The sequence below is a fragment of the Pinus tabuliformis genome, chromosome 1_1, assembly GCF_031772625.1.
Source record: "Pinus tabuliformis cultivar Carrire ecotype Pingquan chromosome 1_1, CPIR1, whole genome shotgun sequence".
NCBI lineage: Eukaryota > Viridiplantae > Streptophyta > Pinopsida > Pinales > Pinaceae > Pinus > Pinus tabuliformis.
This window is the reverse complement of record NC_142297.1, coordinates 214,367,793-214,439,881: the sequence shown is the minus strand read 5'-3', so window position 1 is coordinate 214,439,881 and position 72,089 is coordinate 214,367,793. Positions and strand designations below refer to the sequence as shown.

At 38.0% G+C, this 72,089-nt stretch overlaps 2 protein-coding genes and 1 pseudogene across 2 annotated transcripts; 1 reads left to right on the top strand and 2 right to left on the bottom strand.

Annotated features, from left to right (window-relative positions):
• The first annotated feature begins 36,294 nt into the window (after positions 1-36,294).
• Positions 36,295-40,928, top strand: LOC149212302 (uncharacterized). Its single transcript, XM_089391814.1, has 2 exons — positions 36,295-39,248; positions 40,294-40,928. The coding sequence occupies exons 1-2, from the start codon at positions 36,743-36,745 to the stop codon at positions 40,608-40,610; spliced, it is 2,823 nt and encodes a 940-aa protein (XP_089247940.1). The 5' UTR covers positions 36,295-36,742; the 3' UTR covers positions 40,611-40,928.
• Positions 40,929-60,938: 20,010 nt separating this feature from the next.
• On the bottom strand, positions 60,939-61,424 carry LOC149212301 (eukaryotic initiation factor 4A-6 pseudogene; annotated as a pseudogene).
• Positions 61,425-62,014: 590 nt separating this feature from the next.
• On the bottom strand, positions 62,015-62,419 carry LOC149212300 (scarecrow-like protein 1). Its single transcript, XM_089388623.1, has one exon. The coding sequence runs from the start codon at positions 62,417-62,419 to the stop codon at positions 62,015-62,017; it is 405 nt and encodes a 134-aa protein (XP_089244749.1).
• Between the last annotated feature and the right edge of the window lie 9,670 nt (positions 62,420-72,089).

Here is a 72,089-nt window from a genome sequence, read left to right as displayed (position 1 = left end):
TGCCCAGGGCCGTGCCACCACGGGCGACGGAGGGGCACTGTGTATTTTTTTTTTTTGAAAAAAAATAAATAAATACGTTAAAAAAATCAAATTATTTTAATAATGTTTTTAATTTTTTAATATTTAAAATTTAAAATTTTAAATGTTTTAATTTTTAATAAAAAAATAAAATTGTTTAAATTTTTTTTGTTTTAAATTTTCTACTATTTTTTTTGTTTTAAATTAAAAAAAATGTGTTTACATTTTTTTTTTTTTTTAATTTTTAATAAATTTTCTTTCTATAAATAAAAAAATTTGTTTAAATTTCTTTTTTAATTTTTAATAATTTTTTTTAATTAAAAAATAATAATTTTTTTTAATATCTATATATATATATATATATATATATATATATATATTAAATACTTATTTCTTTAAAACTTCAAATGCTTTTTGTTTTTTTTGGTTTTGTTTTGTTTTTTTTTGAAGAAAATATATTTTTTAAATTTTGTTTGTTTTCTTGTTTGGTTAATTTTTATTTTATTTATTTATTTATTTATTTTTTAATCTAGTTTGTTTTTGTTTTTTTTGTTTTTTTTCTCCTTCTCTCTAGTTTTTTTTTTTGTTTTTTTTTTACTTACTTACTTAATTTTATATATATTTCTTTTAATTTTTTTTTTTTTTTGCAAATTCTTTTATGGTTTATGAGATAATTTATTTTTTTAAACATGTTTTATTTTGTTTTTTTGTCCTTATATATATATATATATATATTATATCCTTTTTTTTTTTTAATTATGATTACTTAACGAATTTTCAAGTTGTTCTATTTTTTTTTTTTTTTTTTTTTTTTTATGTATATATATATATATATAACATAAAAAAAATAAAAAATAGAACAACTTGAAAATTCGTTAAGTAATCATAATTAAAAAAAAAAAAGGATATAATAAATTTTAAAGTGTGAAAAGTAAGTCCTCTAAAAAAAAGGCAAGCTGCATCAGCACGTTTCAAAATCAGCATGAAAATCATTAACATTTAAAAACAAATATTTATATTTGATACATAAGAAAATTTAAAGTGTCAAAAATATGCTAAAAAAAAAAAGAATTGTATTCTGCATTACCACTTTTCAAAATCGGGTCATATTTTTACTACCCCTACGAAATGGGTAATTGTATCGGTTATTTAAATTGTCAAAAACTATGCTCTAAAAAAATGTGTGTTCTACATCGCCCCTTTTCAAAATCAGGTCAATTTTTTGCTATCTCTATAAAACGGGTAATAGTATCAGTTCCTGTTTCAAAGTTTACGTTGTTATCTCCATAACTATATGCTGGCCATCAATTTAAACAGAGTCGATGAAGAAGACTGTGTAGTCTGATTATTTCAATATACTCTTACAGGATCAACAGGATCCTGGTACTTTTTGTTACCCTCTCGCTCCATAAATAGCTGGGATATGTTTGAAGAGCAATTCATAACTAAGTTTGGATATGATAGAGCCATTGCATCATTCATCAATGAATTGTCTAATCTAAAGGCTAAAAGGGAAGAAAGGGTCAAAGATTTCAACTCTAGATTCAACAAACTACTCAATATAATTCCAACTATGTTAGCACCTCGTATTGATGTTCAAATTGAGTGGTACATATCTTCCCTTCCTTCCAATATAGCCATATTTGTATATAGAGTGAATTTGGTCACATTAGCCATGTCTGTAGAGAAATTCATAATTGCTTTTGAAAAGAAGACCTCTTAGGAAGACAAAAAATCTAAAAAAGTCTCTTTAAAAGATGACTCTAAAAAGAAAGTCCCAAAAGATCCTTTTGATCTTGAAGGCCTTCAGAAAGTACTGAAAACCATGTCTAACGGAATCGTTGAAATGAAGAAACAAGTTGTCGAATCCTCTTCTGCTAAAAAAACCTTTCAGATCTTTTAGGAGGAATCAATCTTCTAGTTCTCAGCCACCAAATACCATATCTAACACCGTGTCTGACTTAGAAGAAGATGGAGAGTAAAACACAATGACCGATGAAGAAATTGAAGAAGAAGAAGTAGTCGAACTAAATGGGATGTGGGACTTTATCCTTCCAATTGAAGAAGAACAAGAAGCTTTTCCCATTAGCACCAGAAGCAAAGGGCCTGCTGATACGACTCAGTCAAATCAAAAGCAAAAAACTCCAAATCCTGCTGCTAAGGAAAAAGCAATCAGCAAAAAGTCTTCTCCTAAGGCTTCACAGCCAAATCCATCCTCATCAAATCTTCCATCTACATCAAAAACCCTGGTAGTTACTGATACCATGGAGTATAACATTTTCAAATACATGAAGAAGACTAGGGCCAATATTTCACTACATGAACTTAGAAAATTGAAGCAACAATAGAAAATACAACTTAGATAACTAAATGAATTCCTTCTTTGTCCCTACTTGTTGCTGTTGTATCTCAAGCTACTAAAGGCATGGGTAAATCCCCCACTTATGCAAAAAAATTTGACCCTACAGATGCCATCCGAATCGATGACAGATCTCTCTCACACACGCCTCCTTTCCTCTTAACCTATGAAATTTTCAATAGGAACCTTCATAATTGTTTGATTGACTCAGGAGCCTCTTCTAATATAATGCTGACAATAGTTTGTGCTAAGTTGAATGTCACTCCTCAAAAGTTTGTTGTTCACATAGTACAACTTGACAGAACCAAGGTAAAGGTCTTAAGGGAAATAAATTCAGTTAGCATTCGACTTTCCTCAAATCCCAAAGTCTATCAAATAATTGATATATTGGTCATTGACATTCTTGAATTCTATGGTCTAATTCTAAGTAGAGACTGGTCTGAAAAACTCCATGGATACTTTGCTATAGGCTGGCCTCACATGTGGCTGCCATATAATGGAAAACTAAATAATATTCGAGCTGACTGAGAGAAACACATCAAACATACAATGACTAAATTTGAAGGTGATAATGAGCCGGTGGCATTCAATAATAACATTATTGGGAATTACTCAACTAAGTCATTTTTAGGGAACTTTAAAGCACATGAATCTCCCTTTCTAGATAATGTTGTCACCTCACAGATTGAAAATTTCTCACAGACAGATGCTTCCAAGTGTAAAAATTTTGTAAATAAACTTGTAGTTAATACTTTATTTTGGACTTTATACTTTGATGGTTCCAAATCTAATGATGGTGTAGGAGCTAGTTGCATTTTAATCAGCCCAGAAGGAGAAAAAACCATGTTAGCTTGTAGATTAAAATTCGAATGTACAAATAATACCACAGAATATGAGGCATTAGTTCAAGGATTATACAAAGCAATTTGCCTCGACATCAAATATTTGTAGGTTTTTGGAGACTTAGAAATTTTCCTTAAATAGGTAAGAAATATTATTCAATGCCTTTTTGGACATCTTAAGCATTGTCAATCACTAGTCCAGGATCTTACATCACATTTTTTGGCATTTAATATTTCTCCTGTACCTAGACTGCAAAATTCCAGTGCCGATTTGTTAGCTAATGTTGCATCAAAACTCATACCATCTGAGGATTATAGTCTGGATAGGTTTTCCATTGAGTTAATTTTTAGACCATCCGTTCCTGACAATGTCACTAATTCGTGAGTCTTCAACGATGATGATGATATTGTAAATTTTCTAACATCAGATGGGTCATACAATGACCAAATCATAGATGAAAATGAGCATGACCTTTAGTTAAAGCAGAACGCTAATGAAAATCCAATACCTAAATTTGTAGTCAAATTAGAAGATCTTTATGATCTCAAAGACAGATTTAAGAAGGTAACTAATGCCAAAATCCAAAGCTCAACCCTGAGATTTGAATTAGTAAACCTTGGATTTGATGACAAGCCTCAGAACATTAACCTAGGTTTAGGTTTATCCTCTGATGAAAGATCATCATTCATTCGATTGTTAAAGAAACAAAAAGGTATCTTTGCCTGGGATTATTTTGATCTCAAAACTTATGATACTTATGTCATACAACACACCATTCCTATGATGTCTAATGATAAACCAGTGCAGCGATAAGGAAAATTCACGCGAACCTCGAAAGTCTAATCAAATCGAAGCTGAATAAACTCCCTAAGGCAAAAATCATATTTCCTGTTAGGCATTCGAAATGGGTATCCAATTTAGTGCCTGTTAGGAAAAAGAATGGTGACATTCGTATATGTATAAATTTCAGAAATTTAAATAAAGCATGTCAGAAAGACAACTTCCCACTGCCAACCATGGAATAAGTGCTGCAGTCAGTAGCTAGTTCTGAGCTCGTGTCTTTTCTTGATGGGTTATCAGGATATAACCAAATCCTGGTCCATCTAGATGATAGATTGAAAACCATGTTCATAACTAAATGGGGAACGTATGCTTATCAAAAAATGTCTTTTGGTTTGATTAATGCAGGTGCCATATTTCAAAGAGCTATGGATATAACCTTTAAAGGAATCATTAACAAATCAGTTCTTATTTACCTGGATGATATCATTGTCTATTCCAGGAAGAGAAACAACCATTTGAATGACCTCAAGCAGATCTTTGAACGATGTAAAAAATATGGGATCTCGTTCAATCCAAAGAAGCCTTATTTTGCCTTAAGCGAAGGTAAGGTTTTAGGGTTTTTCATATCAAAAAAGGGTATTTATATCGATCCAGAAATGATTAAGGTAATTGAAAAAATCCCCTTACCCCATAATAAGAAATCAATGCAGTCTTTCTTTGGTCAAATAAATCTTGTAAAAAGATTTGTCCCTGACCTTTCACAAATAGACCTTTATAGTCTATGATTAAGAAAAATTCAGTTTTCAAGTGTGGTCACAATGAAAGAGAAGAATTTTATCTATCAAACAAGATATTATCAATGCTCCCTCCTTGATAACTCCCAAATTTTCTAATCAATTTGTTTTATACACATTTGCGTCAGAAACAACATATGTTGCAGTTTTGACACGACTCAACGATCAACAAATTGATGCACCAATTTCGTTTTTTTAGTTCAAATATACAAGGTACCGAATTAAATTACTATGCTGTGGAAAAATAGGCCTTTGTTGTTTTTAAGTCAATAAAGCATTTCAGACCATTTCTCCTTAAAACTCACACCAAAATCATAGTTCCATTCCCAGCAGTAAGGCAATTACTGGTGCAGAGGGAAGTAGGAGAAAAAAGGTCCAATTGGGTAACTGCACTACAAGAATACGATGTTGAAATTAGACCAACAAAAATTGTTAGAGGTCAAGGTTTTTGCAGAATGTTAGCTGGAGCATCCAACTTACTAGCAGAAAGAAGATTCAGGTGATGATATACAAATATCAGAGGTAAGCCTCAACGATACTGAATCTCAATATGCTGATCTCATATTTTATTTAAAACACGGATAAGCCCCTATGCAGTTCAATTACAAAAGAAAAAGGACTTTAAGATTAAAAGCGAAACAATACGAAATCGTCAATGATGTTTTGTTTAGAAAAAATATGATTATGTTTTGCTAAGATGCCTTGAAAAATCTGAGGCAGAAAAGGTTTTGCAGGAACTCCATGATGGACTAGCTAGTGGACATTTTGGAGGAGACACAACAACACATAAAATCCTGCATGTTGGCTATTACTAGTCAACCTTGTTCAAAGATGCACATGAATACGTAAGGAAGTGTAAAAACCGTCAAACTGCTAATGGAAGACAAAGGAAACCTGCTTTTCCATTATAGCTAGTCAACATTGAACAACCATTTGAGCAATGGGGACTGGACATAATAGGTGAGATCGTTCCTCACTCTTCAAAGCAGCATAGATACATCCTTACAACAATTGATTACTTTACTAAATGGGTGGAAACAATTCCACTAAAAGTAGCCAATTCTAAGAACATCATCGAATTTATTGATCAATTTATCATTACTAGATTTGGCCTACCAACTGCCCTGATGTTTGACATTGCGTCTTACTTCACAAGTAACACTATGACAATATTCACTCTCAAAAGAGGTTTCAAACTTAAGTATTCTGCTAACTATTATCCTCAAGGAAATGGTTTAGTAGAATCAACCAATAAAAATATCATCAGGATCATTAAATGAACTATTGATCAGAGTCAAAGAATCTGGCATAAATATTTAACATTTGCTCTATGGGCAGGTCGGATAACACAGAAGGTCTCAATAGGCACTTCTCCATTTAATTTGGTCCATGGGAAAGAAGTTGTTCTTCCTACACATATAGCTATTCCCTCTCTAGCCCTATTTCAATTTATTGAAGAAAATCCTTCTTCTTATTTGCAATTAAGGAAATAAAAAATCCTCAAACTTGAAGAAGAAAGAGAGAAAGCTAAAAAAGTACATGTCCATCATCAACAATTAGTTAAATCTTCCTTTGATGCAGATTCTGTAAGCACAAAATCATTTCAACTTGGAGACCTCGTATTGAAGTGGTATAAAGCACACGAGGAAAAGGTAAACATACCAAATTCCAAAGAATGTGGCTTGGACCATTTCAGATTACAAAACAAGTCAGCCCATCAACGTTTCTATTGCAAGATTTATCAGGCAAGAAAGATTCTTTGCCTGTGAATGGGCAGATTTTGAAAAAATATTTTTCATAGGAGATAACCTCTTCTAATCCCTGTACATTATCACCTTTACTTTTCCTAGGAAAGTAAAAGTTAAATAGTATTTAATTTTGGCCTTACAATAAAATCTCTTGAAATATTTTGATCTTTCACTTTTATAAGTAGAGATTGTTAAGGAAATAATTATAACATTTGAAAATTAACTATGTTCTATCTCTCTCAAATTTGCTTGTTTCCACCAAAATTATTTAGTCTTTGAGAAACCTCCAACTTTATAAAGAAAATTTTGTTCTACTATCAGTTAAGAAAAATATCTCTAACAAAGTAAAGACTCTTCACAGATAAGCATCTTCAACTCTATAATTGTCATCCAAAACTCTTAAGGAGCCAATGATTCTCCCTATCCAGTAAAATTTTCTCTTTTTAGAGTGTAATTCTAAAATATATTGTAACTTAAAATATAAGAGGTCTCATCAAGAGCCTGCTTATCATGTTCATAGGGAAATAATAGACTGACATTACCAATACTGCATACCAAAACAGGGTAATGACTTGAGATTATTTTAATCAAAAGACAAGGGGTCTCATCACGAGCCAACTTGTTCAATTGAATTACAACCAGTGAATGACATTGTCACTATTTTGCCATTAAACCAAGACAATGAATTTTAAGTAATAAAAAGAAAAAAAAAACCGCAAAAAAATAAATTGTTTAAAAAGGAAAAAATGCAGAATAAGTATATGATTTTGAATTTATCTCTAAAAACTTCACTCTTATCTAGATGGGGCACTGAATCATTGCTGGTTAAAAGGTAACCCTATCGAGGCTCTGGACGCCTGCTAGCAGCAGAGGCTCTGCATGTGACAAATGAGTACATCTAAAAGCTTATCTGCAAAAGCCCCCTACTTTATCTTTAAACTAAGTAAGGAATGATATAGACAAGGGAATTTTCTTTTTTAAGAGGATATCAAATGACTTGTGATTAGGTGAGTTTCTTTTTTTTATTCAGAGAAATGTTACTTATCTTAAATTTCATGCAATTCCTATTTCTTGAAATATTTAGAAATTTCAAAAATTATCAGAGATAACTAGTTCTTCTAGTGAATCATCAATTGTTGTACTGTTCAACAACCCTCCCATTTATTATATTAATAGTTAGTATTGTATTAATAAATTGGGACCCTTTTAAAACAAAATTAAAAAAGCTTAGTAAATAAAATCTTGCTTTTGAAAACATTCGGAATAAAACATTGGATAAACTTAAAATATCAAACCAAGTTACTTTGTGACTAGGAATTCTTGCTTTATCGCAAATCGTAGGATCCGAAGTAACAAAGGTTAGTCGTGAGTTGGAATCCACGAAATGCGATAAAAGAAACCCCTGTATAAGACCCAAGGTAGCATTGAAATTTTGATAAAACTTAAGGCTTAAGAAATTCCTTAAAATATTTATCACAATCGCATCGTGGATTTTACAAGGGCGCAAACATGCAAACCATAAGAAACTGCGAATTGCGATGTGGTCCGGACCCGACATACTAATAAAACTATTATAAACTTCAATCGGGTCCAACATATCGTAAATATCTGTTTTAATGGAATAATCCTCTGCATAAAGAATCACGCTAAAAAAAGTAAAAGGTATGCCGTTCATCACAAATCGCAAAACACCAAAGAAACTTTGAATTTCTCTATTCATGATCATCGATATTGTGACTTTGCAATTTGCGATATTGCGATATTGTGATATTCCGATTCATCGCAATCGTATGATCGACATCGCACATATTGCATACCAATTTGAAATATCATTTAGAAACTTGTGATGCGATGTTTTGATGAGTCATAAAGGAAGGCACACGTAGGCCTTAACGAGTAATTAATAAATTTCAATTGCATGTATTTTTTGACGGCTTGATACCATCTAGCAAAACACCTAGCCAAGAAACTAAAACCGTTAGTGGGAAACACAGACTCTTTTGTAAAAGACTCAACCCAATTTATTGAAGAAATCAAGAACATCAAACTTGATCAAAATGACATTTTGGTTAGTTTCGATGTCACCGCACTATATACTAACATCCCCATTAATGATGCCATGGAAGTCATCTACAAACTCATAGATCCAGACACATCAAAGCTCATAGAAATTTGCCTAAGATCAACCATTTTCAACTTCATGGAAGACATTTATGAATAGACATGTGGAGTTGCCATGGGGTCGTCTCTGTCCCATATTATTGCCAATTTATTCATGGAAGACTTTGAAAACAAAGCACTCATGACCGCACTCCTAAAACCTAAATTGTGGAAAATATATGTGGATGACACATTCATCATATGGCCTCATGGAAGGGAAACCCTAGAAACCTTCAAACAACACCTAAATAGTTTATCCCCTTCAACAAAATTCACTATGGAGGTTGAGGTCAACAAAAGCCTCCCCTTCCTTGATATCCTCATCACTAGAAATGATGATGGCTCTATATCCCACCAAGTATATAGGAAAAAGACTCACACCGAACAATATTTACATGCCTCCTCACATCATCACCCTACCCACAAACTAGGAGTCCTCAACACATTAGCAACTAGAGCTCTTAGAATCTCTAACAAGGAACACCTAGAAAAAGAAATAGAACACCTTATTAAAGTTTTCCTAAAAAATGGATACAACAAACATCAAGCCATCAAAGCCATAAATAAGGCAAACACTCGACCTAGCAAAAACAAAAGCTTTGATAACATAATAGGTAAAGTCAACCTCCCTTACATACTAGGGACTACAGACAAAATTTCTCGCATCCTGAAAAATTATGGAATTCTAACCACTTTCAAACCCATAAACATTATCCGGAACTGCCTTAATCCAGTCAAAGACAAAATTGATCCTAAATGCCATAAAGGGGTCTACTTAGTTCCCTGCTCATGTGGTAAACCCTATGTAGGTGAAACTGGGAGATCCTTCAACATAAGAATCCAGGAACACGTAGCAGACATTAAACACAATCGTTCCAAATCCTCAGCTCTAGCTGAACATTATGATAAAACCAAGCACCAAATCTGTATAGAAGATACCCGCATCTTAGCTAGAAGTGAACACTACTTCATAATGAAATTCAAAGAAGCCATAGAAATTAGCAAACACCCTAATAACCTCAATAGAGACGATGGATGGACCATAAGTGAAAACTAGATTCCAATCCTATCATCCAAATCGATCCCACCTAACCATAATCCTCCTCTAATTAACCTAGAACAAACATAAATAATCTAATCCATTATAACTAAAATAATTAGAATAAATACTATTATTAGATAATCAATAAATAAATTAAAATAATTACAATTATCACAATTAAAATTAATAATTAATTGAAATAAATAAATAAATATAATTAAAACAATTAAAATTAAAATAAAATAGTCGATTAAAATAAATATAATTAAAAATAATGAAAATAATTATAGAATTTATCAAAATAAATATAATTAAAGATTAATACAAATTCAATTAATATAACCATAATTACAATAAAACATAAAAATTTATTCTAATTAATATTCAACATAATTAAAATTAATACAAATACAAAATAACAATTACAATAATACATATTAATAAAAACAAATAGAATAGGAAAAATGGATTTACTATAATAAATAATTAGAATAAATATAATTAATAAATAAACTAAAACAAATAGGATTAGAATAATTAAAATTAAGAATTAATTAAAAGAAATATAATTAAAAGAAATAATCAAAAATAATCAAAATAAATAATTAATTAAAATAATTACAAAATTAATCAAAATAAATATAATTAAAATACAAAATGATTAATACAAATATAAATACAATTTAATATAACCATAACCCTAATAAAAATAATAATATTTTTTAAAAAGAATAATTAAATTAATTCGGTCATAATTTTAAAACCCTAAATCTCACAAATACAATCAAAATTAACAAAATATAATAAAAAAATTAAAATTATAATTAAAAAATCCCAATATCTGTCGACTAAACATCTCACACATCTCTATATATTTAAAAAATGAGATCAGTGTTCAACAATTTTCACATCCTGAAGATGAACCACTGTCATTGGTTCAAAACATCGATTATAAACAAACCTAATGTGATGTATCCAGAAGATATGCTACATAAAGATTTATATATTTTTACCCGTATTCGAAATAAAAGCTTTATCCTTACGTTCTTTTAGAATTTACTATTTTATTGTATTTCCGCTTTCATTGCCACTCTGCACTTTATCTGTTTTCTCCATTGCTTGAATTTCAGGAAATTTCCAAAGGAAACAACGCTCGGAAAAATGTTTAATAAAGGAATGAAGATTGCAGAGGCTACTGTGTCTGAGGATTCAGACATGCTTCCACTCTTCTCTGATACCACATGTAATAAAGATGGCGAGACTACATCATGGGAGGCAATGTATAACTTTCTAGAGGAAGAAAACCCAAAGACCTAGGAAACTAAAGCAACAACAAACACCGAGAACTCATCTGAGGCTTCTTATTTTGAAGCAACATGTTATTTCATGCACAATATAGCTACACGGCTGAAAATCTTACCATACAAGTATATGGTAAGATGGATTATTGATAATGTGGACATTATGGATAGAACATTCAGAAATTTCAGGCATGAAGTCATGGGGTCATTTAAACCAGACAATTTACGCTTAATGTACCATCTTCCAGAGCCACAGAAGCTCTATGATAAATCCTTTATTGAGCAGTTTGCAAAAGAAAATGAAGACCTGATGGACGCCATGCAAAATTGGAGGTCTGGCTCCAACAAGTTCAGGTGGGAGAATACCGGTATGTACCCAATTGCACCTCTGTCAGCTCCGCATAATTTTGCAGCTGTAATGTTGTGTAGGCTATTTGGAAAGGCTCATACTATCAAGTTTTCTATTGAATGGGTTCCATTAATTGATGCAATTGTTAATTCTATAATTATGAGTTGGAGCAATATTTTGTCGGACAATTTGGCTATGGCCTTTAGAGAATACAGGCGCAATAAAATTATCTCCACTCAGGCTATCCCTCCCTTTTACATGAGTGTTTATGTCATGGATGCTATATTTTTTTGTTCACATTTTCTAAACATGGGCTGGAAATGGACTCTACAACATCCTACACCCATCCATGTTTATCATAAAGTTTTGTGGGAATCGCATTTTAGCTCCCATTTTTATAAAATTTGTCATGGCATTATGTTTCCAATTTACCAGACCATTTTTTATAACAAAGCCCCCAGGCTATCAGAGGAAGTAAAGACAGACGTCTTTCCGGTGGCAAGATGATTTGGTGAGGAATTATTTAATTATATCAGAGTTTTTGGGAGTATTACAACTCCTCATGTTCTTCCATATTATGTTCCTGATAAATTATTGGCAAGAGAGATTGCCTATCAAACAGTGGGGGATGGTATTACCAAAACCCTCAAAGAATAGAAGAAATCCATCTGGCCGACCTTCCCATTGCAATGTGGTGCTTTCGCGTTATATGATATTGGGCATGCAACAAAATAGATACAAAACATCACATCTCTAAATCTAGATACCATGCCAGATAGACAGTATGACCCGAACAAGGTCACCAATAATTTCACTGCTATGGTCAAAATCAGACAATTTATTCATGAGGATTGAGTTTGATGATCTCTTTGAGGAAGCTCAGACATTTTCACAGGTTTTACTTTTAGCACCAATAAAAGTAGACCCAGCAAACCTCAATTGCTTCCACATATACATAAATAAAAGGATAGCAAAGATCCCTTTGGACCTATTACAGATTGAATAACTAAGAGAACCTACTCCTAGCATAAGCCTGGAGGAAAGTTCCAAGCACAATTCCAATAACGAACCTCAAGAGAAGTCAGGTCAAGGTTCAAAAATTTTTGAACACCAATCTTAGAATGACAAATAAAACCCCGAGAAAGACCCTGAGAAGGACACAAAGAAAAATGCTAAAGAAACAGCTAGAAAGGCATCTACTGAGGAACACATAGAGACTGGATCTTCACAGGTTCAAACGGAAAAGATCAAAGTCATTGATCTGGATCAAGAATGGGATCAATTTAATAAAAAACTCGAAATTCCACAAACAAAGACAAGTCTTGAAGGAACTTATGGATTTCGGAATCCGCAACACACTCAACAGGTTATAAACCCAGAAACAACAATACAAGGAGTTATAACTACTCAAGATATTGAAATAATCTCGGCACACCCAACTTCAGAAATGGTTTTAAAGGTTAAGGAAATACCCCCAATGGACATATTCTATAGCCCAACACTTAAGGCTGTAGTAAAGAGGCAAAGGAAGAAAATAAAATTAGATGCATCACATCAACAACTCTTCGAAGTGAATCAATGGAGGTAGTATGGAAAGACACCCCCATTGATCCATCATAAAATCTTACAAATCTATCACAATTTGCAGGCGCCTATGCAACTGCAACAATTGATAAGGAAGTAGAAGTTCAACTTTTTCTTAAAGAAAAAGAAGAAAGAGTTCAATTGTTAGAACAACAACTTAAACAAGAGAGACAGTGCACTAACATGCAAGAAGAAATGCAAACGCTACAACTTCAAAAATAATTTGAACAAATGAGATTACAACATCAGACAAACATTGCAGAGAAGGACTCACAAATTCATCAAATGTAGATTGTAATGAATAAACTCATAGACCACCCTCATACAAAAAAAATCATTAAAGAGACACTCGAATTAAACTATGTGTTGTCACAACAACATGAAATATTCTGCCAAAAATTCTCATTAATCAATCCCTATTGTGAAACAGGTAATAAATTAACCAATCAAGTGGTTGTTCAAAGATTAGAATATGAAGAGATCGATAAGAGGATTTTAGAGTTTATTTCTTGGTAGGAATCTGAAGAAGTTAGAAAAGTTGATCTGCCAAAGATCGAGGAGTCCCACAAGGATATTTTATTCACAGATTGGGACATACAGTTGAAGCAAGCAAAGAGGGCAGCATCAAGAGAAGTTAGTACAACGAACAATATAATTGAGGTTGTGAATGAAAACCTTCATACTGCCAATCTCGTCAAGGAACGCTGATCGGAAGCTCTCCCAGACATCAAATAGTTGGAGAAACTGTGGAAAGAGACCTCCGTAACTCAAGTTGAGGCAATCAAACAACTATCTAAGATTGACTGGGAAACCTATTGGCAGCTTCTAGTGAAACCAAACAGTCAACGGATGACTCTACGTTGTCTAACCAATTCTACTCAAAAGATGGTGCCACCACTCACTGATGTTGTATTCACGAGACAATTAAGATCTATAACTAGCCAGCCACCCTAGGTGAAGCCAATGGTATATATCTACGAACTCAAGGACCGAATCGCCGACTAGAACCATTCAATTTGAAGAAGCTTGTCATCATTTTATTTTCTATTTTAGTTGTTATTTTACTTATTTAGAGGAAGGTTGTTTGAAACCTCCTTAGCTTTTTATGTAATAATCTATTTTTGATACATAATTTGTATTATTTAAACCTCTCATGCATTTAGAGAGGGGTACAAAATTTTAACAAAAACACTTTGCAAAGGCTTTCACTTCTGTACTTTTGTGACTGCCTTGATGAGATAATTGGAACAAGATCTTGATTTTCTTAGAGATTGAAGCATACTATACTGAATTTTCACTTTTGTACTCTTAGAGTATATTTAGTTGAAAAGAAGCAGATCAATATTGTTGGCCTCATGATTAGGACGTTTCATATTTGGTACTTCTATATATATGATTCTTATGATTGGTATTTTGTTTATGAATTAGCAATAATCTTTCTTATATTGTGTTATGTATGAAATCTGAGCTATGGTTTGACATTAAGCACTTTTGCATAAATGTTTCAGCTGTAATTCCCTATTGAATACATGAGAAATTGATATATGTGATATATTTTCCACAATTATTTTGCCTAACTATTTAATCAAAATAGTTATCTTTAACAATTTCTTCTCTTATAGCAATTGAATGAACTTTGTTACCTTTTTCTTTAAAACATCCTTATAGATCGCATGATCTAAGTTATTCCCAGGTATATATTAAGATAAATGTTAGAATAGATAGCTTCATGTGTTTGATTGTTTAAATTAGATCATTTTTAGTTAAGTCAATTCCCATTATACCTTATATCAATCCAACACCATCATCATATCAATTCTTGCTGGGAAACTTGTATCATTATCCCTAGTCGGAGCCACCATACCAAACGGAAAAGGAGTTGCTTCCAAGGTCCAAACCGGGTGGTTATCCCCCATGTTGTTGCAATGGAATTCTGGGGCTTCAACACAACCATAATTGATGAAGCGGAAGAAAGAAAACCCAAGGTAGACTATTTTGTGGATTTCCACAAAGCCTTTGAGATAGTTCTAAGATGCCTAGTTTCAAGGCCCCAAACTTCTTTACTTATGTCCAGTATTTCAAATGATTATTAGGAGTTTGGATTAAGATGGGAAATATAAATAACATGGTTACAAACTTGAAGTAAAATTTTAGGAGTTCTTGTTTTATAAGAGATTGCATTTAGTGGTAATTTTATCCATGTTTCAAACAATGGTATCACTAGTAGCACATTTTTTTTGGTGGGCGGGGGGTGGTTCTAAAATTATTATAGTTTGCAAACATAGCTTTAACAACATTGTAATGTTATTGATAATCAACTTCCCGAATTGAAAGTGTTGTTAAAAAAAACACCATTATTTTTCCAAAGGTTGAAACTACAAAAAAAATAAATATTAGAATATTTAGACTTTACAACCAACAATTTTACAGATAAAAGCTTAAAAGTCAATCCCTTTTGATCCAGGCGGCTCCAGAGACACACACAGGACAAAGAGGACTCATGAAAGATCAAAAATCAAAGTTTTTGGATTATGCTCGAACTAGGACCAAAGTGTAGATCTCGTCGTCCTCGCGACGGTGCAAACGGTTCGTCAGACCGAGTCCGTATGCGAAAGTTAGAAGCATAAAAAGTTGGGTTGAATTTTTGATGACTAGGCAGGTTAATGGAGACACAATTTAGAATTTTCCGGCGACGGAATCCAGCCAACTCCGGCTGGATTTCGAGCGAAATTATGGCCTCGTTAGAATGACTCCTACAGTCAAAAATACAAATTTTCAAAAAGTGTAGTTTGATATATATATATATATATATATATATATATATATATATATATATATATATATATATATATATATATATATATAGATAAGGGAGGTGGTGGGCCACCACCCACACCTCATATATAACATTCAACGCATTAAAAGGGGCCGGTGGGAGGGCCGGCCCCACCCACGCGGTGGCCCCACATTGAACACTAGCGAACCTTAATACAACCCATGAATTATGCACCATAAAAAGAACACCACCAAAACGATACGTACCTTAATAAATGTGTCAGTGCGGGAGGTATGGGGCGGGCTGCCCAATGCAGACCTGACACCCTTTTTAAAAATTCGTTTCAGTTTAAAAACTATAACATGAAAAAAAATAGGAGGGGCGGGGTTTGACCACCGACCCCTCCTCAACTAATGCTTAATCTTACCATTGCGCCCAACTACTCACATTGGAAAATCCACTGGAGAAAACATATAAAACCTAGTTTTGTCAATGTGTGGGCAGATGGAGGAACCAGGGGCGGGCATGGATTTCAAGACAAGAGGAGGTAGTGCATGCAGTTCGAGGCAGAATTTTGCATGAGGGTCGAATTTTCACTTTGTCAGAATTTGACAAATTTTATATGGTTTCAGCACTTCTCGACGCCACAAACTCAATGGCGCTGCCTATTTCTCCATCAGAGTTATGTATTTCTCAGCCATTTTTTAGTATGCAGGTGGAACCATGACTGCTGCAAAAACAGGGAGCGAAACCATGATCCTTGACATTTTCCCAAGGAGGTATTTTTTCTCCATGTCGTAATATAGTCAAGTTTATAGTCATTTTTCACGATTTTCTGTAGGGATCGCAATGGCGAGGTCAAATCCGCCTTTTGAGTTGTAGATTTCCAGTCCACCCATGGAGCAGAATCTTTGAGGAATCTAGGGGCAATCTAAAAGATTCCTTGAGCCCCAGATTCTCAATTTCTTAGAATTCAGAAATCGGACAGTCGATTTTTCACTATTTGATGCCACAAATCTGATGGTGCATTTAGATTTCCTATTTTCTCATTTTATTTTCCAGCCACTTTTCTAAGTGGAGCGCAGGTGTCAGTGTTCATGTGCGAGCAACCATTTCCATGCGATTGATGCCGTGAAATCGAGGGCACGAACAACTTCAACAATTTGACATCCACTTCTTCAGATGGCCCCTGGATGTGAGGTATATGTAGTGTGTTCATGCACTTATTTTGCTATGCATTGTGCTGCACATATCCATTTTTGATGTTGATGAGGGACCTTGTTTATTACTTGTTTTCATGATTCCTTCTTGATGTGATGCATAATCATCTATGTGATGTACTTGTTGACATGATTTGTCATGTTATGTTTTGAGATCCCTTTGTTGTATGTTGATGGGATACTCAGGTTGTCGTCATGTATGTTTACATTGAGATCCCTTTTATGCCATGTTGGGGGGATGCTCATCATGCATGAGTTTGTGTCATACTGATAGGAGTCTTGTGACTGAGAGTTCCTATAGAGGAAAATCTCTTGGAGCCACTCCTGCATGAGGGCATTTTCCTTGTATGATAGCGACATCACCTCTATGTACATCATCACTATTGACAACACTTAATGCATTGGCCTACACCATCTTGACACCAGGGCCCGGAGATGTAGTCCCTCCTGGACGAACTCTGTTATCGACGGCTTATGTTATTTTATGTTGCTAATGATTGACATGTTCCTCTTCTTTACAACATGCACATGTATTCATTTATTTTCTTTTAAAAATGCAATTTAACACATCACGAAAGAAAAAGGTCTTGGAAGGGTCCTTCGTCACACCTGAACCTGGATCAAGTGGTATTGGAGTAGTCTTTGCGTTGATGTGAATTGCAGCATGAGCAATGGAACATGTAGTGATAAAGGATGAAAAAGCGATGTACGAGACCATGCTCAAAATTTCCAAAAGGGTAGAGATAATGTATGAAAATCTACAAAAAGAGACAGAGGAAAAGGAGCGATTGCAACTTCAGTTGAAAGCCACAAAAGAGGCCCTAGAAGCACTGAAGCAAAACAACCAAAGTATGCAAACAAATAACGCTGAATTGAAGATGCGTATACATGAAGAGAAAGAGGATAAACATAGTTTGCTACGACAGGTGCAAGCAAAGGACGAGGCCTTGGAAAAGTTGCAGTGAGACCCATGTGAGGTAAAAAGTAATACTTTGAATTCATGTATGTTTCCTGATGATGATTTTGTTGTTTTCGAAAATCATACCACAGGAATTGGCTCCAAATTGTTGAAGAAAATGGGGTATGAAGGAAAAGGCTTGGGCATCAATGGCCAAGGCATTGTCAACCCATCAAAGTAGATGAATTACCGTGTCGAACAAGACTTGGGTATGTCAGAAAGGAACTTGGGGAATGCGCCACAACAGTTAGCGAACCACCAACAACAGATGATGAACAACCCTCATCAGTTCTTTCCAAATCAATAGAGGAGGTAAAAGATGTTGATTTCCTTTCGGTTTCGTCTTCACATAGTATGATTTCTGTTGGAGATTTGGAGATCCCAATTACAGGGACAAACATGATGCTCCTTACAAGGATGAGGCACAAGGAGGAAAAACAACTTGGTGTTAATAATCAAGGCATAACTCAACCTTTGGAGGTTATGCAGAGACCTCAATTTGCAGGCTCGAGATACACTAAAGGAGAATGCTCGAAGGTGTTAGATTCGTCCGAGACATTGTCGAAATCTTCGAGGAAAGAGAACGATGGGAAAACATCCCCATCATCCCATGGCAGTGCCCATTGCAGGGAAATAGCTGAGGCAAGCTCTTATCGCCATACTTACACCAGAGACAACAAGGAAAGGTATAACCATTTTCGATTTTCGAATGTTCATTTCGATCGTAATTATGTTTTTAATAAACGTAAAACATGGCATCGAAAGAAATGTACCTTTTGTGCATTGCATAACCATACATTTTCTAAGTGTTGGAAAAGAATGGCAGCACACAAAAAGATGAGGCGTGAAAGACCCTCTCAACAGCAGGTAAAGAAACATGTTAAGCAGATCTGGAGGAAGAAAACCTATTGCAGTCATTGCGATAGAAGTGGCCATCAAAGAGCCACATTTTGGAGGCTCCATCCAGAGCAATGCCTTAAAGACAAAGTCTCGGTGCGTGAACCAAGTGAAGCAGTTGTTCGACAAGCAAAGCCACCACAAGGAGGCGACCCACTCACCTTGATAAGTGAAAAATGGTTTCTAGACATGTTGTTGTTTAATGGTCGTGCTTTTGTGAATCATTTGTTGCATTTTAAAATGTAAAAGTGATGATGTGTTTTCCATCACTTGTTCAGCAACAATGATGTCTAGTCTTATTTTGTGTTGCATGTTGAACTATGAAAGTGATGTCGTGTTCCCATCACTTGTCAAAACAAAATAGTGTTTGGCCTTATTGTTGTAAATCATGTGTTGCAGTGATGATGTGTTTTCCATCACTTATTGAAGCAACAATGATGTGTTTGCATTGTTGTCATAGCTGGGGTATTGTGTCCATCTTGTTGCAAAATTGACCACCGAGTATGTGTTATAAAATCATGGCAAGTGTGGGACGCTTGGGTCATTAGTTGGTCATGAAATTCAAGCATGTAATTTGCAAGACAATGTACTACAGGTTGCAGAGGTTGCAGGTGTCGGCTCATCACTTAAGGCTTCGAAGAACAAAGGTGAAGGAGATGGAAGCGAGGCCTTTCGGGACGCTTGTGATGAAGAAAAGGTATAGAGAAGTTGCAAATTATTTTTTTATGCTTTTGGAGGACCAAAAGCTCCTTAGTGGGGAGGATTGATCCAAGTGGCTCTAGAGACACACACAGGACAAAGAGGACTCAGGAAAGCTCAAAAATCAAAGTGTTTTTATTATGCACTAACCAGGACCAAAGCGTAGATCTCGTCGTCCTGATCGTGGTGGTGTGAACGATTCGTCAAACCGAGTCCATATGCGAAAGTTAGAGGCAGTCAAAGTTGGGTTGACTTTTTGATGACGGGCAAGTTAATGGAGACACAATTTAGAATTTTCCAGTGACGGAATCCGGCCAACTCCGACAGGATTCTGGGAAAAATTGTGGCCTCGTTAGAATGACTCCTACGGTCAAAAATATGAATTTTCAAAAAGTGTGGTTTGATATTTTTAATAATATATACCCAAACCTCATATATAACATTCAACACATTAAAAGGGGTTGATGGGAGTTGAACCCACGGCTGGCGGGAGGGCTGGCCCCGCCCACGCGGCGGCCCCACATTGAACACCAGCGAACCTTAATACAACCCATGAATTATGCACCATAAAAGGAACACCACCAAATGGTACGTACCTTAATAAATGTCTCAGTGCAGGAGGTATGGGGTGGGTCTCCCAATGCGGACCTGACCCCATTTTTAAAAGTTCATTTCAGTTTAAAAACTATAACGTGAAAAAAATAGGAGGGGCAGGGTTTGACCACCCGACCCCTCCTCAACTAATGCCTAATCTTACCATTGCGCCTAACTACTCACATTGGAAAATCCACCGGAGAAAACATATAAAAACCCAGTTTTCTCAATGTGTGGGAAAATGGAGGAACCAGGAGTGGGCATGGATTTCAAGACAAGAGGAGGCATTGCATGCAGTTCGAGGCAAAATTTTGTAGGAGGGCCGAATTTTCACTTTGTCAGAATTTGACAAATTTTATATGGTTTCATCACTTCTCGAAGCCACGAACACAATGGAGTTGTCTGTTTCACCATCAGAGTTCTGAGTTTTCGGCCATTTTTCAGTATGCAGGTGGAACCATGACTGCTGCAGAAATAGGGAGCGGAACCATGATCCTTGACATTTTCCAGAGGAGGTAATTTTTTTTAATGCCGGAATATAGTCAGGTTTATAGTCATTTTTCACGATTTTCCGCAGGGATCACAATGGTGAGGTCAGATCAACCTTTTGAGTTGCGTATTTCCAGTCCACCCATGGAGCAGAATCTTTGAGGAATCTAGGGGGAATCTAAAAGATTCCTTGAGCCCTAGATTCTCAATTTCTCAGAATTTAGAAATTGTGTAGGAATTTACAGGGTAAGTTCCTCAGAAAGAACACCAAAAGGACACCGCTCACAACCAAATCACAGATCAATACACCAGTATTTTTGAGGGTTTTAACCACGTCAAAAATACTGGTGTATTGATCTGTGATCTGGTTGTGAGCGGTGTCCTTTTGGTGTTCTTTCTGAGGAACTTACCCTGTAAATTCCTACAAATTGGACAGTCGATTTTGCACTATTCGATGCCACAAATATGATGTTGCATTCAGATTTCCCATTATCTCATTTTATTTTCTAGCCACTTTTCTAAGTGGGGTGCAGGTGTTAGCATTCATGTGCGAGCAACCATTTCAATGCGATTGATGTCGTGAGATCGAGGGTACGAACAACTTCAGCAGTTTGACATCCACTTCTTCAGATGGCCCCTGGATGTGAGGTATATGCAATGTGTTCATGTACTTCTTTTGCTATGCATTGTGTTGCACAGATCCTTGTTTGATGTTGATGAGGGACCTTGTTTATTACTTGTTTTCATGATTCCTGCTTGATGTGACGCAAAATCATCTATGTGATGTACTTGTTGTCATGATTTGTCATGTTATGTTTTGAGATCCCTTTGTTGTATGTTGATGGGATACTTAGGTTGTCATCATGTATGTTTGCATTGAGATCCCTTTTATGCCATGTTGGTGGGATGCTCATCATGCATGAGTTTGTGTCATACTAATAGGAGTCTTTTGACTGAGAGTTCCTGTAGAGGAACATCTCTTGGAGCCACTCCTGCATGAGGGCATTTTCCTTGTGTGATAGAGACATCACCTCTATGTACATCATCACTATTGACAACACTTAATGCAGTGACCTACACCATCTTGACACCGGGGTCCAGAGACGTAGTCCCTCCTGGACGAACTCTGTTATCAACGGTTTATGTTATTTTATGTTGCTGATGATTGACATGTTCCTCTTCTTTACAGCATGTACATGTATTCATTTATGTTCTTTTAAAAATGCAATTTAACACATCACGAAAGAAAAAGGTCTTGCAAGGGTCCTTCGTCACACTCGGACCCGGATCATCTTTATAAAAAAATGGCACTTGTAGTAGGATCTCATTTTAGTTGGGATAAAATTGCAATATTTTTGAAATCTTTGCTTTGAAATTTAGTGCCTTAAAAACCAAAATTTCAAAACTAGCTTTTGAATTGAAAAAAATGCTTTTAGCAACACCTTCTTTTACTTAAAATTGAAATATTTTAAACATTAACTTGGAAATCCAATATTATTGTAAACACGTCAATTAAAAAAATTATATATATATATATATATATGAAAAATGATTTATTAATATATATACGAGAGAGAAAATAATATTTACACATATATGAAGCATTCTTTCCCAATGCCAAAGGGGAATCCATGGATTTTGGGTAAATCGAGAAGGGTTGGTTTGTTTTTAAATTACATTTTAGATACTTGTTTTCTTAATAGTTTTAAAACTAGTTTCAAAAAATTTTAGTATTTATTTTTTCTCCCAAAGAAAATAAATTTTATAGTTTTAAAATTATTTTTGAAGCTTTTAGATTTTATTTATTTAAAAAAAAAAGAATTTCATTTATAAGATATAAATAAAATTACATAATGTATATGCCCAACAACATTTTTGTGGTGTATGTTTAAAATTTTTTCAACATATGGAAATGTGTTTTCTGTTTTAAAATACATTTCATTTTTTTCATTTAATATTGCATTTAATTTTTCCCCCGATCAGGGTGCGAAAGGCAGTGCTGATTAGATGAGGGAGAGGAAGGTCAACGACCATGGTGGGTTGAGGGAGGATCAGACATCCAGCTGGCACGGTGGGCAGAGGAAGAAGAGGTTGATCAGGAGCCATGAGAGCAAGCAAATGGAAGTGGGGCAACGAGCAGTACAGGGCAGGGACAACCGCTCAAGCGGGTAGAGGTGAGAGAGGATGGCCAGGTGTCAAGATTGGTAAAGGGAAGAAGGAAATGATAGCCGACAAGTGGCGAGGTGGTTGGAGAAAATTTACGGCAAGAGAAACCGACAGTAGGAGAGCATTAATGAAGGGAAATTATGTGGAAGTCAGGGGAACCCCATCCTAAGACCATCATGTGGGAAAAAGGGCGGTAGACGAAGGAAGAAAGCACGTGGTGAGTCCTTCGGGCGGCGTGCGGGGTAGGTGGACAGAAAGATAAAATGGTAAGAAAGCTAGGTTGAGAGGCATTCACATGCAGCAAGACAAGGTAGGACGTGTAGCTGAAGGTGGTGAAAGACGAGGGTTGGAGGACGTCGAGCATCGTTTGGCTATCGTTGCAAGAACTAGTATGTCCACTCGGCTCTCACTCATGACTGTCCAGAAAATATGATTCTAGAAGCAGATCACTGGTTAACGTTAATGATGCCTCTGGTTGTGTTCACTGTTGAGGTTTACCATTCTTCTTGGGGTTCTGGCCTGTTATCCTGGGGAGAATTCGACAGGCTTGTCACTCAGGGAAGGGGGTTTGTGAATCCTGGTCTTGGCCTCAAGGTAGATAGGTCTCGGGGTAAGGGCAGAAAGCCGAGTCATTATGTGGACTGCTGGGTTATCCAAAGGGGTTTCCACAACGGCTGTAGGAACAATTCTAATAAGTTGTTTTGGTTGAGAATGTGGCCGGGAAGGAAGGTGTCTCAGTAATGTGCGGAGGGTTAGAAGTGTCCCTTGACCTGTTGACAGGGTTGATATTCCTCAATCTAGAGCTGAGCCTGGACCTGGAGGGCTTTTTCTTAGCTCCCTCGATGGGACCCAATGGCGAAGGATAACTCTCTCATGGACCAGTATGAGATTTGTAGCCTGGTGGGAGATTGAGAAGCAATCCCTTGCTCACTGGGGTGGTGATACCCAGGGCAGGGTTGCATTTACAGTAGGGTGGAGGTGTAGGGAAGCCTCATGGGAGCTGGGTAGTTGGGCTCTTCAAATTCCTATGGGAAGCTACTGGAACAAAGGGGAGGTCACTATCCTTCAAATCTATGTGGAGGGAGGGGGGAATCAGGTTTTCAATGGGGTTTATCACAGTTCTCAGGGCACGAAGTGAATGAAAATGCTTGCGCCAGAGAAGTCCCACCTAGAATGGGGGAAGCCTATGGGGAATCCCAAAATGAGAGAGGCCAATTCATAGGCCGTGTATCCAAAAAAGAGTAGAAGGAAAGAAGGAAATTATATTACCAACTCACAGAGAACAAATGTCTATGAGGCCACTATGGTTAATATGATGATGACTTACAATGTTGTATTCCTGGTTTCTGTTATAGGTAATATAAAAATAAGAGTGTAGAGAACTTCGAAGCCTCGACACTCAAACTATGCTCCAGCCCTGGTACAGGTGCGCTGCTCAGAAAGGGAGGAAAAAATCAGAAAGGAGAATTGGATGGCGAAGGAAGGTAACCAACCGGGAAAGAAAGGAAATAGAGGAATGGGAAAGGCCGGAAAAAAGATGAAAGGATTCGAACCAACTTCTAGCAAAGGTTCGAGCAAAAGAGGTAGGAAAATAGGGAAGAAGAGTATGCAGAACCTGATTAACGCATACTACGTAGGAACACCGCCTGAGGTGAAAGCAGTAATCTCTGAATGGGAAAGAGAACTAAACAATAACATTGAAAATCAAGAGATCGAGGCAGAGGAATGGGAAACAATTGTCAAAGACCCTAAGATACCAGAGGATGCCAAACGTTGTTCCGCCAAACTATCCAGCAGTATTGGGTCATGAAAAACATCCTGGCTTACGCAATGACAACCTATAAGGAAAGAGAAGACCCAGAGGAAGATAGACCAACTAAGCCAAGTATGAAGGACTTGCAAAGGGAGATACAATATGTCTAATTGCAGTTGTATCACAACAACCTCACTGTGAACGGGATTGAACAAAGCCTTCAGAATATGATGAGAAGTGAATTCTAGGGTTCAAGCACAAAATCCCCAGCCCCTGTGGACTCATCATATGATTGAAGAAGCCCTATCATTTTAATTTTGTCTATATGACGACTAGCATTTACTTTTTTAATAAGAATTATATAGTAGATAAAGTTGCCAATGTAGCATCGATGGTAAGGAAAACTCTTTTTAAATTTTGGACAGCGTTTGATGCAAATAGATGGACAACAAACCTAGTTTCCTGCAGGCAGGTTGAGGCCACTTGCAATTTTGTAGAGATCATACTTATTTTCATGAAATATCGATAGAAAAAGGATCCCACCAAGCTTACACAAAAAATAATATTGCATTTAATTTTCAAGTTCCATAATAGCCAAACAAATACAATGTCTTATTATCATATCTCCTAATAAAAAGAAACATGTATCAAAATTGACGAAAAAATACGATGATTTTCATAGAAAGAGCTAGTCAAACCCAAAGATCAAGAAAGTATTCCTAGAGTGGTTCTCTGTATTTTGAGTGACCTTGCATGTTCCTTTTGTCCAAGTCCAGTCTAGCTATTGAGAAAATTGGAATGAGAAAAAATACCTTGATTATGTTGTGGGTACGTACATAATGCCACCCATGTGGCTCTCAAACCTCCCTAAATGAGTTATAGATAACTATTTAGGCAAGGCATTTTGAGCACGATGCCATAAATTGTTTCCTCCCTAAATGTTTTCTTTTGGGTTTACTCCAAATGTGTTTTCACTTTGCTGGGAGATAACTAGGCCTCCTCTTAGTCACTTGGTGATGCTTGAGGAGCATATGGGTGGATCAGTTTGAGAGGATGCTCGTATTTGGATAGAGTGCTAGCATAATGCGCTTATATATAAGATTGCTACACTGTGTGGCATGATGACTAGCCAATTAGGTGCAGACAATAAGAGAGTTTATTACTTGATTAGGAGAGGTACCTACCTAGGAGGATGAGTTCTAAGCACTTGAAGGAGGACACTTAGCCTTAAGATCATGGACCATGTGACATACACCTTGGAGGTTGGATACTTGACTTGAGGATGCCAAGATTAAGGAGCACACTTGATGGAGGTAGGTTGTGGACCTATACACATATGTTGAGGGGAAGCTTTAGATAGATAATTATATTAGCACAAGAAGCCATGTGCCACACACTGAGAAGAGGAGAACCTTGTGTGAGAACACTTGGAGAATGAACCACCACGTAAGAGGGAGCATTGGGTTAACAAGTTGTTGAAGAACACACCATCTTGGAGGAGTGGCATTGGGCCCAAGGAGCTTGGAGGGAAAACCATCTGAGTAAAACCTCAGTGTAACAATAGACATCCTTGTATTGCAGAGTGATACATGTGGGGTTCCATTTTTCATTTAGGCATAAGTTTATTTGTGTGGACCTAGTCCACATTTTATGTTAGCATATACAATATATTTTAATGTTTTTTTTTTTGACAATAACGGTTATAATTTTATTTATGGCGGCAAACTGCCTGCCGCTAGCTCTTACAATTCAGCGTTGACAGAAGGAGAAATGTCATGGATAGCTGTTTTGACAATCTGTCACCGAGAACAGGAGACAGAGCACCAAGCGATTCATTACAGATAATAGGGTTGATCGCTTCGCCAAGATGGGTGTCCCGCAGAAATGAAGGTTCTGCATAGATGAAGAAGCTGCCTGGCAATGGTCAATGCAACGTCCAAGGCCGAAGGACTTCCTTGATCATTCCCTGAACGAGCAAACAATGGAGGACCGGGGCTATTGTTTGATGGAAATAAGTGAATCCGCGGTTACTTTGGAGGGTATACAGCTGACATGAAGAACTTCAACGCCCAAAATTGCATTCCTCAGAACTACAGAACGATTGCCGCCTGTAGGGATTGAAAAGCTATGAGAATGGAGTAACCAGTGTTCAGATGTGAGAACAGGGAAGGTTCTGAACTGGAGCTGAAATGACATTTGAGGGACTATTTTGGACTCTTTGCAAATAGAGCTCTGACAGGAGACAGAGTCATTGATAGGAAGATTGACTGAGAACAGGCCTGAGATCAAAGCTTTAAATAGTTTGATAATACCCTGAGGAGAGGTCCCGAGAAGCAGGGGAAAGAGGAGCAGAGTAATAACCATTGGAGCAATTAGGAGCAGCGGTCTGAACAGCAGAAACATCATGGAATGGGACAGGAGGATTCCCTCGAATTGACCACCAGAGATCTTCGGTTACAAAGGGAGCCAAGATTGGCCTCCGTATCAGCTTGAGAGTTGAGATTCCTTAATATGTGGTAGAAAGAGATTTTACTGAACTTGGGCAGTAAGAGCTGAATTTTTTTGATAACAGTGGCTAAATGAACCTGATGAGGAGTCTTATGAGAGTTCATCGCTTGGATGATGAGTCTAGAGTCTCCAAATACACAGAGAGAGAGGATATTTCGATTAATCGCTAGATTCAGCCCCTGCCACAATGCAAGAGCCTCCGCTCTATTATTGGTTTCGATGCCCAGACCCCAATGGAAACGCAATTTTGTTGATCCTCCAGGACTCAAAAGAACCCCACCACTGCCAGCAACCCCAGGGCTTCCTTTAGAAGCCCCATCAAAGAATAAACAGTGTTCATCTAGGCCTGATCTCCACTTGATGAACTCCAGTTCCTCCAGCCTAATCTCCCATTTGGCATGGACAGTTGCAGGAGGAGTGGATCTTTCATTCAGATTCGGAACCACTTCTTGGAGCCACTGCTCCTCTTCTTTGACCAAATTCATTTCATTCCTTGAGGTAGAATTGGCTTCCAAAGCCTCGCCTAGCAGAGCTTTGATTTTAGAAATAACTCGTGTAGAATTGTAGCTTTCTCCTCTGAAAATCCTATTATTCCTCTCCAACCACAGCTTCCAGCAGATAAGTTTAGGGATCCACATCCAACTTGTTTTGAGGAGACTTTTTTTTTTAAGGCAAAAGGGAGATAGGATGGCCCAAGTTCGGAGCAGAGTAGGAATGCTTTCTGGAAGATCAAAATTTGCTGGGCCTAACCTTAGAACTCCCCTCCAGACTACCTGAGCAAAGGGGCAAAGCAACATCAGATGATTGACATTTTCTTCATCAGACAAACAAAGGGGGCATTTGGAAGGCCCTTCCATCCCTCTTCTTCTCAAATTATCTCTGGTGAGAATGCTATTGTGTGCAACAGTCCAACAGAAAAAGTCAATTTTGGGGAGAGAGGGGAAATCCCATATAAATTTCCATTGAGCTGGGTCAGGAGGAGCATGAGGGACAACCATTATACTTTTGTAACATTTGGCAGCAGTGTAAGAGCCTGAGAGGGAGCCCCGGCCTCTTTTTTCTTTAGAGGTGGCCTTTGAAGGAGATTTGCCTTGAAGCAGATCTAGCAAGAGTGAAGCTTCCCCTTGCAACATAAGAGGAACCTCCCCCAGATTCCAACAGTCCCAGAGCCTATCTGGATCATTCTTCCAGGTAGAGATGTCCCACAGGGTGTGCAAGTTGGAGGACTGGAGCCAAGCTTTGATATTTGCAAGACCATCCACATGCATCAAAGGTTGGTCACCCAGAATTGAGTCTTCCCAGATTTTGATCTTTCTCCCATTACCAGGGATCCAATAAAGTTGAAGGCCGAATTGCTCCATAGCAGAACTGCAGAGATTGAAGATCGGAGATCCTTTTAAAGATCTTGGAGGCTTATCCAGGCATCTCAAGCGATTCCCTTGGAAGTATTTCTTCCAAATGACTCTTTTTCTCCAGCTAGAGTTTCCGGAGACTAAATTCCACAAGATCTTGGATCCCAAAGCAAGGTTTTGAGCAGCCAAGTTACGCAGGTGGAGGCCGCCTTCCAGAAGAGGTTTCTTGATAGTCTCCCAGTTCACTAAATGGAGCCTTCTGTCGTTGTTGTTCCCACCTTCCCACAGGAATCTTCTCAACAGACTGTCCATTTTGTTGAGAAAGGATTTGGGGGCAAGGAGAACAGAGTTTTGGTAAAGAGGCATACTTATAAGGACCGACTTCATCAGGATGACTTTCCCTGCATTATTCAGCCAAGAGGCACCCCAAGCTTGGATTCTGTTCTTTAGCTTATCGAGCAGCGGCATCCAGTGGGCAATTTTGGGTTTGGTTTTGAAGATTGGGATCCCGAGATATTTAAATGACTCCCAATTATGAATTCCATCCATTTCTAAAATCCTTGCAATATCAGACAGCTCCTTGATCGTGCAGTTCCAGCCATAGATTGAGCATTTTCGATAGTTAATTTTGCTGCCTGAGAGCAACCTGTAAATGTCCAGCTCCTTCTTGAAGGATCTGGCAGAGATTATGCTGGCTCCTCCAAGCAGCAAGGTGTCATCTGCGAACTGTGCATGATTGATATCCTTCACCCTGTGAGTCGTTCTGAAGCCAGGCAGAATTTGAATCTTCTGATTGTGATCAAGCTGGAAACTAAGTACCGAGGCCTGAATAGCATATAGGAGTGGAGACAAGGGACATCCTTGTCTAAGGCCCCTAGAGGCTTGGAAGAAGTCAGTTGAGCGACCATTGACCAGTGGCGCGATCCATGGCGAGGCAATACAGGCATTCACCCAGTTTATGAAGGCGGTTGAAAAACCTAGTTTCTTCATCACATTGAACAAAAAATCATGTCTCACCCTATCGAAAGCATTAGCCAGATCGAGCTTAATAACCATACCTTTCTCTTTTCTTTGGCAACTTGAGTGGACAGCTTCTTGCACCAGCACAATGTTGTCCAATATCTTCCTTCCTTTTATGAATCCACCTTGGTTTTCAGGGATGATGACTGGCAAAATATTCTTTAACCTGTTGGCAATTATTTTGGAGACCAGCTTGTAACTTGAATTACACAAGGATATGGGCCTAAATCTGCTGAAGTCGGAAGCGCCTTTCTCTTTTGGGATCAAGGCTAGAAATGCCGAATTGATGCCACCGCCCAGCTTTGCACAATTCTGGGACTTTCTGACCATTCTCAATAAATCTTTTTTAATTGTCGACCAGCAGGCCAAGAAAAACCTGACAGTGAACCCATCAGGGCCTGGGGCTTTATCAGGCTCCATGAAATCCAGAACTTGCTTAATTTCGTCCAAGCTGATCGAAGCAGTCAACATGGCGTTGTCCGATTCCTTAACGCTCTTGGGAATTAAGTCCATCGGATAGGCATGGGGATCAATAGGGTTTTCTTCAGGAGCCGAATAAAGATCTTTGAAGAATGAATAAGCAGCTCTCTTAATGCCATCAAAATCCTTAACCACTGTGTTTTGGAAATGTATCTCAGAAACTGTTTTGAAGTGCTTTCTGGCTTCGGCTTGTTTATGAAAGAAACTGGTGTTCCTATCTCCGGACTTTAACCATAGATTCCTAGACTTCTGTCTCCAGAATTCTTCCTCCTCCCTGCTAGATCTGTGAACCTTTTTTTGCAACTCGACTTCTTTTTGAAGAAGATTTTGTGTTACAGGACTATGCTCCATAGCTATTTGATGAGCAGCAAGACTGTTGAGAGATTCTTTTCTTTTGGCAGTGGGAGTTTCCAATCTTTTTTCCCACTCCTTAAGACTTCTTTTTAGTACCCTGATTTTCTCTTCCCACACAAAGAATGGGGAACCATGGACAGGCCTATTCCAGGCATCAGAAACCACATCTTGGAATCCTTCTTGCTGAATCCACAGAGGACTGAAACGGAATGGGATGGGGCCTAAATTACCATCCAGGGAAAGCTCAAGGAGGATGGGCTTGTGATCAGAAATGAGATTTGGTAGAATTTTAGAAGTGGCCATAAGACCGCATGTCAGGAAGGAAGAATGGAATAGGAATCTGTCCAAACGGGCAGCAATGTGGTTTGGGGCTAATCTTTTGTTGGACCAGGTGAATTTTCCTGAAGAAGGTTTAATATCCTCCAGGTCCCAACCCAGCATAATATCTTCAACCCATTCTCTGGCAGGGTCCCTGACAAGGGAGCCTCCCTTTTTCTCATCAAGAGCAAGGGTGACATTCAGATCCCCTGCAATGATAATATTTCCTGGATTTTGCTCTGAAAGAAAAGATTGAAGCGAGTTCCAACAATTTTTTTTTTCACCTGGCAAAACAGGAGCATATATATATTTTAATGTTATTCATTATTAGTGTACTCATTATTTTACCTTTGTAATTGTCTTCGAGAAGTCTTGGAGGAAAAAATACCTAGGGTTTGCGATATAAACCTTAGAGGAGACATGAGGATGAATGATAGTGCTAGGATGAGCTTGGGACCTAACACTTGTATGATGGAAGAGAAGAATACTTTGGGTTTTCATAGAAGAAAATGAGTGCTTGAGGAGTAAAGGAGTCCTTGAGCTTCATGTAGCACAACTTGAAGAATACTTGGAGATCGTATTGATGCGATTCATTTCCCATTGCAACTTTTTCTAGAGGTATTTGGATTGTGTTATATAATAGAAAAAGACCTAGGGTATGTGGTAGAACTGTGGTAGAAGGGAATTCATAATATCATTGTATCTTGATTCTTATTAGTGAACATGTCTTGATTCTATGCACTTATGTTGATGCAAGTAAGGAAGGCACGGGGATTTTTGAGAGGAAAAACCTATAGAAAACTTGAAGTGTAATGGTTGATGTCTTTGAGTGAGAAGGATCTAGGTTTTTTAGAAAAGAAACCCTAGGGGAGAGTCACATAACATTGCTTATGAAACTTATGTGAGGCAAGCTTCAAGAAAGATCAAGGGTGGACTTGTTGGTGTTGATGCTAACTTGATGTTGACCCTTTGGAGTGGCTAGAAGTATATTGGTGTGATTCCATTCTAGGGTCATAATTATTGGTTAGGGTTTTATTTTAATGGTAGATGCCCTTTCTAGGGTTTGAATGCATTCGAGAGTCCTAGCTTGGGATAAGCATAAAGGAATATATTTTATCGTCTTATAATAATTAGTTGGTATGTACTTGTAACTTCATTGTTATGTATACACGAGGAGTAATTTGCAATCTAAACTTTGTGTACTTACAAATTTGATTTCAACTTATGCTCTCATGGTGATTAAGTTGTTTCTGTTGCTCATTATGTATGCTAATTCAACATGACTGTGAGTAAATTTTTTGACTTGTTTGACAAGTAAATAGAGTCTAAAAGGGCATATTTGTTACTATATTAAATATGTTGTTTATAAGTTATCTTCATTTCTTTCATATGTTGCAAATTATTTCCCTTGAAGACGCAAACACAATTCTCTTGAAGTATATTTTTCCAGTGCTTCTTTTCTTACACTATCTTATGGATTTGGCTAGATAGAAGTGAATATATTGTTTTTCTAATTTTTATTTGAGAATCAATCGTAAGGACATTGAAAGTTCATAGAAAATAGATCAAGGAAACTTAAACTCAAGGATATGAAATTTCTAAATTTACATTAAGCAGTGTTTTCTTGAAATTTCCAAATTCAAGACATCACAAACATAATTGTCTTCATTCATAAGAATATTAATAAGAATTTCATCAAGGTTAGTATTAGAGTTACATCATGATGAACTCTCACTAAGCATTTATATGGGCCTTGCGAGGTGACATTATTACAACAATTAGTGCCCATGGTGATATGGGGCTACAACAACATTTTCAAGTGAAGGTTCTAATATATTGGGCTCCCTTAGTTCTCTATGATGAAATTAATCTATCAATCCAAATATAACAATAATCAATATGGAAAAAGTAAAATTAGTACTAGAAAATCACAACAAATTACAATCCTTATAATATATCCAACCTTAGCATATCTACTTTCATTACTCAATTAGGAAATGAAATATTATAATTCTGTATCTTTGTATTCATTCGCATCAAGTCTTTCCATAACTCTTTCCTGAACCAAGTTTTGATATATTTACTTCTCTCTTTTCTAAATCACGTAAAAAAATTCCTTTTTATATCAATTTTTTTCCTAAATCCTTATTCATTAATTTTATTCACTTGTAACCATTAATACTATATTAAATTATATTAATCCTTAAAAACATATAAGGACAACTTAACATTTAATTTTACTTGCCAATTGTAACAAACCTAGTAAAAAATCCATGTAATAAAGTTAATAAAGGCAAAATAATGACCAAGGTCATGGGACACGTATTCCAAGCTGAATATTGGGCAAAAACATAGCGACGGGGATCACTTGTGATTAATAAATGGCTAAGGAAATTGGCAAAGACAATGGCAAAGGATTTTGAAATGCATGAGGCATTAATTGACATTTTACTTATGAAAATAAAGGAAATTAGGAGAAAAGGAAGGTGAAAGGTCATAGGTTGCAAGTGAGGAGGAAAATGAAATGGAAATTAAAGAAAATAGAGGCCGCATTGATAAAAAGGCTTATGAGGATCAATTTGTAACCTTTCGTCAGTTCAGTTTTGGAGCTCTCTCTCTCTCTCATACTCTTGGACACTTAGAGAATTCTTGAAGCACTCTTGGAGGAGTGTGTCATACTTGGGATTTGGAGCAAGAAGGAAAAGGAAAAGCAGGAAAGCACAAGAGAACATCAGGATCAATAGTTGCAACAAGATTTTCTTGCAAATACTGAGTTGAATGTATGATTTCCTCGGTATTTTTGGCATGCATGGCATATGCATGTGGTAATTTGGTTATGTTATGTCATTGAAATGGAGGATTGCCTAGAGTGATAGTGCTTTTGCCTAGCCTTGCCATTTCCTAGATAGTCATGGTCTTGTGGGTTTTCCTTTTGTTTTCTGGTTGGTGCTCATGTTCCCTTGGTTGTGGGTTGAGTTAATAGTTCTTGGAACCTTGGTTGGACAAACATTATGGAAGCCCTGTAACAACTTGGGTTGAGTTACTAGTCTTGGAAGCCTTGGTTGGAAAAACGCTTTAGAGCCCTTAGTGGGTTGAGTTACTAATTCTGGAAGCCCTGGTTGGACAAATGATATGGAGCCCGACAACATCTATAGGTTGATTTATTAGTCCTAGAAACCTTGATTGGGACAAACACTTTGGAGCCCTAGACAACTTGGGTAGAGATCGATCTGGAGATGGTTAGTGATGTCCGACCGTGAGGTGGAATCACTAGTTGAGGGTTGAGGTGGTTTGTCCTTTGGAAGCCCTGGTTTGCTTTTGTTTGATTTGTTTCATGAGATCCCAGATTCATGCTTGGAATATGGCACAGAGGTGATTAGCTGAAAGAGGTATTTAGTTTAGCTCGATCTATGGTTGGGTGGTACGAGGAAGTTCTTGACTTGGTTGGATTTACATATGTTAATAAGAGTTACTTTGCCTTGGTATTTTCATGAGTAAAAGCACTTCATATTATGTGGCTTTAATGGTTGTTTCCTCTTTGATATATCTCTGGTTATTTGTTGGTTATAAGTATGCTTTATGAAAGTTATGATGTATGAATCTCATCATGTTTTGATTAGCATATGAAACAATAATGAATGAATGACCTAATAAAGAACAATGCAACTATTGTGAGGAGGTATCAGTCCTCTTTGGTGATTATTAGATAAGTATGAGACCCCTGTTCTTAGATATGTTGTTATGACATGTAGATTACATGTTCATGATCTATTTGACAGAATGCTTGTCATGGATAGTAGTGTAAGTCCTAGTTCAATTTTTGCATTAGTATCTTTATTTCAGTAATATTTATCATTTATGGATTTTTCATGAAGTTTTGGGTAGAGGCTTGAGTCCTAGCCCTGAAAAAGTGGCTCAGAATCCAAGGTCACTGGCACAAAACTACTTGAAAAGGACTGCAGTCCCTGGGATGCTTGCTGTGAGAGCGACTAGAGGGTTCTAGCTGCACAAATGGCTTGTCAAGGGAGCGACTGGGGTGCTAGGTCAGTAAAGTGACAAGTTGTCTGAGGGGTTAGGTACTTGGGAGGGTTGGTTGTCTCCTAAAGGTTTTGTAGCTCCCGTGGAAGGTCAAATTGGTGTTGTTTAGTCGGTTTTGCTTCCTTAACTACACATGAGGAGTTGAATCACATCATAGTAACTCTCCATCACATGTTTACCCTAGTAGACTGATTAGCTTGGATAAATGTGGGAGGAGGGTGTTACACCAGTACATTTAATTTTACTTACCAATCTTAATTTTAGAATATCTTTACCTCAACATTTTTACTTCCATTTAACTTAAAAGTAAAACACAAATACTTTTTCAATAAGCATAAGCTTACCTAATGTTATTATCTTTATTAGATATGGCCATCATATTTAAAAGAAAAGCCTATAAGAACCCAATTATATTAACAAAATTATTTAAAAATTAAAACAATTTTGAAATCTCAATCAATTATGTTTTTAAATATTAAATTCCAATTTGTTATTCCCTTTAAATGAAAGTGATACAAGCCAGGGCATTTTCATGATCTAAGTGGTTATTTGAAACTTCTAAATGCTTATTTAGAATTATAGTTATTTTAGAAATGATTTTGAACTTTGTTAGATTTAGAATAATGTTATAAGTTTTGAACTTTTAGTATATTTTTATCATTTTGGTTTATTAGAATTTTCTATTATTAAATCTATTAAATATATATATTTGAGAATAAATTTTATAGTAACTTACAAAATAGAAAAATTATGATCTTAAAAAGTTGACAAATTAATTAGATTTCTCAAACTTTCTTTTCACCACCTCAATTTTTAATGGTTAAGAATAAAGATTTTCAACATTAAAAACATTAACATAATATGATTCTAACTTTGTAATTAACGCATCTCTTCTAAACATAAACTACCATAATTCTACCACTTTTACTTTATACTTTATATATATGGTTATATATAGCAATGATTTTACCCATTAATTTATTAACGGATTTCATTATAATATTATGTTTATAATATATTATTTATTTTTTAATTTTAATTTTATTTTTTTAATTTATAGTTTAATTAAAAAATTATTTAATTAATCTTTATATACATTATAAAACCAATATAATAATAAAAATATATTTAATTTATATGGTTAATAATAATACTTATTCCAATTGAAATATATCATTAACCTAATTTAATTTATTTTCTATTTATTTTAAATTATATCAACTTTACCGTTCTCTAATTATTATCGTACCCTTTTATTTAACCCAATTATTATTTTTTTATCATTTTATTCACTCTTCAATTTCCTTATATTTCATTGTTTTTCTTTTATATTCGAACTGTTAGGGCCTCTTGTATATTATCCTAAATATTTATTCAATATCCTATTGACATATTCTTTTCTCTTTATCATCTTTGTTGCATTTGGTTCTCTATTTGGTTTACTGTATTTCATTTCATTGTTTAACCTTTACATGAATTACTGCACCAATTTTTCCATTTGTGTATGTTTAGCATTTCAAACTTCACATTCCAGTATCACACTGTCCATGTAAAGGGATTTGTCACACCCCACTATATTTTTTTTCAATTTTGTCGCATATTGAATGGTTATAAAGTATTAATATTTTAATACATTTGGAAATTTAGTGGAAAAACTCAAAAAGATCCCACCTGATTTATGTGAAGCTTCTTCACCTATATTCGAATCGTGGAAATGAGCCAATTGCTCTTCAGACCTAATCCAGGTGGGGTTTGAGTTAATTCTAATTCAAAGTCAAGGTCAATACAGACATTTGCAAGTCAGCAGTCTTGCTCCTTTGTTACACCGGCCTAGCAAAGGTCTGTGCTTCCTTCAAAACAGACAAACGATAAAAATCCTTATGGCACTCTGCACCTTGGACTTTTGTCAGACTCTCACATCTTGATGCATTTTTTAACCAGAAAAAAGTTGTCATATCTAATCTTCGGCTTTTTCATATCTGAAAACGATCCCATTGAATAACAATGCCAACCTTGCATACCCAATATCATTCTTGGGCTGAGGAGGAAGCCTAAGACAAAATCTGTGGAAGAAACAGATGCCCAACACATAATTTGAAGCAGGGATTGCTCAAATTCTCCTTTTCTATTTGGTGAAAAATGAGGTATTATTTTACATGTTCTCCCTTTCTCTCTCTCATATTCATTATTGCATGTATAGATCCTGGAATTTGTCTCGATACACAAGAAATACAGGTCATGAAAACCCTGTTTAACTTATCATCCTCATGGAAGAATGCAAACTCTGGTAATCCATGTTTATGGAGTGGTGTGAATTGCACTGCGAATGAGAGCAATATCATTGAGCTCCATTTGTCCGGTTTTGGGTTGAAGGGAAATCCGTGGCAGACATTATGTAAGCTTCAAGCCCTTCAAGTCCTTGATGTCTCTGACAATTCCCTGGCAACCCCATATGATGATGATGTCAAGGCTTGCACCAGCTTGGTTACCCTTAACATAGGTTCTAATTTAATGGGAGGTTCCCTTCCTTCGCTTGCGCCTATGCACAAACTTCAGTCCCTGGATGTCTCTCACAACAGATTGACAGGGCACTTTGGTCAACAAATTCAGAATTTGACAGACCTCAGAATCCTCACGTTGACATACAATCAATTCATCGGTCCAATACCTTCATTGTTGGGAGGTCTGGGAATGTTAAAGAAATTAGTTCTCTCTCATAATGCTTTTGTAGGTGAATTTCCTCAAGAACTTGTGGAATGCACCAATTTGGTTGAACTAGACCTCAGCTTCAATGAACTGAATGGCAAAATCCCTGATAGTATTGTGAACCTTAAAAATTTAGAAACCCTGATTGTGTCATCCAATAAATTATCTGGAATAATTCCTGAAACATTGAGTCTTCTCCACAATTTGACTCGCTTCGCATCGAATCAGAATCGGCTTACTGGAAACATACCAGCTCAGTTAGCTAACCTCACAAAATTGCAGTTTCTCGATCTGAGCTACAATTGGCTAAATGGAAGCATTCCTCAAGAAGTTTTTGCTTTGAGCAGCTTGCGTAGTCTAGACCTTACAAGTAATTCACTTTCTGGACAGATTCCTCAAAATTTCTCGAGGGAGTTGTTTAGGTTACGAATAGGCAACAATTCCCTGAGTGGAAGCATCCCTATTACAATTGGAAGCGTACCTGGATTGGCATACTTAGAAATGAATGACAACTTACTAGATGGCCAGATTCCGCAGCAGCTGGCAAAATGTACCAGTCTTCAACTACTTGATCTTGGCCACAACAATTTGACAGGCTCATTAACCGATCAGCTGCCTTCACTTCGACAGTTGCAAGTGTTGAAGTTGCCTAACAATCATTTTAATGGAAGCATTCCAGATTTACTGTCAACTAATTTGTTATATGTTGATTTGAGTGGCAATCTTCTATCAGGGCCCATAACCTCAAAAAATTTCAAGCATCTGTGGCTGCAAAATCTGCGCCTACAGAACAACCTCCTAACAGGAACGATTCCAAGAAATGTTAAAGACTGCCGGTTCTTGTTAGAGCTCCAGTTGGGTGGCAACAATCTAACTGGAACAATTCCATTGGAACTTGGCTTCGTCAGAAAGTTGCAAATTCAACTCAATCTCAGCGGCAATTCTCTAGAAGGGGAAATTCCGAGTACTCTTTCTGGTTTGTACATGCTAGAAATCTTGGATCTTTCCAACAATAAGTTGACAGGAGAAGTTCCAGGTTCTTTGACAGCTATGCTCAGTCTCACACTGTTGAACCTGTCAAACAATAGATTAACAGGCATCCTTCCAAACTTCAGAAAAGGGTTGCTTATTAATGATACAGGAAACCCTGGTCTCTGTACTGGGCAATGTGTTCCTGCTACTGCCACCACTATAAAGAAAAGAATTTCGGCAAAATTGTTGATTGGAATTGCTATTGCAAGTGCTGTTTTTGTCATTGGGACAGTTGCATTGTTTATCGTGGCATGTAAATACTTACGGCACTATCAATATCAAATGCCAGAGGTGCAGCTAGCATGTAAGATCGAAGGCCAGTTTATTCAACCGGATAGCATCCACAGGCTAAAGATTGATTTTGAAAAGGGTGTTGAAGCTACTCTCGACCCCGCAAATGTATTTTTAAAGAACAAGTTTAGTACTTACTACAAAGCTGTCATGCCTTCTGGCATTCGTTATTCTGTGAAGAAGCTCAACTGGACTGACGAAAGTCTCAAATCAGGAAACTACCGAAAGCTTGGTGCAGAACTGGAGAAGCAGGGGAGGATAACGCATCCCAACATCCTGACGCCCTTGGCACATGTTCTAGACACAGATTGTGCTTACCTTTTCTACGAATATGTTCATAAAGGCAGCCTCTCAGACTTCCTTCACACTAGTAATGTTTCTGTATTGGATTGGTCATCTCGTTGCAGCATTGCCATAGGTGTAGCACAAGGTTTGGCTTTTCTACATGGGTGTCAACAACCAATCTTCCACCTTGATCTCACTGCCAAAAACATTCTCCTGAAGTCTTTAACAGAGCCACAAATAGGTGATATTGAGCTTTGCAAGATTGTTGATCCTTCCAAGAGCACAGGGAGTATTTCTGCAATTGCTGGTTCAGTTGGATATGTCCCTCCAGGTATGTTCTAGCTACTCATTTATGCCAAAACAGTAAATGTTGCAGAACATTGTGTTTTATAGTTATTTTTGGCTATATAAGAGAGACCATACTAAAATGTTCCTTCCAATCATAGCTCATTATGATTGTAGAGCTTCTCCAGCAAATAGGAGTTATGACTGTCAGATTAGAGCAAGTATTTTTTATATCATTTAAAGCATAGGTATCACTTTGCCAAACTTTTGTTATTGGATTATGTTCTCAAGATGGAAATTAGGACTTACTAACTTAGAGAGCTCAATGTTTGTATAATGCGTAGTGTATACTTCTTTGGTGTAGAAGCTGTCAAGGGTAGGAACCATAGTTATAAAATGTTTTTGGATTTTTGAAATTTTCCATATTTTTACTCCTGCTATAAATTGCTACATATTAGTTGTTTAGTCAAAGTGTTGATACGAGAAGATATGCCAATGTTTACACATTAGTGAAACAAGATTCAGTAGACTCGGTGTCTACTTGGCCCAGCTCTGAAACAAGTCTAGTCTGCTCATCTGGGGAAACAATTGTCAAATCTGGTAAAACTCACAAGTTTGACCAAAACAGTGAGTTTGACTGAGTATGAACGAACTACTTGTTGAGTTTGACCAAATTTCACATTGCTGAGTTGTTCCCAGGCCCAAGTCATGACTATTTTATACACTCAAAAATCTCTATTTTGCTAAGGAATTTATAATTCTATTAATCCTTAACCTCAAACCTTTTCCTTCCTTTGCTAATTCTCATATTCATGTAGTACCTATTGTATCCTAAAATTTATGACTTCATTTGAGACTTTTTTCTTCCTGAGATCTATGTTACCTTACAGTTTGAAATGCCATACTTTGTTGTACATGGAAGCTGTGTAAATGTTTCCTTAACATATTTTGCAAGGGTAGTAGGAATATAGTCAGCAAATCTGCTTGTTTCGATTCTGACTTTCTCTTCATTTCAGTCTCTGCAATTAGGAGCATATTATACTGTAAGGTTTGGTATTGATTTTGGTACTTATTGAATATGGTGTCTGCAGAATATGCATACATTACGAGAGTGACTGCTGCTGGTAATGTCTATAGCTTTGGGGTCATTTTGCTAGAGTTACTGACTGGAAGGCCTCCCATTACCAATGGAATAGATCTTGCAAAGTGGGTTCAGTCGACACTCTCAGGAGAGGAAACATGGAAACAAATTCTTGACACAAGAATCAGAGACTTTTCCCTCGAAACACAGAATCAGATGATTTCAATGCTGAAAGTAGCTCTCAGTTGCATTAGCTCTTCCCCAGACACGAGACCAACAATGAGAACTGTAGTCGAAAGGCTCCAAATGGTCAGACAAGTTGCATGAATGACGTTAACTTGATTCCTCAGTATATGAATGAGATTTACTGCCCGGCAATTTATGAGTGGGAACAGGATACTGTGTTCTATCATTTTAAGGAGACTTAAATCTATCTCTATTATTACCAATATGCTAAGGATTAACATATATTCAGACATGGAATTATGAGGTGGTTAAAATGTTGATTTTTTTACCTAGTCCCCATTGAGAAAAATCTGCGGTTGTGTACTTATGCACAGTAAAGTGCCTATGCTAGATCATCGTAGTCCATATCATGAAACTAGTGTAAAGCACAAATATATGAATACAAATACTTCTGATTTAAATGCCAGGAAACTTATTGCCTATATTGACATTGAAGCAAAAACTAGTTAAAATAAGTCAGTTTCTTCAATGCTTATAGTTCCAGGTTTTCAAACATGATCTTGTCTTGTGACTACATCATCTGATATTCATACAAAGTTCTATACTTGCAGAAAAGAAAACACAAGATCAAGCATACAAATATGATAAGATAGGAAGTTACAACAATGGGCACATATTTGTATATTCATTTGTATTGCTTATATAAGTGTTCAAAATTGTGGGAGAGTGATTAAAATTGGTTAAGTCTCCAATTAAGTACAATAAAGGAACATTGTAAAGGAAGAAAACGACCAAGAGAAAACATGTGCAAGGAAGCTTCTAAAAGACAAAACTTTTAGGAAAGTACGTAGCGATATACAATACATAAGAATATACAACAATGTATAATAGTTCATAGGGTCATGTCTCATCATTTCCTCCCTATATAAAGGAAATTGTCCCCAACTTCTCATGCAGATATGGAAAATGTTGATCAAATATTGACTGGGACATCAACTTAGCTTGAGTTGGTAAAATATCGACTGGGACACCAACTTAGCTTGAGTTGGTAATACATGTTTGTGACCAACTCTATAACTAATAGTGCATATAGCCCTGGTGATGTGTGTGCAGACATCAGGAAGAGTATCTTCATCCAATGAAGGTTGAACATCTTGGATAGTGTCCTTATGATGAGAGATAACAGCTTCATCCTTCAAATGTGGTGGCCCCATAAAGCTTAAGCTGATTCACATTCTCAACAACATGTATACCAAACTAAGAAGGAAGATCTAACTGAAAAACATTTTCCTCCATTTGCTGCAAAATGGCATAAGGCCCATATCGAATAAGTTTGAAGTTAGGACGTTGTCAAATGAGATCTAAACCTTTGTTTGTCCAAGTAAAGACAAACTTTATCACCAATTTGAAAACAAGGAGAGATGTAATGTTGATAATGAAGCCCTTGTATTTGATTGAGTTGTCCACAAGGTATTTTGAAACTAGGCATGGATTTTAGCCAAATCTTAGACAAAAGAAGAAGCCTTAGCTTGCTACTTTTGTTGTTGTGGGCAGAGTGATCCATAAACTATCGTGAATATTCAACTAGACAGTTCGTCACAACAGATTTGATAATGCTATACTAGAATCCGAAATCTATACTATGAGGGTTAATTTTCCTTAGATTTTAGGGACTTATTAAATTACAGTTTTGTGCTTATGCACCCAATATATAAAATGCGGAAAATAGAGAACAAATAAAGAAATCACTCACAAACCACAACAATGCCAAGATATGACCTAGAAAACCCTTTTGAGAGAAAACCCAACTAGAAGGTGAGCTTACACTATGCTCTCTTTCTCTGAATAGAATTGGTGCGAATACAAAAGAGTGAGACATGTGACCCACATGCTATTGTAGAACACAAACTCTCTCTATTATGCCCTCTCTTTATCCACTCTTAGATCTTCTGCTCTACTATGGAGCAAAATGCACTAGAATAGAATCAAACCCCTTTTCCTCTAGTGACCCAAATATAACGCAGGTTGATAGCAAGTTAGGGGTTAAATTTGACCGATTCAACCCTCAATATGCATTACAACTCAACCCTTTTAGAGTCTTATTCATGGTGCCCACATGGCTAGCCTTTCCATGAGTAATTGGGGTTGACATGGCATCCACTTGAATTATGGTGGTCAATCACGACAAGTCAATTTTCTAGAGGCATAACTTTTGCATCTGAATTCCGATTGATGTGTTTCTTTTACCATTAGAAAGGTATTCAAGTGTAGAATAGCCCAAGAGGAAATTACACTTAACTGACAAAGTTTTACCCCCAAAAAACATAATTTAAGGCCTCAAATTGGTTGTGGAAGGTTTCTAACCCCAATTCTCCAAATTGGTTCCCGTTGCTAAAACTTCTCCTCTAAGCTGATTTATCTACTTTTTCTACCTTGAAAGCATTGAGATGGACGAAAAACAATATAATGATCCAATTTGGACCACATAACTATGAGTTTCTCAAAAAGAGAATGGGATTGATATCCATAACAAACCTCAAATAGTAAGTGCCCTATAGAGATATGGAGAGCTATTGTAGCTATGTTGCATCACATGACGATAAATGTTCCACCATTTATGATGTTGATGATAGATGCAAATATCATGAACCAATAAGAATTTTACCACCTTGGTTTGACCTTTAGTTTGTCGATGTAAGGGTATAGAGAACATCAATTGATGACCCAAAAGCTTCCATAAGGTTTTCCAAAATAACTAAGAAATCTAAAGCCAAAATAAAAAATGTAGTGAGTTGTAAGACAAAAGTAGCAGTGCACGTGTTGGAAGAACAAATGAAGAGCTTTGGAGGCATCTATAGTTGTTGTAAGGTCTAAACATAACCATTTTAGAAAACCTACATACAACAAAAAAATATGTATCCATGCTTTTGAAGAGTAGTGACAAAGCCACTAATAAATTACATGGATTTGTATTCCCAAGGTTGTGAGGGAACTAAAGTGGTTGGTACAAGAATATTTAGATTAATTACATAAGGTACACCTTCTAATAAAAGCTTCCACATGCTTCCTCATACAAGGTGTAACATCCCAACCTTTAATCCCCCACTAATACTGTAATTTTAATTAATCATGGTAGTGATGCCTATATGGGAAAGTAAATGTAAATGGTTTAAAAGACTAGAGAAATTGTCATTATATTCAGTAACAATTGATAAAGAGGTGAAGCTTTAATATAGACCATGAGAAGTCATGAGGAGGAGGTACGCCAACAAGAGGGATTTTGGGATTAGCCCTTGCCAATAAATCATTTGGATAAGGCAACATTCATTAGATCTAAGATTGTTAACCTTCCAAAGGAAAATATATAATGTGAGGGCATGGTAATAACAGCCATATTTATGGAACTGGTGGGGTTGTACCCCAAATATGTTACCCAAACATGGGTAGAGCACCTAATGCAAGTAATTAGCATATTGACACTTTTCTGGGGCCAAAATTCCTTCATATGAAGCCTCAAATTGGCCTTTTAGTGTTTTTTCGAGTTGTTTTCTTAGTTTTTTTTAGTTTTTACCAAAATTTTAATTAGCTTTAGATTTTTCGAGTTAGCTTTAGATTTTTTGGAAATAACTTCCTAGAAAGGGTAATTTTGTACAGTAGATAAAAATTGTTTATTTCTCTTTGTAAAGGGGGATGGAAAAAAGGAGAGGTCATAGGATGACGATGGCAAGGGTAGAAGGGAAGGCCATCATTATGTAATGAGGCCAAGGAGGAAAGAAAATTACTAAAATGTATACACATAAATTTCGATTAATAGAATTTGGAAATTTATGCTTCCATTTGTATTTGAGAATCATTCTTTGTGCTTGATGTATAGATTGTTTCCTATGTGTGGTTAACTAAACTGAATTTGATTTCTTTTAGGTCATTAAGGGGATAGATGCATGGGTGTTTTGATTCCAATTGTTGTGGGAGACAACACTTTCAATCTTAGTATTCCCTCATTCCTTGGCTTGCACCCCATATTCAATGTGGACCACCTTTGGCCATACTTTCCGCCATTGCTCGACACATCAAACATTGCTTAGCAGCTGACACCAACAAGACTCAACCCAAATTGCATTGAACAGGCCACAACTAATTGGATCATGGACACACATATCAAGAACACTCGCCAATAGAGGATCCAACTGTATCGAGTTGTCAAATTTTCCAGCTCCTGCACTAAGGCAAATGTCTCACTAGGACCAAGTTTAGCAGAAGTTTCCCTATCTAATGGTGGCTCTCAACGCAATGGGAACCATTGCTTCCTAAGGGGGGAGGACTGATCCAGATGGATATTGGTGGCCACCCACCTATTTCACTTGGACCCCCAACAATGTTTCCTTTCAGTTTCTTTAATTCTAGCACAAATTTCTATTATTGCCAGTTTTTTGGGTCTCGAACTTTGGGAGCCATTTTGAGGCCCTAAACGATGTTTGTTTCTGGAAAACATGTCAATCCCATAATCCAAGGGGCAAGGTATTCTTGAGAATTTTTTTTGTTCTTGGATAGATCTTTCTAATGATGTATCATGCGTGCTAAACAAAGATCATATGCCCAAATTATAACCACGGGAAGTTGGCATTCCAACTAATCCCAATAGGGCCCACAAAATTTTGGTGCTTCATCACCTAGGGTTATATTTTTAGATGTTTAGGTTTTCCATTATTTCTTAATAACAAAAGGCCTCTGAGCCTCATTCTAACACAGTTCATAAGGCATGTAGTCGTCACATCTCTTCTCAGAGATAAGCTACCATCGCCCGAGCTAGTTTATTTTCATCATGCATGTAAGCAATTCTCAATATTTGTTATGAATTAATTGAAGTTCGGTTTTCAAAATAACTTTGTGTTTATGTTTAAATCTATATTTAATTTCATTCTTGCATAAAATTGAATCAGTGGTATAAGAGCGGTCTTCTTTTTCTATGTTTTTCTGTACACATCCCCAATGAGGTCAGGGTATAAGAAATTAGGACTTGAATTGGTTGAACCCTTGCAAGGATGGCCTTGCTGACCCTGAGAACCTCCCATGAAGGAAGAAAATAAAGAGGAGGGAGTAAGAGATCCTTGCAAAATGTTGCTTGAACAAGTTCTTGAGCGATAAAGGAATGAGATGATGGATACTCAGATCCTTCAGCGAGTATCAGCAGGCAAAGTATCTTTATCCAGCAGTCACTTCGGAGGTGTCACCCCCTTTAAGATACAAGTTAACTTTGACACTAATATATTTGAATGCCATATAGACGCAAATGCCATAGATAAATGGTTAAATATGCTAGAAAGATATTTTTTGGTCAATAATTTCTCCAATAGGGAAAATATTACTTTTTCACTCCTCAGAGTCGCCCCCCACCTCAAGGACTCATGGAAAACCTATTGTAAGTAGAGGGATGATAAGGAACCCTGACTATTTTCAGTCGCACCCACTTAGAATTCTTTCTAAGACGCCATCTAGGAACAATATTACCCTATCATAAGTTATGAATATAAGTACATAAAATGGACCGCACTGCGGCAAAGAAGGGAGCAAGACGTGTCGGATTTCACAAATATTTTTCATAACCTCCACAAAAATTTTGGTATCAAGGACTCTGAGCGGAATATAGTACTCAAGTACCACAATTATCTACACAAATACATCTAGGCAGAGATGGATTTCCTGTACATCTCCTCGCTTGGCGTCACATACTGATATGTTGTAAAGATCGAGCATAAATTTAAACAGAAGAAGTGATACTTTGGATCTGCGAATCCAAAGAAGGGAAAAGACACCTCCAAACCATAGAACAAAGGACAGAGCCAAGGTGGGGTGACCCAGGACAATCCATCAAAGCTACAAGACAAGAAGAGCTCCAAGAAGATGAAAAGACATAGGAAAATGGTGTGACTTCCACAAGGCTCCTACTCACAACACAAATGAGTGTCGCACCAAGCAGTCACTGGTGGTCAAGCTGAAAGATTTAGAGTTAGATGCATGTTTCAACTTTGAGTCGGAACTTGAAAAGGGAGCTGACAAGGGGCAACAAATTATTGATGCAGAGCCCAACACCACTGGTCCCACCACCAATGTTTGAGTCAGAATCTGACAAGGGGACTGACAAGGGGAAGAAAATTATTGATGAAGAGCCCAACACCACTGGTCCCACCACCAAGGTCCATAAGATTGAGACCAAAGATCTAGAGGAGGGGGAGCATATCTTCCACTCATAGATGTGGGTGAATGGTTCTTTGTTGCAGTTCATTGTTGACAACAGGAGCCAAAATAACCTAATCTCAGTTGAGGCTGTGAATGTTGAAAATGTAGCAAGAAAATCTAGTTTTGACTTTGCCTTGGTCAAAATAGATTAAAATTTGAATTTGAATTTCAACATAATATTTGGAGGTAGTTAACTGAGGTGACATGGGACTAGTCACTTAGTTAACTCAGTTAATTTGAGTTGGAGACACTTGATTTTAGTTCAATATGATTGATTGCTAATTTATAGCAATCTATTTCAGTGACTTTGAGTTATTGTGAGTTAAAATAGTTCTAATTGCACGAGAACTAGTGGAAGGTACGTAATGGGGTGTGTACTTTAGTGATCAACTAGTTAACTCATTAATCAACCCAGAATAATTGGTGCATGTAGAGAATTCAAGTTACCCAGTTGAGATTGGAGTTCAAGGAAAGTATACTATCAGTTGTAGACTATTCCGAAGTGTACAAGTGGTGAATGTAGTCAGAGAAGGGCCTAAAATAATTGCACAATTCTCAATGAGGAATTTCCTAATTCATAGCGGCCTAATTCCTCAAGGAACAATGCAAGGAAATAGGAGCTTGGAAGGTTGAGAAATTGGTTAAGTGTTGGCCAGAGTCAGTCGGTGAGGCAGTGAGAAAGACTATACTAGTGCAGAGGTTGCTAAGGCGTGAGCAAGCATTGCATTTCTTCTCTATTTTATGATTAATGCAATACAAATAGGAAGGGGTTTTGAGAAGTTACTTTCCCTTAGATAAATATCCGTGTATCTTTGTTGAATCATGTCGCATGTTTATGATTTCATTTCTCGATCGTGAATTTTTTCCACATATGAGTAGAGTAGATTTGAGTCATATGTTTTAGTATATTACATGAGTAGTTTTGAATCTACATAGAATTTCTACAATGAAGCAGTTAGGCCTACTGACGACACCACAACCACAATCGTACACCATCTAATGGCTCGACAAAGGGTGAGATCTCTGCGTCTCCCAATAGTGTCGTCTGCCCTACAACATCAAGCCCTTCACGGATGAGGTACTATTTGATGTTGTTCCCCTTGAAGTTTGTGATGTTTTATTATCCCGACCATACTTGTAGAAGCATCATGTTATGTATGAGTCCAAACCTCGCACTATTATTATTAATTTGGGATGTAAGTTTTACGGAATTGTTGAGCTAGCCTTGCCTAGTGCCATTTATTTGATCTCTGCTAAGAAATGTAGTAAGATCATCTCCTATAACGATAATTTTGATTTCTTTCTAATTCACTCTCAAAGTAAGGGGATGATCATGGCCACATTTATGACCCATGGGAAGGGTTCCTCCACGCAACAGAAACAGGTGGATAAGGTCATGGAAGAATACATGGATATCTTCCCACCCATAGGGGTAACTTTTGATCTGTTAGGTTAGGCATTCAATTGATCTGACTCTCAGAGAAATTCTACCCAATGGGTCGATATACCATCGCTCTCTTCTAGAAAATAAAGAAATCAAGCGGCAGATCTAGAATTTTCTACAAAAAGGGCACATTTGGCCAAGTTACTCACCTTGTGGGATCCCAATTCTACTCATACATAAGAAGGATAGGACTTGGAGACTCTGCATTCATTATCAGGCACTAAATAGAATCATTGTCAGAAACGGGTATCCAATCCCATGGGTTGATGACCTTCTTGACCAATTAAAGGGGGGAAAGTACTTCATCAAGATTGATTTGAAGTCTGGTTATCATTAGGTTCCAATAGAACCCACAGATGTGTGGAAGACCACCTTCAAATCCAAGGAGGACCTTTCTGGGTAGTTGGTCATGTTTTTCAGGTTGACAAATGACCCTGCAATTTTTATGAGGCTGATGGATGACATATTGAGGCCATTCACCAACTCTTTCATGGTTGTTTATCTAGACGAGATCCTCACCTTCAACAAGGGTTTGGAAGAGCACTTGCAACACATTCGGCAAGTCCTTCAAAGCCTGCAACAACACAAACTATGTTCCAAATTGAAGAAATGCACCTTTGGCATGAACCAGGTCCAATATCTAGGTTACATCATTGATGAACATGACATGCATGTGGATTCGGCTAAGATCCAAGTCGTTTGGGATTAGCCGTCTTGGCTAACCACTCTAATAGAGCTTCATATCTTTTTCGGTTTTTCCAATTTCTATCGAAGGTTCATGTTCAGATTCTCTCATATCACTTGGTCTCTGATTCAAGTTACCAAAGGCAAAGTGAATGCCAATTTTTTATGGTCAAGTCCCAACAAAAGGTGTTCATTGAGATGAATCATTTCATTTTCTCTGCACCAGTACTCACATTGCTAGACCTGCAACAATCATATGAAATTGAGACAGATGCCTTCAACTATGCTATTGTTACACAACATTTTGTCATTGTCCCTGTACTCCCCGTTCCTCGATCCTGGAGGACCTCTATAGTGACCCTCATGTGCTTCCCTGCTATGAAGAACATGGCCCTACATCCCTTTTCATCTGCAGAATATTTCCCTCTTACATAATTTCCCAAGAATATTCCTTCAAGCTCAGTTTTCAAGACCGACGCTAGCACTCAATTTCTTCCCTATGCTGATTTGCAAAGTCTAACTGGGCCTAGCACTGAATGGCGCTGGTAAGCCATTCATGACCCGCATTGACCCTTTTTTGGCAAGTTTTTAAAAATGGAGTCGAAGCTTCCAGGTCTAGAAGCTTCGTGAATGGAAGTCTAGTAAATGGTTGGGCAAGATAGAGCTGAGAGAGACTGTTTGGGCTCCTTTCCCCTATTAAAATGGAACAAACCAAAAGGGATAAAGCCTCTCCCACTATAAGAGGATCCATTTCCCCTCTATCAAAGCTATATAAACTCATTTTCCAACCTCAGCTAGCTAATGAAAGGGCTGGAATAATCTGCAAATCTTGATAACCATCTTGAGAACCTTAGCCTTCTAGTTTGTGTGTGAAGGGAGAATAAGCTTGTAGTGTTTGGTTTGAAGCAAAGAGGAAGAAGCCTTGAACTCCCATTGTTTTGAGTGTGAATCATGACATGCTAACTGTTACAGGGAAAAGTGTCTATTTAGAACGACTTTATCCCACTAAGGTGTGACAGTTACCTTAGAAACAAACAGAGAAAACTAATTTTGTATTTCCTTTATGAATTAAAGATAGAGGGGGATAGAAAGAACCGACCTATGTCTTGCGCTAATCCTTTGATCCAATCCCTCTCTTCTTTGACAGCTTCCAGCTACTTGCTTTCTTACTTGCTCAGCTTCACCAAGTTCCTGTAAGATCACAGAAGAAGAAAACTACACAAAGGCATGGATCTATATTCATAAACAGCTTAGGATCAGATTTAAGCTAAACATACAAATGTAACAAGCATCAATGATACACAAGCATGTATGAAAAACTCAAATAGTTTTATTGATATAACAAGAAGATCCAAGAGGAGTTACAACCGATGATTCCTGACCCAACATCAACCTCCCAGCAAAGAAGCCCCTCTTCACCTCCAACAAAGCATAAATCACCCAATACTCTGATCTCTATCTCAAAACCAACAACAATTCCTTACAATGCACAAAATTCCAGCCTCTGGATCTCTGGGATGAGGGATCCATATATAGATGTATGCAAGGAGGATGAGTCAGCTTGTCATTTGATTAGTGTCTTCTCTCTGTCAGTTCTTGCTTCCACTTGGAGACTGAAAGCCTCTTACTCATCCTTGGTCGAACTCAGTGAGGCAAGTGTCATAGGAGAAGATTCTGGAAGCTTCCATTGTCTTTCCACCTCGCGGAATGGCACTGCCATTTGTCATTTCCCGCTCAACGCACCCTGATAGTGCATTTAGGTGCGTTGCAACGCACCTAGCTAGTGTATTTAGGTGCTATGCAACGCAGCTAGCCAGTGGAGCAGCTGAAATGATCCTGATTTGACTGATTCTGAGCAGTTTCTGGTGGAGAACTTCTGGGAGAAGCTGTAATTTGTTGACCTTGTTCCTTTAGGGGTTAGAACAACACTTTTAGGGACTTAGGAGCCCTTGGTTTATGGAAATTTCATGCTTGGAGCTGCAAGGCACAAAAATGTCTATAACACTAACAGTGGTGCTGTAACCCGGACACATCGAAGGAGACCTGCAACGCTAAGGCGAAGGTTGTACTTTCCTTTTTGTCTTATCAATAAAACAACTGATATTTTGTTTCCTATATCAATTGCATATGTTAGTTGGTAGCTTAAGACTCCTTAGCCTCTTAAGTAGATTGAATATTTTGTATGCTATCATGTGTGCTTTGGTTTCTTGTCTCATTGTTTCAGGTACTTGTTTGACACTAAGGAGTTGATCACTGGAGCAAAGGCACAAGGACTTCATCAGACAAGGATTAGCGATACAAGAGGTAGGATCTTATCCTTTCTTGATCTAAGGAAACTTGTATTAGATTGTCTTGTTTGTGGCTAGACCCTCTCCCCTGGGCTAGAGGGATTGTCTCTGTCCACAGAGAGAATCTTCCTATTCCACAAATTGGCGACCATACTAGGGATCCATCCCTCTCTTTGGATTGTTTTTCATTTCATGATTTGTGACAACTTTTATTGTTTTGCGATTTCTCTTTGGTAATCTGTACTTCAAGTCATCTACTGCTTTGATTCTTGAATTTAGAGTGACAAATCTAGTTTTGTTTTGAGAAAACTTTTATTTTTTCTTTGAATCCCTTGATCAGCACTGTTTATTTTCTAACAGCCGTGTCGACCGGCACGAGTTCCCCTTGAACAGTCGTGCCATAGCCCCTTCTGTCGCTTGTTGCTAGTTAGACAATCATGCCAATACCTGTAGGTTAAAATCAGGGTTTCTCCTAAATCATTGCCAATGTGTCTTGTCCTCATAAATTCTGTTTCTTGGCTTCTTTGCCTATATTCTCCCTGGCTAGGATGCTTTGTTAGCTTGATTTGTTTGCTTGATTGGTTTGAGATTGAATTACTTGATTTTTTGAGTTTTTGGATGGTTTATTTTCCTAGGGCATCTAGGTCATTATCCATTCATTTTTTTGTCTGCTCATCAAGTCGAGTTGTTGGTTTGCTGCTTTGTGCATTTCACTTTTTAGTCCTTGCATCTATCTTGCTTTGGTTTCAATTGAACAAATGAAAAAGTTTCATTTACTCTTCTCTTGTTGAACGTCTCTTTTCCAAGCATAGATCACATTGCTCGGTTTGTTTCAGTTGAATCTTTGCATTTGGTTTGAAAGGAGTTCTTTTTATTGTGCTTTGCATTTGATTGATGTTTGGGTGTTTGGAAATATTCATTGAAATGTGTATGTGAAAGATTCATTTTAGCATTCCATTGAAGAAATACATCATTCTAGTTTGATTAATTGATATGTTGCATTGATTGGCATCATTGAAAGCTAGAATTACATCATCATGAGCATTTGAAATGAAATGAACTTCTTTTACTATTAAAAGGACTAGTTGAAGTGCATATGATAGGAAAAGTAGGAAGTGGAAAGAATTTTCATTATTTTGTTTTGAAAAGCGAAGTAGTGAAGAGTCATCTTGCTTTCAATTGCTTGTTTGTTGCATTGATTGTTTTCTCTTCCCTCAATTAGTGTAAGCATTCATCGAATTGAAAGGGTTTTGTCTCATATAGCTACATATAAGAGTTTTTCAGGTGACATCGATAGGTCCTAAAAATCAAGACTTAATTTCAAGATAAACTTTTAAAATATATTCAAGTAACCTAAGACACATTTGAAACTAAACGCTCACATTTAGAGGTCTAGGCTAGCGATGTGTTCTGACGTCTTTAAACCTAGCAGCTGTCGTTTGCTTCGGCATTAGACAATGCTACTATGGACTTGTGCTCCCCGTACCATCGCGTATATAAAGGGAGACCCCACTAGGTTTGCAATCCTTTATCCATAGGAAGCTGAGTCTGCTGCCTTGTAAATGTGATACACCGAACAAAACATTCCGGGAGATTGCTTGCCTGTACTTCTTGGTTCGTCAGGAGGTATTCTGCAGTTCACGATTACTTGATAATCCTTTTGCCTAGATTATCCTGAGCAGTCATTTTGACTCTTTAAATTTAAAAGATCATCGAGCACTTGTACTTTCGATCTCATTCAAATCGAAAGAGACTAGAGTCATATTTTCATTTTTCTCGACTCTTGAAACTTGAAAAGGCATCAGTCTGTTTCAGCGTCTTAAATTTTTATTTGCCCACGATCACATCACATTCATGGTAGTCTTTTTCTGGACCACATCGTGAGTAGATCCCTAAGATATTTTTAAAGCCTTGAAATTAATATCTCTTCTCTTTTGTTTGAGACAAAGTCATTGTGGCTAAACCATCAGGCTTGCCGCGTTCCTCTCCCTCTCCTCCATCTAGAAGGTCATCCGGAGAAACTTTCCCTAAACTTCCGTAGTCACTTGAGGATCAAGGTGTTGAACTTGGAATTGTTCTGAGTATTCAACCTTTGTCTTCTTGTCTGCCTCCGTCAGATACTGGTTCACCTTACGAATCTGGCTCAGAATGCCCTGATAATCCTATCCAGATTCTTGAGAGTCCTGAAACTTTTGATAGTCTGCAATGATTGGTTATAGACCCTTTTGTGGTATCTCCACAACATCCTTATAGTCCATACGATTAGCCTAGTGTTCCATTGGATTTGTCTCCTCACTCATCTTCGGCTCGTTGCCGGTTATTTCCTATGGAGTTAGAAGGCGAAATTCCAGTCTCCTCTTCGAGTCAGTCGGAAGTTTTTGCCACTTATACTCCTCAAGTGGGGCAGCCATATGAGTTTCCTCCAGAAGGTTTCCCTTATACAAGAGCCATCCTGTCTAGCGTTTATCTTGAGTTTAGTGATCCTTTATTGCCACATGGTTATACCTCTCTAGCTTAATTGGTTTCAGGCATTCCCCGTGCCTCGTCGCTGTATCAGAATCCTATCTGGTCTTCTGGCACTATGCCTACATCAGGTCCGTTTGTCCAAAACACGACCTCTCGACCAATTTTACTGGCACCATGCCTACATCAGGTTTGTTCGTCTAAAACACGACCTCTTGACCAATTGTACGAACTGCAGTCACTTCAGTTTCGGTTCAACCTACCATTCCGTCTCCACTTGTTTCATCGTTTCAACTGACTCTTCTGGTTCAACTGACGGTCTCGGTAAGTAAGGTCTTGGTAAGTTCTTCTACCCCTCCAGTGAGTGGACAGACTGTGCCACCACCTGGGGGAAAGATCTGAATATCTCTATGATGTCAGGCCAAACCAATGTGAGTGGATCACAAACTCACATGGTTGGAACAAATCAACCTTTTTACGGTGCTATTCCTAACCCTGTTGATCCATTCGGGTTAGGTAACGTCCAATACCAGCAGCCATATGTGGCTCAAGGTCAGTTCCAACTGGCTTATGTTCCATATGGTCAATAAGCCTTAGTTACCTTGCCTTACATTCCTCAAGCTGGGCCTTGGGTTCAGCCTAGCCAATCCACTGTACCTGGTAGGTATGGCCAGATTCAATTCAGGAACTATCCAGGAACTGTCCAACTACCTTTGCAGCAACAAGGGAAACCTTCATTGCAGCAAGGGCAAGCATTGCAGCAGCAAGGACAACTGCTACAACCGCAAGGGAAACCTTTGCAATAGTCGCAACAACCTTTGCAGTCGCAAACACAGTTTGTTCAACAATCCTCCCAACCTTCGTCCTCACAAGGCCAACCTTTGCAGCATCAAGGGAAATATTTGCAGCAGCCACAAGGTCAGCCTGTGCAGCAACAAAGCCAATCTTTGCAGCAACCACAAAGCCAGCCTATGTAGCAGCAAAGCTAGCCTTTGCAGTAATACACTGTATATGCATATCAGCAAGGTCAGCCCGTTCAGGGCCAAGGTCAACCTTTGTAAGGGCAAGGTCAACCCCTGCAGCAGCAGGTTCAAAATCCTTATGTCCAAGGGTAGAAGGTTCAAAATCCTTATGTCCAAGGGCAGCAGGTGCAAAACCCTTATGTCCAAGGGCAACAGTTTCAAAATCCTTATGTCCAGGGGCAGCAGGTGCAAAATCCATATGTCCAGGGTCAGCAATTTCAAAATCCTTATGTCCAAGGTCAACAAGCTCAACAACCTTTTAACCCATATGCCTATCAATGACCTATGGCAGGACAGTATCAAGTCTACCCAAGACAGAATCCTCCCTACGGGCAAGGTAACCTACAATGGGGGCAAAATCAAATTCCATATGGACAAAATCCTCCATTGTGGGGGAAAAATCCTTACCAACAAGGATGCGTTTCGCAGTCCGGGCCTACTCAGAGGTCTCAAATGCCTTTTAATATGCAATTTCCGTTATTGGCCACGTTGGAACTCTCGGATGTTTCAAGGTTCACCAATGATCCTATCCTTCATTTGCCTTACTGGCCTTTAGGTCAAACAAAAATTCCGAGCGATTGCCCGAAATTTGAGGGAAAAGCGAAGGAGGATCCACAAGCCCATGTGATGACATATCACCTATGGTGCTCCTCCGATTCGTATATTGATGATTCCATTCGCTTACGACTTTTTCAAAGAACTCTCACAGGGGATGCAGCGAAATGGTACATCAAATTTTCACGATGTACCTATAGTGACTTCAACACTCTCGCTATGGCTTTCCTCACTCATTTCCAGCTTTCGGTTCGCTATGAAACTGGCACCTGTCTACTTACGTCACTTGAAAAAGATACCGCAACCCATATCTCTGATCACATCCATGAATGGAGACGTTGGCGTTGCCTGATCAAGTTTGAAATTGCTGATCAGTTGTTGGTAGAGTGGTTCAAAAAATCATTCGTCAGCAAAATTGCTAAGGACATAGCTATGGGTGGATGCGTTACTGAGGAGCAATCCATTGCTCGTGCAAATTATTTAGACCTCGTCTGCTCGCAATCTGGCACATTGTATGAGATTCTACTCGATGCTCCAAGACCATCATCTGATTTGACAACATTGAAGTCTCCGGCTACACCACATGTTGATGAAGTTATTGGTTCCATGTCCCAAACCCCCGCGAAATCTTCTTCCAAGTAGACATCAGTCTCGAACACTGGTTCCAATGATCCCTAACAAAATTAACCTGGTCTTGGTAAAACCTTTGAGGTTCACGTTATTCAGTCTACCACATTGGACAAATCCTCTAAGGGTAAAAAGAAGGGAAAAGGCAATGCCAAAGACGATGCCCCGAAACAGGGCCCTCCTAAGTCATTTTCTGGCGAGGCTTCTCAAAGAAAGCCAAAGTATCCATACCTCATCTACGAGGAGGATCATTACACTAAAGATTATCCTCGACGATCTAAATTTAGTCGCTTTCTTAAAGGGACCCTGACTGTCTTAAAAGAACCCTTTCCATCCTAGCAGACCCAAATGGTAGACCAGCCTCAGTCTTCCATTCCCTCAAGTTCCCAAGTGTTTATGATGAACATGCCTATAAATGTGGCTACCAGATCTAAAGATTATCAAACCCCGACGACAGGGAAAGAGAAAGAAAGTACCCCTTCCTCCTATGCCCGTCGATCTTCGATACTCTCCATATAAAGCAACCTAATCTTGATTTTGCTGTCCGACTACCCTCTCGAGGTGTGCTGCGAAAGTCCTCGTATAATCCAAATGCTCAAGCCGCTCAACACTATAATATTGTTGAGGACTTGGCTCAAGTGCCATCAGCTATGTCTGCTCTCGAGGTCCTTCAAAGCTATCCCTCTTAGCGGAAAGCATTACTGTCGGCCATCGGAGGTGTTGATCCATCTGATTCAAATCTCATTTTCTTTGATCTGGAAAACCATGTTCCACGCTTACCTCATCAAATTGCCTTTCTTATTCAAGTGATCATTAATGAAAAGACAATTCACAGGACCTTCATTGATGAAGGTGCTTCTACCTGCATCATGTATGTGTCTTGTTGGAAGGAAATCAGTTCTCCTACCCTGAACCAATCCCCTAACATGTTGGAAGCCTTTGATGGACGCGATTCTTGACCATTCGGTGTCCTTCCTAATCTTGCCATTACCTTGGAAGGCAAGATAGTTAATGTCGAAGTAGAAATTGTTGATGCAAATCTTAACTATAATCTTCTAATCGGGCAGATTTGGACCCATCCCATGCATGCTATAGCCTCATCTCTATTCTGCGTGCTCCGATTTCCTCATCAAGGGAAAATCGTTGCGGTCGACCAGTTGTCTTTCTTTGCCTCTTCTTCCTCAGATGGCAATGTTCCTTACATGAAGCATACTGGTGCTCCATATGAGAGTGTGGGGGCTGGAATTTTCAAAGATCCCGCCTTAATGGGTATTTTTCCTCTCCCACCTCCACATGTTGCCTCAGTCAACATGATCTCGGTTAATTCTGATCCTTGGGTCATTCCTCCTCCTGATTAAGTTGATTCATGGAATGATTTCATGTCGTTAAGCCTTGTCGAGATTAATTATGAGGAGATTGTTTCAGCTTCAGCTTTGGTATCTACTGATCACACTACTTTGGGTACCTCTCTTGACGTGTATTCTCAATCTCCTTGGCTTGGTTCTTCGGACTCTTTCGATCCCTTAATCAAGACGTTTCCTACTGATGAAAGTATCATGGAAATTATGTCTCTTGAGGAAGCACCTTGGAATGATACTCATCATCATTCCTCATTCTTACATGGCTCGGAAGCCATGTTTACCTATCTTTGAGAAGTTCTCTTCTTGTTTCCCAACCCAACCACTTTAGATGCCTATCATGACCCATGAAGTTTGGTCGGAAGGGAACATGGGTAATATTACCCAAACGATGCCTATTGACATTTCAGTTTACCCTGATATTGTCAAGATATTTCAAGAGGGGGCACCTTTTCCTCTTCATTAGTTCAATTTTTTCTCGCCTCCTTTCATGAGGAATGTTCGCCGAGTTTCTACCATTCGTCCATTATTGCAATGGGGTTTCCATCTTATGATTCGTCACCCTCACTCGCCCGGGGGCATGGGGGCACAACCTTTTATGAGTTTTACTCTATTATTTGGCCAAGTCGATGCTTACATGTCATGTCAATGGTAAAACTATGGTTTTATTCTCTGTTGATTGATTACCCGAGTCCCGAAATGGACTCCATAAAAAAGTATTATGCGTGAGTCATCTCGAATGGTTACTTGTGTACATACGTGTGTTATTCATTTTTGTGCAGTTTGGTTTGGTGTGTTTTTCAAGCAGCTTTCTTTCTTATTATGTCTTCACCTACTTTGTAGATGTTTGTGACTCCTTACGTAGGTTTCACTAATGGTGCTTGCCGTAGTACCCAGAATCTATCATCCACAACATGGGATATTTATGCCCCTCTTGGTGAGTTGATTGATCTTCAAGGTATTTATTTAGGTCAAACAACTAATAACATTGCTGAATATAGCGCAATTATCGAACTCTTGTCGGAAGCCATTTCTCTTGACATTCGATAAATGGTTGTTAACCTTGATTTACAACTTGTTTTTCTTCAGCTAAATGGGCAATATTCTGTCAGAAACCCTCATATATTGAGAATGTATTTACGTATTTGTCTCTTGGAAATAAATTTTGATTATATCACATATCATCACATTCCTAGGCATATGAATACATTAACAGATGCATTGGCTAATTATGTTTTAGACATACATTTACGCAATATGTGAAAAAACATTGTATCATAATAAATAGGAAATATAACAGGCACACAGTGGGGGTGTTAGATCATATTCAACGATCACTGACTCGTGTAGTACGAGTAGTAACATGTTATCATGATCACTGTTATCTCAAAATCATGCCCTGGAAGGCTGCAAACCAGGAAGACTTCAAGTAACTGTTTAAAACCAATCTTTTGACTAAGGCTTAGCCTCCTTAGCCTGAGAGGGCTCTCTCAAAGGGTTATTGATTTTGGTTAAGAATAAGATGGCTAACTCTTGTGACATAACAGTGACAAACATAAAGGCTGGACAAACATTTCATAAGTTTCCATTGGGCCTATGGAGTCAATCACACTTCAGTAAACAATAGTACTGCCTTTACATAGAAGTCAAGGCACTTAGCATTTGAATATTCAGAACACAACACATATGGAACCACAGCTCATAAATGCACACAGGAAATCAGAGCATAATCAGTGAATTCTGAGTGATTGTACACCCATGCAACTGTAAAAGACATTAAGGAAAAGATAAAATCATACATTCTGAACATAGAAATCCTTCATGAATCCTGAGAAGAAAAGCAACCAAATTATATTACTGAACTCTGTCTTTACATAAGCCAAAACAATACTCTGTTATAAAATTTCCAACCCTTATTACCTTGCTGTTTCAGCTATATATAGAATTCTTATTCTAATTGATCGAGATTCCTCCTCCAGCATGAGGGGAATTCGATCACTACCTCTAATGACACCTATCAACATTTAACTAACTAATAATTGCAACAAAGTGCTGACTGTAGTTTTTAAGAGTTCTAAATCTACTATGACTCTAACTCTATATTATATTCATGATGGCTTCTCTTCGTTCTTTGACATCTGGAGTTTAGCTGAGATAGCTGAGATGGATGTTTAATGCCCCACGTTTACCTTGGATGCTGAATCTTTTAACTGTTCAGAAGTATTAGGAGATGTCCCTGGTTTCTCGGCTTCAGTTTTCTCCAAAGTACTCGAATGCACAGAAACATGTCTTCAGCCTTTAATTATCCAAAATGTAGAAGACTGCCACGTCCTTGATGCGTTGTAAGCTTTTCCCATGAACATGTGTGCAGGCAAAAGTTTTAATGCTGATTGAAAAGTCCTTCACAATTTGGTTGACTTGAACGTTAATTATGCAGCTTCAGCAGTTTCGTAGCGCGCCACGAAACTGCTGTGCAGCAGAATACCTTGTATTCTTTCGTTCAGAATAATTTTGGAATTTCCTAATATAATTCAAGATTTCCTCGAAATCATAACTATCTGATAGCTCAAATCTGATTGAAGGGAACTGCTTATGCAAAATAATATTGACTCCTTCTCTAGAGAGCATTGCATTATTGCCAAGGTCTTCACTTCCCAGCATGCAGCTACAACAATCCTTTAACATGTCCTCTGAACCATTCTGATCATCAAAATGTTGCATCTGCAATACATCAAGTGACTCTTCTTTTGTCTTTATTGCGTCTAAATCTGAGAAATGGCTACCTTCCAATTGATGTGCTCTATATTTGCTTTCTGTATCACATTGACCATTGTTCTTGACAGTATTGTTTAGTTCATGGCATTCTTCAGACATGCTAGAATGTTCTGCATCAAGTGAAAACAGTTGATAATCCTTTATCCAATTAATAATACCCATGGAAAGACCGAGTTCATGCAGCATAACACGTTCATGATAGCCAACACATTCCTGTAAAAGTACTTGGGATGCATCTGCTGCTAAAGTACTCAATCCTGTCAAAAATACATTTGCAGCAAAGGTGCGGAATTCTGAAGGTATACAAACAAGGCAGTCCAATATAAATTTGGCAGCAACCCTGAGAGCCTGAGTGTCTTGATCAACCTTCTGAGATCTGTCATTATAATCATGTAGAATATGTGTTTTTCCTAAAACCGATGCATGCAAAAAAACACGATGAACATTCCTCTCCCTCTGCTGATATTTCTTACAGTTAATGCAATTTTCTGTCTTATCTAAAGGCATAAAAGTTGTATGATCAAAACAGTCTACACAATTCTTTACTAATATATCTATCGCTTGACAAGCATGTGATTTCATGAGTGCTACAGGAGCATGATGCGTGCCACCATAAAGAGACACAATAGAAATAAGTTGCGCTGCCATTTTCTTTGCAGAGACCTTCACTGCAACTGCTAAGAAGTCTTCCATCGTGGCTGAATTATCAATACGAACAACTTTTCCACTCCTTAACACAAGACAAAGCAAATCATTACTGGCACCTTCTTTGTCCAACCAGTTCAGAATTGGACAGAGCGTAGGAGAAAATACATGATCCCAGTGTGACCACTCCTCTAGATCTGATAGCATAGGTGCTTTTAGTAGGCACTTCAAAGCATCAGCACTGGTCATGGCACCAAACACTCCAGCCATCTGTACCTTCAGGAAATGGGCGCAGCACCATTGGAAGACTCCCTTGATGCTTGCCATCATTCCGCACCCACTCATACACATAAACTCGGGTAGAAGTGCTCTCACAGTCCAAAACTATAGAAAAATGTGATGTCTCTTGTGTTCTGATCCATGTCACCATGGGTTGCAGACACTGTATGATCTCGAGCTCGCATTTGATCTGTGAGCCAATCTACCTTCCGCCTAGTATTGATGAAAATCACACTCTGTGTGATTGCCAAAGTTTCATACAGGTCACACAGTGTATCAAGTTTCCAATCTTCTCGTTCAACATTGACATAAAACTGTTTGATACCCTCCAGAGTAAGCTCATCTCTTTTCACAAGAATTATAACCAGATTATTCATGAACTTTCTTGTAATCTCCAGTGCCTCGGGAGGCATGGTGGCCGAGAAAACACCAACTTGAAGATTTGGCGGTAGCAATTGAAAGATATCATATATCTGGTCCTTAAATCCACGTGAGAGCATTTCATCTGCCTCCAAAACTTGCAACAAATGGCACCCAATTTCTTTTGACACTAACTCTGCTTCCACTTGTTTTGCCATAATGTCAAGCTCAGACAACCGTGCTGTAATGCTTCTGCCAGCTAGCGGAAAGGCATCTAAGCTGGAATAATGCTTTTAATGTTTGATGCGTTCACTTTGTTTACAAGCCCATTGATACTTTTACGAAGAGCATCCCAAGACATACACTAATATTCCAAGCTGCTTTTATCTTGCAAATCTTTCATCATTTGCGCCATCTTGAAAGGAGGAACATAAACACCTCCACTTCTTCCAAGCGCCTTTTCAGTGTTTCCAACTCCCTCTTTTCCAGTTTAGACAACGGGGGCCTTTGGTTTTGGCAATTCCACAGTAATGTTTCCTTCTCTGACCCCTACTGTCCCATTTTTAGAAATATCGGCATCCCTCCTCTGTTCACGGCTGTGTCTGTCCACACTCGCATCTGAGTCCTTGTGCGAAAGGCTCGACCTTGATCTGTTGTAATTGTCTTCATATTTTCCACTGCTTTGGTTCACCTTGTGTCCTTAAAATTCAGAATAGGTGTTACCCGAGATTCGATTCCCTTAACCACTTTAAAAGGAAAGAATGAGTATCTGAAGCTGTATCAAAACTCGAGCAACCCGGACCGCCGTTCAGCCAGAAAACAACGGGATCTTTAGCCGCATTCCTACAATATGCAATCCCCCACCAATATATCTTACAGATTCAGGATCATCTACTACAGTTATGCGCAAATGAGGAGGCCCACCAGGCCTTTCTGCAAGGTCCTTTAAGAGATTTATGTGCTGACTTCCCTGCCCACCATCAAAATCTAGTATATGAACCTTCTGCTCATCCTTGAAAACTTCACAAATTGCACCATTGGCCACCATGCAACCAAATTTGAAATATGGGCAAACTTCAAATAATATTTGCATGGCAGATAAAGTATCATTGCTTGGTGGCTCTTTACAATTCAAAGCTTTGTATATCCCGTTTCCTGAATATTCTATTCGTGCAGCAAGACCCTTCACCATGTAAGCTGCAAGTCTTTCCATTAGGTCTCCTTGAATTTAGACTGTCTTTCTCAATTTAGTGATTATATGCGATGCCATTTCTTCTTTACCTTCAGATATTGCAGTTGCACATTGAACTAACAGCTGCTTGGAAGAGCTCCCTGTATGCACATTATCTTGCCGGTGACCAGTTGATGCATATGCTTCCTGCTGCAAAGAATTAGTTTGTGAAACAGAACATGAATCAGAGATATTTGCAACACTGGAATAATCTATGCTTCCATTAGAATAATCCTTCAAGGTTGTGCTCTCCAACTTTTGCAGCCATTGCCTGATGTATTCTGGATTTTCTTCAAAGATACTACCATGTATAGCTCCTTCTTTGGCAATCTGATGACGGAAAATTTAGGTAACCTGATGTATGTTCCCCTGTGAGATTCTTACTAGATGCGGATTTCTGGAGGGAAGCAGAACTCTGTACAATAGGCATGCTAGGATATTGACCTCCACTGGATACCAGAACTTCGGCCAATGTAGTGGGATTATAGGAAAAACCTTGAGAATGAAACACAACAATATTATTTGTATATTGATGATAAGATCCAGCACTGTGACATGTTGAGTCAGATATTCCCACAGAATCCATAGGAGACAGCTGTGAAACATTGGCTATGGATTCAAACAAATCCCCAATTTCGTAGCGCAGCCAGTGCAAAATATGAATTATGCGCTACGAAATCAACCCTTTGACAAACAATCGAACTGATGTGATCAATTTAAAAAAAAAAATTCTTGAGTGATAACAGTGGCTCCACTTGGGATAGTGTGCTCCTGTGGTACACTAAGAACTCGTAGGTCCAGTGCTTTACCTTTTTTTTTTTTATTACAAACGGAAATCTTCTTGACAAACATTCCCTTCAAGCTTCTTGGGCCTTCACCTCGGGCTTAAGCTTGATGATCACTGTAGGAGAAAGAAATCTACATCTACTGAAAAAAATGCTCAGTCAACCTTGAGCTTATTTGCATTTTCCTACCTACCTACCCTAACAATTCAAACTTCTTTCAGCTCAATCAATGTGAAATTTCCAATGTAGCCAATCATTTGTCTTATCTGATGTTTGATTTCTTTGACTGCATCGGAGTTCAGAGCCAATATGATATTGTGATGACCACTGCCACTGAAATTGCCTCTGATCTTCATAGAAAAACTGAAACACTGGAGAGTAAAAATCTTCCATATATTTAGCTATAGGATCCCAGAATACATGATCAGCTTGATGACTCTTGTAACTTTCTGGTTGTGCAAACTGATCTTCAACAACAGTGTACAGTTCCTCAATCGTGAAAGAGAAAGGAAGCAACACTCTCTCCTTGTGTTCTGCCATAGAAAGCTTCTGAAAATAATGATCATGGTTATGAAGACTATATGCCTGAATTTGACCTTGTAAACCTTCAATGTCTTTCTCAATGTCCTCAGCAACTTCATCCAAAAATTTCATCTTATCCTCTGTCTTGCACTCAAATGATTTTAGATACGAGGACAAGGACAAAGAAAAACATTCATTTGTTTCTCCATTACTATGATCATTATTCCATTGTTTGAAACCTTGAACTGAAGGAGAGTTTGCCACCACATCTGATCTATCTATCCATTCCTCCAAAAACATAAGCCAAAAGTCTTCAAATGACTTAATGGATTTGGCAGGAAAGCTTTCAATCCACCGTTTACATTTCCCTTGAAATGAATCATAGAACAACATAATGCAAACATCCTCATGTTTAACTCTAAGAAGCTCAGTAAAATCACAGAAATCTGATATATGCTTCAAAGTTAAACTCAAATCTTCTCCATTGAATTTTGGACCATTCCTTAGAAAATATGCATCCTTGGGAAAATGATTTGGGAAACCATGAATTCCTGAAAAATTTATGCATGCATACCTTGAGATAAGAATGGTAGCATCTGGGTCCTTCATAACTCCAGTGGAATCACCATGGATGTATGAATTTTGAATTCTTCAACAATGGAGTCGCCAAGGTAGATTTGCAGCCTCGAAAACCTTCTGAGCTCCTGCTACCTTCAGAAGTTCAGCTTCATGATTTCGGGAATGAGTAATCTCCAGACTCCCGGCAGACGCACCAAAATGTTATCTCAAAATCATGCCCTGGAAGGCTGCAAACCAGGAAGACTTCAAGTAACTGTTTCAAACCAATCTTTTGACTAAGGATTAGCCTCCTTAGCCTGAGAGGGCTCTCTCAAAGGGTTATTGATTTTGGTTAAGAATAAGATGGCTAAATCTTGTGACATAACAATGACAAAAATAAAGGCTGGACAAACATTTCATAAGTGTCCATTGGGCCTATGGAGTCAATCACACTTCAGTAAACAATAGTACTGCCTTTACATAGAAGTCAGGGCACTTAGCATTTGAATATTCAGAACACAACACATATGGAACCACAGCTCATAAATGCACACAGGAAATCAGAGCACAATCAGTGTATTCTGAGTGATTGTACACCCATGCAACTGTAAAAGACATTAAGCAAAAGATAAAATCATACATTCTGAACATAGAAATCCTTCATGAATCCTGAGAAGAAAAGCAGCCAAATTATATTACTGAACTCTGTCTTTACATAATCCAAAACAGTACTCTGTTATAAAATTTCCAACCCTTATTACCTTGCTGTTTCAGCTATATATAGAATTCTTATTCTAATTGATCGAGATTCCTCCTCCAGCATGAGGGGAATTCGATCACTACCTCTAATGACACCTATCAACATTTAACTAACTAATAATTGCAACAAAGTGCTGACTGTAGTTTTTAAGAGTTCTAAATCTACTATGACTCTACCTCTATATTATATTCATGATGGCTTCTCTTCGTTCTTTGACATCTGGAGTTTAGCTGAGATAGCTGAGATGGATGTTTAATGCCCCATGTTTACCTTGGATGCTGAATCTTTTAACTGTTCAGAAGTATTAGGAGATGTCCCTAGTTTCTCGGCTTCAGTTTTCTCCAAAGTACTCGAATGCACAGAAACATGTCTTCAGCCTTTAATTATCCAAAATGTAGAAGACTGCCACATCCTTGATGCGTTGTAAGCTTTTCCCATGAACATGTGTGCAGGCAAAAGTTTTAATGCTGATTGAAAAGTCCTTCACAATTTGGTTGACTTGAACGTTAATTATGCAGCTTCAGCAGTTTCGTAGCGCGCCACGAAACTGCTGTGCAGCAGAATACCTTGTATTCTTTCGTTCAAAATAATTTTGGAATTTCCTAATATAATTCAAGATTTCCTCGAAATCATAACTATCTGATAGCTCAAATCTGATTGAAGGGAACTGCTTATGCAAAATAATATTGACTCCTTCTCTAGAGAGCATTGCATTATTGCCAAGGTCTTCACTTCCCAGCATGCAGCTACAACAATCCTTTAACATGTCCTCTGAACCATTCTGATCATCAAAATGTTGCATCTGCAATACATCAAGTGACTCTTCTTTTGTCTTTATTGCGTCTAAATCTGAGAAATGGCTACCTTCCAATTGATGCGCTCTATATTTGCTTTCTGTATCACATTGACCATTGTTCTTGACAGTATTGTTTAGTTCATGGCATTCTTCAGACATGCTAGAATGTTCTGCATCAAGTGAAAAAAGTTGATAATCCTTTATCCAATTAATAATACCCATGGAAAGACCGAGTTCATGCAGCATAACACGTTCATGATAGCCAGCACATTCCTGTAAAAGTACTTGGGATGCATCTGCTGCTAAAGTACTCAATCCTGTCAAAAATATATTTGCAGCAAAGGTGCGGAATTCTGAAGGTATACAAACAAGGCAGTCCAATATAAATCTGGCAGCAACCCTGAGAGCCTGAGTGTCTTGATCAACCTTCTGAGATCTGTCATTATAATCATGTAGAATATGTGGTTTTCCTAAAACCGATGCATGCACAGAAACATGATGAACATTCCTCTCCCTCTGCTGATATTTCTTACAGTTAATGCAATTTTCTGTCTTATCCAAAGGCATAAAAGTTGTATGATCAAAACAGTCTACACAATTCTTTACCAATATATCTATCGCTTGACAAGCATGTGATTTCATGAGTGCTACAGGAGCATGATGCGTGCCACCATAAAGAGACACAATAGAAATAAGCTGCGCTGCCATTTTCTTTGCGGAGCCCTTCACTGCAACTGCCAAGAAGTCTTCCATCGTGGCTGAATTATCAATACGAACAACTTTTCCACTCCTTAACACAAGACAAAGCAAATCATTACTGGCACCTTCTTTGTCCAACCAGTTCAGAATTGGACCAAGCGTAGGAGAAAATACATGATCCCAGTGTGACCACTCCTCTAGATCTGATAGCATAGGTGCTTTTAGTAGGCACTTCAAAGCATCAGCACTGGTCATGGCACCAAACACTCCAGCCATCTGTACCTTCAGGAAATGGGCGCAGCACCATTGGAAGACTCCCTTGATGCTTGCCATCATTCCGCACCCACTCATACACATAAACTCGGGTACCAGTGCTCTCACAGTCCAAAACTATAGAAAAATGTGATGTCTCTTGTGTTCTGATCCATGTCACCATGGGTTGCAGACACTGTATGATCTCGAGCTCGCATTGGATCTGTGAACCAATCTACCTTCCGCCTAGTATTGATGAAAATCACACTGTGTGTGATTGCGAAAGTTTCATACAGGTCACACAGTGTATCAAGTTTCCAATCTTCTCGTTCGACATTGACATAAAACTGTTTGATACCCTCCAGAGTAAGCTCATCTCTTTTCACAAGAATTATAACCGGATTATTCATGAACTTTCTTGTAATCTCCAGTGCCTCGGGAGGCATGGTGGCCGAGAAAACACCAACTTGAAGATTTGGCGGTAGCAATTGAAAGATATCATATATCTGGTCCTTAAATCCACGTGAGAGCATTTCATCCGCCTCCAAAACTTGCAACAAATGGCACCCAATTTCTTTTGACACTAACTCTGCTTCCACTTGTTTTGCTATAATGTCAAGCTCAGACAACCGTGCTGTAATGCTTCTGCCAGCTAGCGGAAAGGCATCTAAGCTGGAATAATGCTTTTAATGTTTGATGCGTTCACTTTGTTTACAAGCCCATTGATACTTTTACGAAGAGCATCCCAAGACATACGCTGATATTCCAAGCTGCTTTTATCTTGCAAATCTTTCATCATTTGCGCCAGCTTGAAAGGAGGAACATAAACACCTCCACTTCTTCCAAGCGCCTTTTCAGTGTTTCCAACTCCCTCTTTTCCAGTTTAGACAACGGGGGCCTTTGGTTTTGGCAATTCCACAGTAATGTTTCCTTCTCTGACCCCTACTGTCCCATTTTTAGAAATATCGGCATCCCTCCTTTGTTCACGGTTGTGTCTGTCCACACTCGCATCTGAGTCCTTGTGCGAAAGGCTCGACCTTGATCTGTTGTAGTTGTCTTCATATTTTCCACTGCTTTGGTTCACCTTGTGTCCTTAAAATTCAGAATAGGTGTTACCCGAGATTCGATTCCCTTAACCACTTTAAAAGGAAAGAATGAGTATCTGAAGCTGTATCAAAACTCGAGCAACCCGGACCGCCGTTCAGCCAAAAAACAACGGGATCTTTAGCCGCATTCCTACAATATGCAATCCCCCACCAATATATCTTACAGATTCAGGATCATCTACTACAGTTATGCGCAAATGAGGAGGCCTACCAGGCCTTTCTGCAAGGTCCTTTAAGAGATTTATGTGCTGATTTCCCTGCCCACCATCAAAATCTAGTATATGAACCTTCTGCTCATCCTTGAAAACTTCACAAATTGCACCATTGCCCACCATGCAACCAAATTTGAAATATGGGCAAACTTCAAATAATATTTGCATGGCAGATAAAGTATCATTGCTTGGTGTCTCTTTACAATTCAAAGCTTTGTATATCCCGTTTCTTGAATATTCTATTCGTGCAGCAAGACCCTTCACCATGTAAGCTGCAAGTCTTTCCATTAGGTCTCCTTGAATTTAGTCTCTCTTTCTCAATTTAGTGATTATATGCGATGCCATTTCTTCTTTACCTTCAGATATTGCAGTTGCACATTGAACTAACAGCTGCTTGGAAGAGCTCCCTGTATGCACATTATCTTGCCGGTGACTAGTTGATGCATATGCTTCCTGCTGCAAAGAATTAGTTTGTTAAACAGAACATGAATCAGAGATATTTGCTACACTGGAATAATCTATGCTTCCATTAGAATAATCCTTCAAGGTTGTGCTCTCCAACTTTTGCAGTCCTTGCCTAATGTATTCTGGATTTTCTTCAAGGATACTACCATGTATAACTCCTTCTTTGGCAATCTGATGACGGAAAATTTAGGTAACCTGATGTATGTTCCCCTGTGAGATTCTTACTAGATGCGGATTTCTGGAGGGAAGCAGAACTCTTTACAATAGGCATGCTAGGATATTGACCTCCACTGGATACCAGAACTTCGGCCAATGTAGTGGGATTATAGGAAAAACCTTGAGAATGAAACACATCAATATTATTTGTATATTGATGATAAGGTCCAGCATTGTGACATGTTGAGTCAGATATTCCCACAGAATCCATAGGAGACAGCTGTGAAACATTGGCTATGGATTCAAACAAATCCCCAATTTCGTAGCGCAGCCAGTGCAAAATATGAATTATGCGCTACGAAATCAACTCTTTGACAAACAATCAAACTGATGTGATCAATTAAAAAAAAAAAATCTTGAGTGATAACAATCACCACGCAGAATAGTCCATAGTTTAGCATTTATAGTTTTGAGGCCTGCGAGCCACAGATGTACTCAGAACACATATATTATTTTTTGGATGTTGATGTATTACACTCAAACATTATCGACACACACACACACACACACACACATATATATATATATATATATATATATATATATATATATATATCTATATATATATATATATATATATATATATATATATATATATATATATATATATATATATATATATATATATATATATATATATATGTGTGTGTGTGTGTGTGTGTGTGTCGATAATGTTTGAGTGTAATACATCAACATCCAAAAAATAATATATGTGTTCTGAGTACATCTGTGGCTCGCAGGCCTCAAAACTATAAATGCTAAACTATGGACTATTCTGCGTGGTGATCATGATAACATGTTACTACTCGTACTACACGAGTCAGTAATCATTGAATCTGATCTAACACCCCCACTGTGTGCCTCTGATAATGGCGAGGAATGTCCTCGATCCGTGCATACTCTGGGATTCCTCTGGTCAAGCCCTCCAGATTTCAGGAAATCTCTTCTTCGTTGTCCACTCCTTCCTGATAAGGAGCGACCTCAAACTGTCGAGCCACGTGTCTAGCTATAGGGGACATCCCTACTGGTATTTCTGGTCCAACATCTGCAATTACACAATCAAAATGTCACAAATACATATATGCAAAAACAATAAAAAAACCAAAAACCAAAATTGTTTTGCTCACCTCCATCATCAAAGTCTTCTCCCTCTGGGAGTGGCATGTCAGGATCACCGCGGAAGTCAGTCCCGTTGTATGGCCAATCCTCCACCATGATCAACTGTCGTCTGAGCCACACGAAGAAGGCGGGCTTGTACGACATGTGCTGCCCCCCTCCAGTCCTGGGCATCATCTCGCCCTAACGGACCATTCGTGGATCTCGTGGCATCGGGGGGTTCACCTCCGCTAGCTAGTAGTGGAATAGCGGAATTCGTTCTAGAAATAAGATCATCAGAACAAACCATATCCAAATTGCCTTTGGTTCCCTGCCTTGCATTTGGATAATTGGTGTTTCTTGTTCACTTTCATGGATTCCGCCCAGTTGAAGACAGTGGGTATCGTGTAGTCTACCGCATACTGGAACTTGGATTCACTGGACTCATTCAATGCTTGAGCCCCAACTACCCTGTTAATGTTCAAGAGAAGCACCTTCAATACAAGATCATTTATGGTCACGATGTTGATCTTACCGCTTATAGATTTTGGAGCTCCCGGGCAATGTTTGGTAAGGAGAATGTTTATACTCCCCCTGATGGACCTGCCTACATACAATTGGACCGGTTCCCCAACTCTTGATCATGGATCACAAATACCTCTCGTCCAACGTCCCATAGACTAATCATGTATTGTAGTAGCTCAGGTTGAGCCCGTAGGCCCGGTGTAAGAAAGAACTTGAGGAGCCCATAGTTCCTCAATGCATCCAGACAGTTTGGATCTTCCAATGCCAATGCATCTATTCTTTCATGCTCACGTTATTTCCACTCGATCACCATCTTTCTTGTTGTAATTTTCCTGCAAACACCCTGCATTCAACTTAACATCAGTCCTTGAAGGAGAAATTTCGGATTTAAGGAAATGAAATTGGGAAAAAATTGAAAAATTTTAGTTCGCTGTGCCAGCGCAACTGTTTTTAAAACAAGTGTGCCGATGATGCGAGAGCCCGTGCTAAAATCCCCTGATTGACGCGGTCCCGTGCCTGGATCTCGCGCTGACCGAGGGCGATATTTTTTTGCCAAAATTCCCTTAAACCCCAAAAAGATGGTTAAATGCATGAAAAACAGACAGCAATACAAAGAGTAGGGCCATGACTCTTACATGCAACAGACGGTTCGACGATTGGCCTCTTGGATCCGCAACAATGCGCTCCTAAAGATTTAGGGCACAAGTGGGTAAAAATTGCTCCAAATGAGGTAAAAGAGGTAAATGGTAAAAAAATGTTTTCTTTTTCCCTTTTTATAAACTTTTCACAATGTTTTAGGGCTTTAAAAGGTATTTTTTTCCATTTTCCCTTAGAAACAGATAATATGTTTGCTTCTTGTGCATCAACAGGTGAGGGTTTGCCGGTGATGATGTGAAACTCGAGTCATGTTTAAGCTCTTTTTCTGACTCATAAAAAATTCAAATGAAAAGATCACCGAGTATTTTTCCCTTTTTGACTCGTTAGAGAGAACAAAATGGGGGGTTTGCTTTAAGCTCTTTTCCGACTCTCAAAACACGAAAAGATTGTTGAGTTCTTTTCATCTTGACCTCGTAAATGGTTTCAAAACATCGTTTACCCCTTTTTCGGGCTGGGATAAACTATTTGCGAAAAAGGTACTCCTAGGCTGACATGGTCAAGAGGTTCTTTCAAGTATTGTTTTCTACCTTTTAGGGCTCAAGAGACAACTTTACGAAAAGGGACCTTTAATAATTTTGTTTTCTGTGTCTTTTTCAACTCTCTAAACATGAAAAATATACGAGTTTTCCCTTTGTCGGACTCGTTAAAAGATTAAACGACATCGGATTCGTCACCATGACGGACATGAGCTTCTCTTTCCTAGGGCTCATTAATCTTACTAGGTCATATCTATCCAAAGGATGGACTTACATTACAAGCATATGATATCCCCTTGAAGCTTGTGATAAAAAATAGTTGGGGTACCTACTAGAAATGGTGGGGGAAAATGGAAATTTTTACCAATTGTGTCGGCAACTTGTCACTCTTGAACATGACACTCTTCTGCTTTGTGTTAGGTTGGGATATCCCCACTTCATCATTGAGCTTCCTGGGTTTGGGCCACCACTTTTTGCCTTTCCATTTGATCTCTGCCATGTCATCATGACCTCTAATCCTATAGATCC

Excerpts from the sequence above, each read along its gene's own strand:
- LOC149212302 (XM_089391814.1), top strand. The coding sequence starts at position 36,743 with ATGAGGTATTATTTTACATGTTCTCCCTTTCTCTCTCTCATATTCATT. Across the intron at positions 39,249-40,293 it reads AGTTGGATATGTCCCTCCAG|AATATGCATACATTACGAGA; the intron begins GTATGTTCTAGC and ends TGGTGTCTGCAG.
- LOC149212300 (XM_089388623.1), bottom strand. The coding sequence starts at position 62,419 with ATGGAAAGACTTGCAGCTTACATGGTGAAGGGTCTTGCTGCACGAATA.